We start from the raw sequence: 72,089 nt of genomic DNA on the forward strand, positions 1-72,089 counted from the left end.
CAAGAACCCTGGAGCATGTTGACATTTTCTTCTCCAGTGGATCTTCTCAGCCAGGGATCAAGCCTGCATCTCCTGCATTGGCAGGTGGATTCTTTACCACTGAGCCCTTTGAAGATTCTTTTATTTAAGCGTTACAATCATACTATGAAGAAGATATAATTTCCATTTTAAGGATGAAGAAACTGAGCTTAAAAATGCTAAGTGAAATATTAATACTAAGTAAGGTACTCACATTTTCACATCTGGGGATGAACCTTAAACTTCAGTCTATCTGAATCTGTGCTCTTCAGTTCAGTTCAGTTCAGTCGTTCAGTCGTGTCCAACTCTCTGCGACCCCATGAATTGCAGCACGCCAGGCCTCTCTGTCCATCACCAACTCCCGGAGTCTACCCAAACCCATGTTCATCGAGTCGGTGATGCCATCCAACCATCTCATCCTCTGTCATCCCCTTCTCCTCCCGCCCCCAATCCTACCCAGCATTAGGGTCTTTTCCAATGAGTCAACCCTTCGCATGAGGTGGCCAAAGTATTGGAGTTTCAGCTTCAACATCACACCTTCCAATGAACACCCAGGATTGATCTCTTTTAGGATGGATTGATTGGATCTCCTTGCAGTCCAAGGGACTCTCAAGAGTCTTCTCCAACACCACAGTTCAAAAGCATCAATTCTGTGGCGCTCAGCTTTCTTCACCGTCCAACTCTCACATCCATACATGACCACTGGAAAAACCATAGCCTTGACTAGACGGACTTTTGTTGGCAAAGTAATGTCTCTACTTTTAAACATGCTATCTAGGATGGCCATAACCTTCCTTCCAAGGAGTAAGCGTCTTTTAATTTCATGGCTGCAGTCACCATCAGCAGTGATTCTGGAGCCCAAAAAAGTAAAGTCTGACACTGTTTCCACTGGTTCCCCATCTATTTCCCATGGAGTGATGGGACCAGATGCCATGATCTTAGTTTTCTGAACGTTGAGCTTTAAGCCAACTTTTTCACTCTTTTCCTTCACCTTCATCAAGAGGCTCTTTAGTTCCTCTTCACTTTCTGCCATAAGGGTGGTGTCATCGCATATCTGAGGTTATTGATATTTCTCCCGGCAATCTTGATTCCAGCTTGTGTTTCCTCCAGCCCAGCGTTTCTCATGATGTACTCTGCATATAAGTTAAATAAGCAGGGTGACAATATACAGCCTTGACGTACTCCTTTTCCTATTTGGAACCAGTCTGTTGTTCCATGTCCAGTTCTAACTGTTGCTTCCTGACCTGCATAAAGGTTTCTCAAGAGACAGGTCAGATGGTCTGGTATTCCCATCTCTTTCAGAATTTTCCACAGTTTATTGTGATCCACACAGTCAAAGGCTTTGGTATAGTCAATAAAGCAGAAATAGATGTTTTTCTGGAACTCTCTTGCTTTTTCTTGCTGTAAAGAGCAATATTGCATAGGAACCTGGAATGTTAGGTCCATGAATCAAAGCAAACTGGAAGTGGTCAAACAGGAGATGGCAAGAGTGAACGTTGACATTCTAGGAATCAGCGAACTAAGATGGACTGGAATGGGTGAATTTAACTCAGATGACCATTATATCTACTATTGTGGGCAAGAATCGCTTAGAAGAAATGGAGTAGCCATCATGGTCAACAAAAGAGTCCGAACTGCAGTACTTGGATGCAATCTCAAAAACGACAGAATGATCTCTGTTCGTTTCCAAGGCAAACCATTCAATATCACAGTAATCCAAGTCTATGCTCCGACCAGTAACGCCGAAGAAGCTGAAGTTGAACGGTTCTGTGAAGACCTACAAGACTTTCTAGAACTAACACCCAAAAAAGATGTCCTTTTCATTATAGGGGACTGGAATGCAAAAGTAGGAAGTCAAGAAACACCTGGCGTAACAGGCAAGTTTGGCCTTGGAGTACAGAATGAAGCAGGGCAAAGGCTAATAGAGTTTTGCCACGAGAACGCACTGGTAATAGCAAACACCCTATTCCAACAACACAAGAGAAGACACTACACGTGGACATCACCAGATGGTCAACACCGAAATCAGATTGATTATATTCTTTGCAGCCAAAGATGGAGAAGCTCTATACAGTCAGCAAAAACAAGACCGGGAGCAGACTGTGGCTCAGATCATGAACTGCTTATTGCCAAATTCAGACTTAAATTGAAAAAAGTAGGGAAAACCACTAGACCATTCAGGTATGACCTAGATCAAATCCCTTATGAGTATACAGTGGAAGTGACAAATAGATTTAAGGGACTAGACCTGATAGACAGAGTGCCTGATGAACTATGGACAGAGGTTCGTGACATTGTACAGGAGACAGGGATCAAGAAAATCCCCATGGAAAAGAAATGCAAAAAAGCAAAATGGCTGTCTGAGGAGGCCTTACAGATAGCTGGGAAGAGAAGAGAAGCGAAAAGCAAAGGAGAAAAGGAAAGATATTCTCATCTGAATGCAGAGTTCCAAAGAATAGCAAGGAGATATAAGAAAGCCTTCTCTGCTCTTATCTACTATTAAATGTGACTTGGAAAAAGTGAAGGTAGAGAGACTTCTCTGGTGGTGCAGGGGCTGCAATTCCATGAGCCCAATGCAAGGGGCCTGGGTTGGCTCCCTGGTTGGGGAACTAGATCCCACATGCCACAACTAAGAGCTCACATGCAGCAGCTAAAGACCCCAGATTTGGTGTCGCCAATAAATAATTCTTTATTTTAAAGTGAAGCTAGAGTTTCAGGGTGAATGCGTCCTCATGCATGCTTATAAGGTTCCTTGCACTTTATGAATGTGAGGAGGGGGCGGGAGGAGAAAGAAAGAACTCGGTGTATTACCCGTTATGAACCATTTCACTCAAAATTTCTCTTCTCTTGGATGTTGAGGGAGAACAATCCACCCCCCACCCTCCTTGCCTCCACTCCTACTCCCCTCCCTCCCAACCCATGAATGCCAAGATGCCCACACCTTGATTCCTGGAATCTGAGAATACATTACATTATATGGCAAAGGAGAATTAAAGTAGCAGATGGAATTAAGGTTGCTCTTGAGACAGGGATATTGGCTGTTATCTTGGATTATTGCAATGGGTCCAGTGTAATCATAGAGTCCTTTAGAGTGGAAGAGGAAGACAAAACAGAACCAGAGAGGTGGAAGTGTGACTAAGCCTGGGCCCCATGTTGCTGGTTTTATAGGTAGAAAAACAGACCCAATCTGCGTATAGTCTCTAGAAGCTGGAATAAAAGTTTAGGGGTTGGATTCTCCCCTGAGCCTGCAGAAGGTATGCAGACCAATCACATTTTGGTTTAGCCTGTTGACATCCATTTCCGATTGCCGACCTCCTGAACTGTAAGATAATAAATACGGGTTGTTTTGCACCAGTAAACCTGTGGTAATTTGTTACAGCAGCAACAGGAGACTAATGCTAATACTAACGGGCATCTTAGGAGCCTTAGAATATATACTTTATAGTGGGAGTGGTCAGAGCTGCACCTTCCGGTCTACATTTACACAGAGGCGTTCATCATTGCATTACTTAATGTCAAGGAGGAAGAAACTCTCCTCTACCCTTCTTGGTTCCTCTGGCTGGTCCAAGAATTAATGTGAGACAGATTAACTGGAGAAAATGAAACCAAAGTCTAATAACATGTATACGTGAGAGACCCGGAAAAGCTGAGTAACTCTCTCCAATGGCTGAAACCCCAGCCTTAAATGTCATCTTCAGCTGAAGACAAAAAGGGGTGTTGAGGTTAGTGGTTTGGGCCTTTAGAGGGGAAGAAGGCAACTCATATAGAGATGGAAAAGCAAAAAAGTGTGATAAACAAATGTTTGCTAGGTCAGGAGAGACAATGGGACACAGAGAGGAATTTTAACAAACAAGGTTTGCTAGTTTTCTTCTGGTCTACTCACTTAGTTCATACTATAATCATGGTGATATCTCCATGCCTGGAACATGAAGGTCCTCTATCTACATTCATATAGGGAGTTAGGGAGAAGGTCAGCATTTTCAGCCTGAGTCTTTTGGGCATTTATTGTTTTCAGCTCAAAATAATCAGCATGGCAAAGAGACATTTTGCCATGGCAAATTTTGTTCTCCTACAGCTCAAGGATTGTCTTACTCCAGCAGCCAACTCACATCCCTGTGCCCTGGGCACCGCTAGTACGAGAATCAGTTCTGCCATGGGCTTAGTATAGAAGCTGTTTTTGATGGACAGAAATTGTGTCTTCATGCATGAAAAATGATTAAAAGCAAATCTGTTAGTCATTTGTGTCTGCACTCCTCCCTAAAATTGTCAAATTAGAAAGTGTCAGTTCAGTTCAGTTCCATCGCTCAATCGTGTCCTACTCTTTGCGACCCCACGGACTGCAGCATGCCAGTCCTTGCTGTCCATCACCAACTCCCGGAGTTTACTCAGACTCATGTCCATTGAGTTTCCCCATCTATTTGCCATGAAGTGATGGGATCAGATGTCATGATTTTAGTTTTCTGAATGTTGAGTTTTAAGCCAACTTTTTCACTCTCCTCTTTCACTTTCATCAAGAGGCTCTTTAGTTCTTCACTTTCTGCCAGTGTCAGTGATACTGACAGTGTCAGCAGATCACAATTTAATTAATGGGAAGTTAGGAGAATATATGTTTTGCTTGTGTTTTAAATGATTACACAACTGCAGTCACAGTCTGAGGGTTGAAGGTGGGACAGAGTCTTTCACTCTGTTACACAAAAGAAGACCAGGTTGAGTACACTTATGTAAGACTGGTGTACAGAAAAAGTGTGTATGTGGAAGCAGGGACAGAAATTTAATTTGGCTTTTGATAGGGTCACGATTTAAAAAGCAAAATTTAAATACAAATGAATTACCAATAGCAAAATATATGCCGGAAACGATCTGTTGTTGTTCATTTGCTACGTCATGTCCAGCTCTTTGCAACGCCACGGACTGCAACATGTAAGTCCTCCCTGTCCTTCACTATCTCCCCGAGTTTGCTCAAACTCATGTCCATTGAGTCAGTGATGCCGTCCAACCATCTCATCCCCTATCACCCCCTTTTGCCTTCAATCTTTCCCGGCCTCAGGGTCTTTTCCAATGAGTCGGCTCCTCGCATCAGGTGGCCAAAATATTGGAGCTTCAGCTTCAGCAACAGTCCTTCCAGTGAATATTCAGGACTGATTTCGTTTAGGTTTGACTGGTTTTCTGCCATTAATTATTTTCCCACTAGATGGCAGTATAGTGTAAGCAAAAAGAAAAATGGGTTCCTTACCCTTGGCGTCTCTTACTTTTGGAAGATGCTTAACTGCTGTTTCAGAAGAGGAAAATTAGCCTGATAAGGCAATCAGCCTCAGAAGGGTAGACAGGGCTAATCTAGACTGATTCCAGGGCAGTGGAGGTCTAAAAAGAGCATGGACTCTAGGGTCTTGGAACCTGTAATTCTTAGCTGTAGGATCCTGGAAGGTTATTTAACATCTGTCATGGCCTCAGTTTCCACATTTGTACAATGAGCGTGAATATAGATAAAATGAAGTAATAGAGTTAAAAATCTTAGGACATAATAGGCATTCAATTACTAACAGTTCTTTCCTCTGCCTAGGGGAAAAATTAGCATTTAAATCTTGGATCTTAAGCTCATATAATCTCCAGGTACGGCTGTGATAAAATGAAGGGTCTGTTTTATTTGTTTCTTTGTTTAGTTGGGTTGGGTTTTTTGTTTGTTTTTATGCTTTTTTTAAAGATTAATTTTTGTTGGAGTATAGTGCTTTACAATGCTGTGTTAGTTTCTACTGTACAGAAAAATGAATCAGTCGTACACATACATGTATCCTCTCCCTTTTGGACTTCTTTTCCTTGAAAAGTAAGAAGAAATGATTTGGTCTTTACCCTGCCTCAGTTTGACTAGAACTTTCCAGAAAGCCTTGCCGTAACCTCCATTTGATGCTCTGCAGCGCTGTAGCTCTCTCTCATCTCTCCGTTGCAGTTGAGGTTCATCTCCTGTGGGAAGGATTGTCAACTTTCCCTGAGGTCTGCAAGGTTGACTAACATTTCCTTCTTCCTCTGCCTGTAGCAGAGTGGCCTTTAGTGTGTGGTTGCGTAAGAATAGTGTCCATGTAGCAGAACTGGAGAGTGTAGTGAGTTGAATGGTTACTCCCAAAAGGCATGACTACCTGAAACTTGACAACGTGACTTTCTTTAGAAATAGGATGCTTTGCAGATGTAATTAAGTTCAGGATCCTGAGATGGATTATCCTGGATTATCCAGGTGGGCCCTAAATCCAATACATGTTTTATTATTTTTTTATTTTTTTATTTTTCAATACGTGCTTTTAAAAAGTCAGAGAAATGTGAGAGAGGGAGAGAAGAAGGCCACGTGAGATTGTTACCAAACCAAATGTGGGTCCATTTGGGTTTCAGGAAAGCATTTTTAAAGGCCAGGGGAGGGAAGAAAGGGAAAGTCATAGGGTATGTGGTCAGCTTATGCAGAGTTCTCTGGTTGGTGATGAAGTATCAGGGCAGTGCCATATGGGGTAACATCAATACTTGGGCTCTAGTAGTTCTGGGGGGTACTTCTTCATGATTATCAAATAGTTAATTTCTCCCATTTGGTGGGGTTCTTAACATCTGTAAAACAATTCAGGAAATATGTATCAGATACCATTATCTCTGTAATTCAGGGAGGAACTAAAGATTCTGTGACTCCCAAATGGCTGATTTACTGCTTAAACTGTTGCTAGTTCTGCTGGCCCAGCTACCATTTTTGATACTATATGTTCACATCCTTTCTATCATTAATTCTCAGTGCAGGCCTTAGTGACTTAGGGGAGCCCTGGGAGACTCCAACATTTCTACAAACAAGAGGCAGGCAGAGGACATGGGGGGAGAGAAGACCCTGTCCTGGGAAGGCCCCCTAGGTTCCTGCTGTATTACAAGGCGGAGGCAGAGATTGGAATGATGCAGCCACAAACCAAGTGGTCTTGGCAAGGCAGCAGTGAGCAGTGGCATGAAGCTAGTTCCTAATTCCCTGCCAAGGAAATGAACCTGAGTAGCCTGGATGAGGGCTTCCTGAGTGGTAGAAAATCTTCCAGCCAATGCAGGAGTCACAGGAGACTCGACTTCAATCCCTGGACTGGGGAGATCCTCTGGAGGAGGAAATGGCAACCTGCTCCAGCATTCTTGCCTGGGAAATACCATGGACCGAGGACCCTGGTGAACTACAGTCTATGGGGTCTCAAAGAGTCAGGTACAACTGAGTACAGCACAGCCATGCAGCCTGTATGAAACCAGGAATCCTAGCCACCAGACCAGCAAGAGCTAGAGGATAGAAGTTGTTTTTCCCTGGATTTTTGTCCCCAGTGAAAAATGCATTTATCATGGAGGCAAAAGCTATAAATACAGGTACAGAGTTTATCGTTAGAGATGTGTGTGCATGCTTAGTTGCTCTGTAGTGTCCTACTCTTTGTGATCCCATGGACTGTAGCCTTCCAGGCTCCTCTGTCTAAGGGATTCTCCAGGCATGAATACTAGAGTGGGTTGCCATTTCCTCCTCCAGGGGCTCTTCCCGACACAGGGCTCAAACCTGCATCTCCTGCATTGGCAGGCGGATTCCTTACTACTGAGCCACCTGGGAAGTATGCAGCATGCATGCACAGAAAGTTTATCATTAGAGGCATAGCACATCAAGTGTTAGAGCACACAGAGAAACAGTGTGTTTAGTTAAGACAGAAGCAAGGCAGAAATACATACCCGGAGAGAAAGGGTGTTGACATCCTCCTCTAGTGAGGAGGAGCACAGTAAAAAAGTGGTTATGTCATTTATATAGGTCAGTTTTTTCTGGGTCTTTGTTTACCTTTAGCCAATTATCTGGTTTCTTTTTCCACAACTGACCTACCCTGGATGCACACACACTCCTCAAATCAAGGTGGATCTCAAAGTGAAGGCTTCTGGCAGGAGCAAGACTCATTATGGGCTGGCATTATTCCCTGACTTTTGACCCTCAGGGAGCTTTTCTGCACATGTTTAGTATCTCCCATGTCGCCAAAAGGGGGAGAAGGGAGATTCTTTAATCCTTTACTCAAATAGGGTTTTGCCTCTCTTTGTCCTTGCCATGACCATTACATTGGCTACTGCCATGACTCTTACCTTAAGGTGTTTGCAAGAGACAAACACTAGCTCTTTACCCTGTTTCTATTGTTACTTCCATTTTGGAGTGCAAACAGAAGGCTGATTGTAAATGCCTTAACTGGAGCCCACCTATCTCTTGTCTCAGGAAATGCAAACAGCAGACTGGTTGTAGGTATCCAGCCTGAAGCCCACTTTTTCCCACGAAATGCAAATAAATAGGAGGCCAGTTGTGAATGTCTAGCCTGAAGCCCATCTATCTCTTGCCTCACATGGAACACCTGGTTCAGAGGCTGGACCAAAGGGAAGGAACCCTCCCTGTAGTCTTCGGAGGAAGCATGGTTCTGCTGACGTGTTGATTTCAGACTTCTGGTCTCCACAACTGCAAGAAGATTAATTTCTGTTGTTGGAAGCTACCAAGTTTGTGGTAATTCATTATGGCAGCCCTAGGAGGTGAACACAGATTTACATCAAGAAAATTCCGGTCTCCAAATACATTTACGCTGTTGTTAGAAAGTCCACCATTAGCAAATTTATTCCTTTGGTTTAGATTGCAGCCTCTTTTAAAACAAAATTTATAAGGTTCCTTAGGAAAAGTAACGTATTTCAGAGGATGAATTTTTCACATTATGTCCTCTAGGGATGGATAGCTTGGATCTGCAGAAAAGCCCTGAGTACTTAGAAGGAATGGATTCTAAAGAGGTGAAGAGAATTGACTCAAAGACCAGCTTGACTTGTAAAGCTACTTGTCTGGCATTTGGCCTGGTGATTCCTCATTATTTCAGTGATTCTCAATGAGAGAAGCCACGATTTGGAGAAATCTCAAGCAATACTGCCATGTAAGAACATCCCGCCCTGTACTAATTTCAGTGTGCCCTTTGCCTCAATATAAGGCATCCCTGGGGCTTCCCTTGTGGTTCAGCTGGTAGAGAATCCGCGACTTTCACTTCACTTCACTTTAAGAAATCCCTGAAGTCAATAAGACATGTCCTTAGAATTGGTACCTGCCCCTTCCAAGCCATGATGCAGGTGCCCAGAATTCATTACCAGGTGGCCTGGAAACCCTTTTCCAAGACTCATATAGCCTTTTTCTCTGGGTCTGTTCTCCTTAGGGTAGATTACACCACTGACATGCACAGTCCTCGGCCCAGGGCAGTGAACATGAGAGGCCCTTCTCGGCACAGAATGGAGCCAGAAGTGGAGAGAAGAGGCTCGCTGGGGCCCAAGACCTGCCTTTTTTGGCATCATCACATTATCAAGGAATCTGATCATTCTAAACTCAAAGCATTTTTGGTCATTATAACTATGTGCTTGTCGAGGCAGAAGGACTGAACATGTTTTGTTAAACAGCTGGTTATCTTGGTCTACAAATAAAATATTTAGACACATGCAATGTGGGTCTGCATTTGATGCCCTTTCCCTGGGCCCAGCAGAAGCCAGCGATGGCCCAGACTGAGATATTCAGGCTTTACTAGCACTCCAAGAAGGTGGAGTAGGAAGCCAATGGCAGTCCATAAAAGGCAGAGCATAAAGACAGAATCACTGTGCTTGAAGTGCCGCAAGGAAAAAAAAGGAAAGGCATTGGTAGTAAAACCTAAGAATTGCACCAACTGTGTAAATGATTCCATGGTAGAAAGCAGATCCTCACCCATTTCTCAGCTATTGGACTTTATAAAAGATGCTTAAAGGGTTTGAACTTCATTTTCTTCAAATATAAAATTGGGATGATTAGATCTATGCCAAAAAGTTACCATGAGAATTCAAAAAGAGTAAATAAAGTCATTAAGTGAGGACCCATACTGAGTGCCATGTAAATTGTTAACTATCCTTACGATATTGATGGTTTCTCCCATGATATCGCTGCGGCTTTGTAGGGGCACAGAGCTGAAAAGGACACCTTCCTCCAAACATCAGATGTCTCAGAATTCACTTTTATATAGACATATACATATGTATGGTGAAAGTAAATTGTGTAAGGCAATATTGCAAAAGGGATTGCTTATCTGGTCTGCTCATTGTAAGCCTCAGAGTCATAAATGTGCGTCTGACGTGTGATTTTCAGTTTGAGTCAGCTCAGATCAGATCTGTTTCTGACATTAGACAGGGAGCATTATTATTATTAACTTTCAGTAAAAGAGTACTTTATGAGAAAATAGATGGAGCATTTTGAAGTGAAAGCTATATGCAGTTTATTAAAAAGTAACGAGAATAATTACATATAGTAAACTAAATGTTATAAGTGACACACTCTTTCATTTCCTTCTGTCTTGAGTAGTATCTGGTGAATCCTTGGCCAGCTGGGAATGCTGAGGGGCATGGCCTCTGGTTTGATTTATTTTAGAATTCCTTCCTTCCTTCTCTGAGCAGAACTTGTTAATTTTCCTTGTGGGTTTCATCCTGTCAGGTCCCAGGGGCTGGGATGATTGCCTTTTGTATTACAATGTTTGTTGTAATTTCTGAAATTTTTCCTCTCTATAGCTAGAATCAGTAAGATATTTTAAACAGCAAAGTCTTTACCAGGTGTTTCTAAGGATTTCTGACAAGAGCCTGCAGAAAGCCAGCCTGCCTGCTGTAGGTTATTCAATGGCCAGGAATGAATGGCCTTTTCTACTGCTTTCTTGGGTCAGTCAGTATTCTTGTTCTTTTGGCCTCATGTATTCACTCTGTGTTCTGCCCAGTTGACTCCATGATGTTCTTAAAGCTGTGGCAGTGGGTAGGCTTTTAAGATCCATGACACTTTTTTTTTCTTTTGGTATGCAAGAGGAACTTTCCAATTAGATCATTACTAAATATTGATTCTCCACTAAGTAGAAACATAAATACCACTTTATTTCCTGTGTAACACCATTAAATGCCCTCCCTGGCAATAGCAGTCCAAATTTTATGATGTTTATTATTTATTACCCAGTGGTCATTTGGCTGCTGAAGCTCCCAGGATAGCACAGAGTGAGGGAAAAAAAAAAAAGCCAGTGGTAAAGGTTCTATCACTAGGCTTGAATACTTACAGCTTAATGGTGATCAATGATTTCAATTCTAATTTTTAGGCACGATCCAGTCATATCTTTCTTGGGAGCTTGTCAGTAGCCTGATTAAAGATATTGATAAGTGTGGAAAGCTACAAAAGGTAGCTAATACACAAAAAGTCGAATTGGAAGACAAAAGTATCTTGATGTTGGAGTGATGAGTGGAAACCAACCATGTAAATGCAGGATGGATACATGTAAATTCCTGCACTGAAGTTAGAAAACCTTCCATTCAGCTGCAGGATGGGAAGATGTGTCTTCACAGCTGGGCATTTACCAGAGTCTCTCTCTACATCAGCTTTAGAAGTGGGTGGGCTTCCCTGGTGGCTCAGATGGTAAAGAATCCACCTGCAGTGCAGGAGACTCCAGTTTGATCCCTAGGTCGGGAAAATCCCCCAGAGAAGGGAATTGCTACCCATTCTTGTCTGAAGAATTCCATGGGCAGAGGAGCCTGGCAGGCTATAGTCCATGGAGTCACAGAGTCAGACATGACTGAGTGACTAACATACATACACGTATCCTTCAAAGCACTTCATACTCTGGTCCTTACCTGCCGGTCAGCCTCAGATCTAATGACGTTTTCTCCCAGCCCCACTCCCTTCGCACAGATGATGGGGAGGTAGATTTTAGCTCAATATAAGGAAGAATTTTCTAACGACAAAGCTGTCCCAAAATAGCATGAACTTTCTCTAGAAGCAGCCAAGTCCCCCAAGCAATAACAAGTGTTCCAGCTGAGGCTTAATAAACTTTTGTATGGTAATTGGAAAGGGGATTGAAACAGTGTAACTAAGAGAATAGACTTCAGAATAAAAAAGTTCAAAGATGCATGATTTGGGGCGGAGTGGTGGTTTCTAGAGCTTTGTTGGCCTCTTTTCAATACAGGTCTGCGGCTTAGTAGCTGTGTGACCTCGGCAGGTCATTAGAACTGTCCTGGTCTCAGTTATCTATAAAATGTAGACAAGACTGCCTCCCTCACAAGGGCTGTGCTCAGCATTGTGTGAGGGCTAAGAAATTAACATGCATTAAGCTCTTAGAACATTATCTGGCATATCATAAGCACTTAATAAATGTTAATTATTTTTATTATTATTTAACCACTTAAACTAATGTTTTCTCATTGATAAAATAAAGGTAATATTTATCTCACAGATTTCTTTTGAAAAAGAAATGATATATGATCAACATAATTCTTAACATGCAAAACAGCTATGATGATTAGTTTGATGAAATTTTTTACTGCATATAATATCATTTCTTACAAACCTGAGATTCTGTGATTAAATGAGTCCAAGGGCCAGATATCAGAGGAATTTTCTCAGCATATTCTGTTCAGGTAGATGCCTATAACTTGTGTATAGAAACAAAACATTCCACAATTCCATCCAATTTAGTACATGAATGATGAAAGGAGAGAGGGTGAAACAGAGAATATAAATGAATGAGGAAGAGGAAGAAATAAAGAAAGAAAATGAAAGCTCAAAGATTATAATCCTTACTCCTAATAATCCATGAAACAACACATGGAAAATTTGGTACCAAAACAGATCTTAAAAAAACAAACAAAAAAAAACTCCACTGGTATCATAATCTTTCTGATAAGCAAGATATTTGTTATTTCTCATTATTATCACATTTTTATTGGGTTTGCAAAATATGCATTTTTCAGGTTGAAGGATGGAAACTGATTTTAAAATTCGAACATAATTTTAAACTATATTCTAAAAGCTATAAATTCCTTCTCAGTATAATCACCTATACTGAACTGTCATTATTAAGACACATGTGAATTGTGCTTCTCTGTGAATATTTTTAGTGTATAGATTTTGACACTGGATTTAAAGATGTTTCTGTCTTTTAACTTCTCTCTTCTATTCTGATATTAAAACGTTAGAATAGAAACACCTATTTTCATGGTTTGCAAACTCCTAAGAATTGAAATTGAGCTCTTCCTCCAACTGCTTTCATTTTAATTTTTTAATTGAACAGTATTCTTTTATATAATAAGCACTAACTTATCTTCATGCAGTGGGCTCGACAAAATATGCAAAGGGAGCTTAAGAGCTCATCCCCCATTTCTAGTTTAATATACTCCAGCTAGGGCGGCACAAGGAGGAGCAAATGAGAAGTGTGTCTACACAACAGTTAAGTGATAACACGAGCAGTTGGCTGTTTACAAGGTGGACACTGTCCGTACTTCGGGGTTCAGATATATTGCTGGGCAGATGTGGGAGGAGTTATCACTTTTAAGAGGTCCTGCTGCAGGGCAAGAGAAAATGCTGGCTCCTGATATCTGTGCTCTGTGACAGTGGGCAAAATAACCCCCCAAAGATCCTGCTGCTTCATCTATGGAATGAGCATAATGCTGCCTCCCTCTCTTTAGAAAGAATTAAAAACAATAATATATACTCTCTCTCTCTATATATATATATATGCATAAATATAGTATTATATAGTATAGTATATAGTATATTATAGTGTGTGTATATATGTATAATGTATAATATGAGATATATATATATATATAGTATTCCATTATATGTAATAGAATACTACTCAGCCATAGAAAAGAATGAAATAATGCCATTTGCAGCAACATGGATGGCCCAGGAGATTATCATACCAGGTGAAGTAAGCCAGAAAGAGAAAGACACGTACCATATGCTATCACTTATATGTAGAATATAAAATATCACACAGGTGAACTTATTTACCAAGCAGAAACAGACTCACATACGTAGCAAACAAACTTATGGTTACCAAAGGGAAAACGGGATGTTGTTTGTTGTTTTTAGTCACTAAGTCATGTCCGACTCTGCAACCCCATGGACTGTAGCCTTTCAGGTTCCTTCGTCCATGGGATTTCCCAGACAAGAATACTGGAGTGGATTACCATTTCCTTCTCCAGGGGATCTTCCTGACCCAGGAACTGAACCCACATCTTCTGCATTGGCCGGCAGATTCTTTACCACTGAGCCACCAGGGAACCCTGGAAAGGGGATGGGGGAGGGATTATTAGGAGTATGGGATTAGTAGATACAAAACTACTATATATAAAATAAACAACAAGGTCCTACTATAGAGCACAAAGAACTATAGTCAGTATCCTGTAAAAAACCATAATGGAAAAGAATATGTAAAACACACACACACACACACACGCATATATATATATATACACATATACATATATACGTGTATATGTGTATTTTTGAATCATTTTGCTGTTCACCTAAAACTAATACAACATTGTAGATTAAATATACCACAATAAAAAAAGAACTAAATACAATATATGGATGATTCCTATCATATGAGAAGAGCCAATAGTCAGGAGTTTGACATGCAATGTAGCTAGGTTTCAAAAGGGTAGGTTAAATTCAGAGACACAAAGTTTTGGGGGAAAAGAAGTAAACAACAGGAATAGAAGTTTTATGTTGATAGTGATGGACTGGGAAAATTTGGAATAAATATGAGCATCCTAGAGAGGAGAGTTTGAGTCCCAAACTAGTTATATTTTTAAAAAAAAAAAACAAGCTGGAGTGGATTTTTTTTTTCATTTAATCTTGAAGCATGTATAACTGAATACCCTCATAAGAATTTTTATTCAAAATTAGGTGCAAAATGAATGTTTATTTCAAGTGGGGAAATAAATCACAACATATTACAAATCTTTAAAGGCTGACAGATCTCAAAAACATTACAAAATTTAGGAAATAGCATAATGTGATTGTGAACCAAAAAGGATATATAGCACTAAATTGGATGGAAGTGTATTCTCTAACTAAAATCCTGTTGTACAGATCCAAAACTTTTCCACCACTCTGGCACCTCTGGGCAAAATGGGAGTGTCAACAAGGTGAAGCCAAAGCAGAACAACATGGCAGTCTTCATGGTTTTGGATTATACTATCTTACTTTTGCCAATTTTATAATAGCCTATGATTGTGTGAACATGATGCCGAATTCCCTGCCAGGGACTAGTCCTGAATGTTAAGCCTCATTAACTTTGTGACAAATTCATCTCAGCATGAGGACAATGGGAAAAACCACTGGAGTGAGTCATCAGAATTATTGTTTTAGGAAGATGAATCTGGTGTTGTCATAGCTAGAAAAGCAAGTGGATATGGAGAGAGCAACAGTCAGATATCAAAAAATGAGAGATATCAGAGAGACTTCAACACTCTGAGAAGATGTGGACAATGACAGAAAAGGAGGAGCCCAAAGTGACAGGAAGGTTGAGCTCATGTGACTGAGAGAATCCACACTAGAGCATTTAGCAGGCAAACAGCCATTTGCCTGTGAGAAAGTCTGTCTGCTTTATATTGGCCATGGACCTTGGGAGGTGAGAACATCCAGTGGTTGAAAAAAAAATGCCCCTTTTCTGGCCTGAATGACCACATCAAACATGGAAATAGCATGACTAGACATTCCAGTACTTAATGGTAGTTAGAAATCAGGAAAATACAGGGTTCTCCTATGGCAGTATTATTGCCAGAGTCTAGGAGTACCCTATGTAACCTAGCCCTAATTTTTAGGAGGTCACAGAGGAAAATATACTTGCAGCAAATAGAAGGCATATTATTCTTGGTTATTGTGGGTATTCTCTGCCAGTCACTGAATGAGAACTGTAGAAACTGGGATCCACCATGTGCAGAACCCCTTTTTCTCAGGTTAGAAGTCTTCTCCTTAAGTCTGAGCCTAACTCCCAGTCCCCACCATGATGGTGGCTAGAAGCTGATAGACAGCAGGAGGAAGAGTGCTTGTCTCTAGTACCTCTGGTGAGCCGACCTGTGTAGGAGCCTGAGGACTAGCTCCACTTGGTTTCCAAGTGAGATGAAGAGTGAGCATCCAAATTAAGAAGGGGTAGCTAGCCAAATGGAGAAGGAAATGGCAACCCACTCCAGTACTCTTGCCTGGAAACTCCCATGAACGGAGGAGCCTGGTGGGCTGCAGTCCATGGGGTCGCTAAGAGTCGGATATGACTGAGCGACTTCACTTTCACTTTCATGCATTGGAGAAGGAAATTGCAACCCACTCCAGTGTTCTTGCCTGGAGAACCCCAGGGACGGGGGAGCCTGGTGGGCTACCGTCTATGGGGTCGCACAGAGTCGGACACGACTGAAGCGACTTAGCAGCAGCAGCAGCAGCTAGCCAAATCCAGATAAAATGACTACTCCAGCCATGGAAAGGAGAAGCAAGAAGGGGATCACATCCATATTCTGTTTTAAGTAGGCAGCTGGACTCAATCTGCCATCTTCCTGGACAATGGCTAACCTAGAGAATGGTGCCAACTCCTTGGCAGCACGTTTATTTTTTCATTGAATCATCACCTTCACTACCATGCAAACATTGTTATTCTACTTCACAGATGACCAGTAAGCTCCAGGTTCAGCTACTTTACCCAAGACTGTAGCTCTAAAGGCAGCACCAAGCTAATAATGATACGTAACACAGTATTGTAAGTAGTTATGCTACATTAGCTCATGTAGTCATCACCACAAGGCTCTAAGGTGATGCTATTGCTATCCCCGTTTCATAGGTGAGGCTGCTGAGGCACAGCGATGTCAGGTAGCTTGTCTGAGCTTCCAGGACATATTATATGCGAATATGCCTGCACTGAAGGAGACCTGGGTTCAATTCCTGGGTCAGGAAGAGCCCCTGGAGAAGGGCATGACAACCCATTCAGTATTCTTGCCTGGGAAATCCCATGGGAGAGAGGAGCCTGACGGGCTATAGTCCATGGGGTCACAAAGAGTCGGACATGACTGAGTGACTAACACTTCACTTTCTGATTCCTCAATCCTTCTGCTCCTTCCATCACAGAAAGACAGAGGGAAAATCTGTTCAAAGGATGAATAGGAGAGGTAGGAAGAGGAGGAAGCACTGGGAGGGAAGGTGATCAGTCAAGTTTTGGAAATGCAAAATAAAGATTTGTGAACGCCCCTGAGGAATGGGGGACTTTTGGGATTTGTCCTAGAAATGCAGATTTGAGAGGCAGCAGCAGGAGATAATAGAGCTGTGAGATAGAATCTGCTCCTGTATAATTATGTAATTAAAATAATGATACCTTAGAGTCATTTAGTACTTGATAATTTTCAAAACACTTTTATATATACTATTATGTTTAATCACCTACGATATTTTTAAGTTTAAGTGATACGGAACCTGCTGCATATTACAAATGTAATAGGAATGCATTTCTATTGCAGAGATAAAACAGCAATATGACAGAGAAAGGCAAGGGAAACCATATTTATTGAACCTGTGTTGTGTGGCCAGAAATGGGCAAGATGTTTATGCCATTATCTTACTTAATTCAACAAGGAGTTTATGGGAGCATAATCACGTCCTCCCTTTACAGATAAGGAAACAAAAGGCTTGGAAAGTTTAGGTCACTTGTCCAAGATGACACATCTTGCATGTATTGGGCCATCCTGCTGATGACACTGTCTAAATATATATTCTCAGGTTTGGTGCTTCATAGCGTTCCTTTATTCATTTCTGTTTGTTCTGGATACATATCATTCACACATACAAAATGAAGAGGGTGGAGATCAGAAAATCTGTGTCAGCACATCTCCCACCGTGACCACTAAAATCCTGCTTCTAGCCCAGTTCAGCTGCTTGCAGTTGTATTCCACAGGGACAATCTTGGTTCTGGAATCAAGCTGTATCCCCATCATTGCTGCTATTTCTCATGTAATAGGAATTGCTGAATTACATCCTGTCTGCCTCTTCCATTCCTCCTATATTCTTAGCTATCCTTCTCTCGGGACTTCTGTTGACTTTTAGAATTAATCAGTTTTAACCCTGAGACCTGCTGTGTCTCCTGTAACCTCAATCCCCAGCTGACCAAGCCTGAGAGCTGACCACTTTTGCCAAGAAATGTAGGGGTCAGGAAGGCCATTCAAACAGCATGACATCATAGTGGATCCAGAGAGAAAAAGCTCACCATGCCAACTAGCATAAATGTGTTTGTTGGATCTAGTCTTGCCAGGGCCAGACCCTTTTCTGGGCAGTCTCTAGGCTCCATATTCAAAGCTACCTTAAAAGAACTTTGAGCAATGGGTCTTGAATAGGGGCAGTATTATATAGTGGTTGAGACTAGCAGGGTTTTTTTTTTTTTAATTTTTAAATTAATTTTTATTTTATTTGAGTATAGTTGCTTTACAGTGTTGTGTTAGTTTCTACTATACAGCAAAATGAATTAGCCATACATATACATATATCCCCTTGCTGTGGGACTTCCTTCCCATTCAGATCACCACATTGCATTATGTAGGGTTCCCTGTGTTATACAGTATGTTCTCATTAGTTATCTCTTTCATACATAGTATCAATAGTGTAAGCTAACAGCTTTGAGATGAATCTTGTGTTCAGATCCTGCCCCCATTCTTTACTTATAAATTTGAAAGATATTTGAGACTTAGTTCCCCCATTTATAAAATTGAGGATAATGTCTGCCTCAGGGTTGTTACATGAATTAATGAATGTGAAATACGTGTTACCTGTGGAGCACTCAATGAGGCTACTGCTGCTGCTATTACTTTTATCACTGGAAGTTACAGGCATGGAATTTTTGAAGATTTATGGCCTGTTCATAATGTTACTGTAGCTGCCTAGGGAGCTAAGTGTGATATAGACCAGTGGTTCCCAAACTTGGCTGCATATTAGAATCACCTGGGGAATTTTTTTTTTCAACATTCAGATGCCCATCCCATTCTAGTTTAATCAGAATATCCGGATAAGGGAACTAGGCATCCATAGTTTTCAAAGATGCCGGGTCTTTCCAACCTGCAGCAAAGTTTGGGAACCACTGTTCCCAAAGAAAGGTCGGTGACCCTGGCTCCCTCACTCTTGTCTACCTTCCTCTCCCAGCTACATGTGCTCCACCAGTGGATTGCTGAGCTTTCTTCCATAAAATGTTGAAGCCGGAAGAATGTGAACTGTTAAATAAGAAGCAGGTGGGGAGGTAAAGGCGATAGGTTCAGCAAAATTGCAGATGAGGAATTTAGGCCTTTGGGACTCCAAGATGGTAAGAGCAGTTATTGCAATCCTAGTCAGTCTCTCTCAATGCCTCCAGGATCTTTTCACTTCGACTTTTGCTCCTGCTAATGGGCTAAAATGGAAAAATGCTGAGCTTTCAAAGAAAGTATAAATGTCCCTTGTGTGTGTTAAGTTGCTCAGTCATGTCCAAGTCACTGTGACTCCATGGACTGTAGCCCATCAGGCTTCTCCATCTATGGGATTCTCCAGGCAAGAATCCCGAAGTGGGTTGCCATTTCCTTCTCCAGGAGATTTTTCCATAGGATTTGAACCCAGGTCTCCTGCATTGGTAGGCAGATTCTTTACTGTCTGAGCCACCAGGGAAACCCATAAATGCTCCTTCTCAGAGGAACTAATGAATAGAGAGATTAAAGGTTCCAGAGTATTCCTGTGGAAACTGTTGAGGAAAATGCCAGACGTTAGAAGTGTAGGGACAGATTTTAATTAGTAATAACTATGGCAATGGGAAGAGATTCCAGTGTGAGCCAAACTCAACTTCTCACCTGTGACTGTGTCTGTGAAAGGGAGAATGAAGGATTAGGAGGGGGTGAGCAGTGCTCAGTAGAGACAGGAAGTGAAAAATGACAGCTGGCTGGAAGGCAGCTGGTCCAGCTGGCTGTGAAACCATCTGGGTTTTCAACTTGGAGCTTATTACAGGTGGGCTCCTGCCCTCCCAACAGAGCCTGGGAGGCAGGGGCCCTATCTTCAGATGTTGTCTGGAACAAACAATAAATTCTTTGAGCAGCCTTGAGTTTTCTCAGGCAGGCACTTTGAGAGGGGCTAGGGTCCACCCAGGCTTCCCTGGTGGCTCAGGTGGTAAAGAATGTATCTGCAATGCAGGAGACCTGAGTTTGATCCCTGCGCTGGGAAGATCTCCTGGAGATGGGAATGGCTACCCACTCCAGTATTCTTGCCTGGATAATCTCATGGAAAGAGGAGCCTGAGAGGCTATAGTCGATGCGGTCACAAACAGTCAGACACAACTAAGCACACAGTATACACACAGGGTCCTCCTGGGGATGTAGCCTTGAGCTGTTAGAAACTATGTTAATATTTTCAAGTGTTTATAGGCCAAGGTTCAGGCCTCGTGGAGAAGAGAACTTGGGTGACCTGGCTAGAGTTTGGTCAAGGAGGATCTTGATCAAGACAGAGGATTGGTGAATGTTATTTACAATCTTTCCTACCCCTTGGTGCCTTTCTGCCATGCTGCACAATTAAGGTGCAACATCTATGTAGCATGTGCTCTGCAGTCCACAGCAAAGCAAGTAGCACAGGCCTGTCCCCTCATGAAAGAGGTCCCCGTGCTTGATCTCAGGTCTTTCTCTTGTTTAACACTGACTCGGCCCCCTTATTCTTCTCCAGTGTCTTCTCTTCTTTTTACCAGTCATGTGGTTCCACTTGGCTTCTGAATATGCCCAAAAGAGAGTGGCAGGTCATCAGAGAAACTCTTACGGTAGTGATGATCTTGGCTTTTGAGGCCTCAGCCCATTTGTCAAGATCCTGAAGGTGAAAGAGGAGAATGAAAAAAGTTGGCTTAAAACTCAACATTCAGAAAACTAAGATCATGGCATCTGGTCCCATCACTTTGTGGCAAATAGAAGAGGAAAAAATTAAAACAATGACAGACTATTTTCTTGGGCTCCAAAATCACTGCAGATGGTGACTATAGCCATGAAATTAAAAGACGCTTGCTCCTTGGAAGAAAAGCTATGATAAACATAGACAGCATATTAGAAAGCAGAGACATCATTTTGCCAACAAAGGTCCATATAGTAACTATGGTTTATCCAGTAGTCATGTACGAATGTGAGAACTGGACCACAAAGAAGGCTGAGCGCCAAAGAATTGATGCTTTCAAACTGTGGTGCTGGAGAAGACTCTTGCAAGTTCTTTGGACAGCAAGGAAATCAAATCAGTCAATCCTAAAGGAAATCAACACTGAATATTCATTGGAAGGACTACTGAAGCTCTAATACCCTTGCCGCCTGATGCGAAGAGCTGACTCATTAGGAAAGACCCTGATGCTGGGAAAGATTGAGGGCAGGAGGAGAAGGGGGTGACAGAGGATGAGATGGTTGGATGGTATCATCGTCTCTTGGACATGAGTTTGAGCAAAGTCCAGGAGATAGTGAAGGACAGGGAAGCCTAGCATGCTACAGCCCATGGGGTTGCAAAGAGTCAGACATGACAAGCAGCCCTAGGGCCATGGATGTTGTAGTGTTGCCATGGCAACATGACTACCCTGACCCTTCCTGGACTCAAATTCCCTGGCAGTATGTTTTTTAGGATTGTACAGAGAAGAAAGAATGCAAACCAGGTTCTTCCATAAACCACTACTGTGTAGCCAGATGGGAAAAACTATCACTTAGCCATTTTTAAAACATGCTCTGCTAATTTCTGGTCAGTGCCAGTGCTGTCCTTCTGAAACTGTGACATCATGGAGAAGAATGCATGGGCTTGTACCAAACTATGGGTGGCACCACAGCTCTGCTACATACTAGCTGAGTGACTTTGGTCAGTGCTTCTCTGTGCATAAGCTTCCAATCTGTAAAATGGAATAGCAATTGTGATTATTATGCAATTAATATGCATAAAGTACTTAAAATAGCCCCTGACATGTAAGCACTTTTTAAATATTTGTCATTGTTATCCCAAAGTTTTCAATACCCTTCTGCTTGTCTTTCCCTTTGGTAAAAGTTTACACTGTGGATTATGAATTTTTCTTGAAATTTCTTCATGGTGACTCAGATCCACTTGTGTCTTTTGGTTTCTCTCCTCTCCATGTTCTTAATTTTCCCTACTATCCATCCAAATTCAGCTATCCTAGCATTTTGTTTCATGGCCATCTTTCTGTTCATCTCTGTGTGTTCCCTTCTGACAATTTCAGTTGCTCCCTGTAGTTTTTCTCATTATAAGGTACATGATTCACAGCCTCTGTCCCTGCCTTCAGATGGAGCTTGAGATCTGGCCTTTTGGGTGGAACTTGTGTCTTTATTTATTCAGTGTTTGATTAGCTTTGGCATCAGAAAGCCTTTTTTTGGGGGGGGAGGGTTGCTTTTCTAGATCAATGGTATAATTAGCAATTCATTTAATTTCTCTACTTCTTCATTTTTCTCCCAATAAACTCGGAGATGATAACAATAACTTCTAGTGCAAGAGTAATTATAAGCATTAAATGGATATTTTATAGCAAATGCTTGGCAGAGTGCCTGGTATTTAGAATGTGTTCTAGCTATTCTGTTTGATTCCTCAACATGTCTAAAACCCAGATTATTGCCCACTTCTCACAAAACCAGCTCTTCTCCTAAATTCGTTAAGACTGCTAATGTTAAACATATTCTAAACATATTCTGAGCCAACCTGTTTCCATGAGTTGAACCATCCTTGACTTTTTCCTCTCTTTCATCTGATGGGTCAGCAAATTCTGTTATTCAGGCTCTTGCTGATATCTTCCAACCCATGTTTATTTTTTTTTTTCTTTTGAAATTGTCAGTTTCTCTCTTTACTCCATTTCTTTCACATGCATGAAAGAAATGTTAGTTAGTCCATTATAAAATTAACATATGCTCCTTGAACATCCAAAGATATATCAACATATCAAGAAAACTCCTCCTCCTACCTGCTTTTTCCCCACTATTGTCACTGTCCTATATCTTGTTTGCTCTAATTCAGTAATCTCTCAATAATCTCTGATTTTAGAGGCCCACTGCTGCTGCTGCTAAGTCGCTTCAGTCGTGTCCAACTCTGTGCGACCCCATAGACGGCAGCCCACCAGGCTCCCCCATCCCTGGGATTCTCCAGGCAAGAACACTGGAGTGGGTTGCCATTTCCTTCTCCAATGCATGAAAGTGAAAAGTGAAAGTGAAGTTTCTCAGTCGTGTCTGACTCTTAGCGACCCCATGGACTGCAGCCTATCAGGCTCCTCCATCCATGGGATTTTCCAGGCAAGAGTACTGGAGTGGGCTGCCATTGCCTTCTCCGAGATGCCCACTACCCATATTCATATTAGCAATTGCTCCTGGCACAATCAGGGTGACAGATGTTAAAGGCCTGAACAGGATGGATGTGTGTGTGTGTGTGTGTGTATTTACAATTTTAACATTGAATGTTCTTATTATTTACATTATGTCACAAACCCAACTATTTCCTTTACTTTTAAAAATAATTTATTTGGCTGCACTGGCTCTTAGTTACAGCATGCAAAATCTTCAGTCTTCGCTAAAGTATGCAGGATCTTTGAGTTATGGCATGCGTACTCTTAGTTTTGGCCTGTGGGATCTAGTTTCCTGACCAGGTATTGAATCTGAGTTCTCTGCATTGGGAGGGCAGAGTCTTAGCCACTGGACTACCAGGGAAGTCCTGCCTCCTTTACTTTTTATTCTATCCGTTTGATGCCTGAAAAGTTTTCGACTTGTAACCTCTGTTAACCCAGTTAATTCCAACCCTTTGATGATATAACAAGCAAAATTACCCCAAAGTGCCTTTGGCAGCTAGCGGGGGCTTGTACCTCCACCAAATCTCAGCTTCCCATATGGCTTCCTCCTCTCACAGAGGATACAGCAACATCTCATGGGTCCCAAGGTCTCTCTTATTTCCCCAGACACCACAGAAAAATAGCAGGCTCCAAAAATTGATACTCAATCTGACTAGGTAATCTGAACATTCACCCACTGTGATGCTTAATTTATGGGTCAACTTGACCATACCATGAGGTACCAGATTAGACATTATTTCTGAGTATGTCTGTGAGATTGCTTCTGGATGAGATTAACATTTGAATCAGTGACTCAAGAAAGCAGATGTCCCTCCCCATTATAGAGATGTCTTGTCAACCAATCCATCAAGGGCCTGAATAGAACAAAAGGTAGAGAAAAGAGGGATCGATTCATTTTGCTTCCTGCTTGACTGCTTGAGCTGGGACATCAGTCTCCTGCCCTTGGACTGGGATGACACCACTGCCTTACCTGAGTCTTTGGCTTGCAGACAGCAGACTATGAGACTTCTCAGCCTCCATCATCACATGAGCCAGTTCCTCATAATAAATCTTACGTAGCTCTATCTCTCTATCTGTTTGTCTCTGTATACACCCACCCTATTGATTCTTTTTCTCTGGAGAACCCTGACTAATACATCCACCAATGAGCACATTTTTCATACTTATCCTTAAGAAGTGAGAGTATTAAAGAAGGGTGTTCTGACAATGGTTGCTTGGAAACACAGCAAGTTCAGCAGTGCCTTGACCCCAGTACAATTCTCCGTGGCGTGAAGGGAGTACCTAGGCCCCCATGGCTTCCTTCCCTTGCTTATCTTTGGTCTATTTAAGCTGCTCAATGGGTCCTGTTCCTTAATTCATATGATGTAAAGTTGTGAACTTGGTACAAAACCCTAGCACATTAGAGGTGGGAACGCAGAAGTGATCTATTTAATAGCTCACCACAACCACCTTTTAGTCTATCATGGAACTTTCTTTATAACCCTGTGACCAACTTTTCGCTCCAGATTTTTTTTCCATTAGTCCTTCTGATTGACCTTCTATACACACAGAGAAACTTACCATTTTATGTCATCACCTTATGATTTGTTGCTTCTACTCTCTGTAAGTTCTCATCTCACTCCTGTCTCCTCCTGCAGAAATCCTGCCCACCTCCAACCATCTGATTTAAAGCCTGCCTTCTCTCAGAAAGCTTTCTTTAGAGACTAGTTCAGGTAAGCTGTCTTCTTCCAAACGTTCTTTTTCAGACCATCCTTGTGGGATAGAACCCACTGTGCCTTGGGTTGAGAATATTTGGCCACACTTTAAAAAAAAAATCTCCTTATCCTTCAAAGATAGGATTGCTGTTATTCATCATGGCACATCCCATAATCAGCACACACTGCTTTGCTTGAAGTAGTCAATACATGTGTAGTTAAAATAGGACTTCTGCCTCATAGCATATATGAAGAAAAAGGTGGCCCTTTGAAAGCCTTCAAGCCTTTAGAGGCTTTCAAAGCTAACACAGAGGTTTTCTTGAATTTTGAAGGCTGCACAAACCAATGACTTACTGAATGCAAACTACAACTAACAGCCTTTCCCTGCGATTCTGACTCATTGGAGATGCATCTTCCAGGTCTCAATGCCTGGCAAGTACTCTAAAATTAGTTTTTATTTGTTGTCTTTCTTAGCCACATCTCGTGAATAGCTCTGATATTTTTATTTGATTGTGTTTGGCCCTTAAATTACTCTCCAGCAATTTGGCTGGATGTGGGACTTCATTTCCTAGCCAGCCTGCTTATCAGTAAGCCAGCTGTTTTCTGTATGTAGACCACCACACCTATTTTTACTGTGTTCCTGTCTTTTTTATTCAAATATATTTCAAATATGAGTGAGTGAATGCTTGAGAAGAAATCTGCATGATGAAATATCTTTCATGTTGTTTAAATAAGGTTTTATCAAGAGGGTGTAAAACTTCTGGGTGTAATGTCAAAACAATAGAGGTGTTTGACATAAGCCATAGATCCTCCAAGTATTGGATGTTTTTCTCCCACAAGATATTCAGGATACTTTGAAATAAATTTTTAAAATTTGTGATCTTTGAACTGATTATTGTTGCTTAACATGGGGATGAATGGAAAGCAGAGCTGTCTGTACCCATCTTCTGACCAACAGCTAGTTGTTTTTTTAAAATTTATTTTTAATTGGAGGATAATTACTTCACAGTATTGTGACAGTTTCTGCCATATATCAACATGAAACAGCCATAGGTATACACATGTCCTCTCCCTTTTGAACCTCTCTCCCACCTCCCACCCCTTCCCATCGCTCTAGGTTGTCACAGGGTTTGAGTTCCCTGCGTGGTACAGCAAATTCCCACTGGCTATTTTTACATATGGTAAGATAAGCTATCTGTACCCATGTTCTGATTGACAGCTAGTTTTTGACCAAAACCAAAAAGTACGTAAAGTAACTAAAATCACAGAGGAACAACTTCCACTCCCAATCAAGAGAAGCAGGGGTTGAGTTTACTCTCTGTATGGACTGAATGTTTGTGGTTTTCACTGAAACCACATTTAAAAATTAAAATGTTTAATTTAATTTAAAATTAAAACCATTTAAAAATTAAAATGTTTAAGCCCTAACCCTCAATCTGATGATATTAAGAGGTGGGGCCTTTTTAAATGAGGTCATGAGAGTAGAGACAGCATGATGGGATAAATGTCTGTTGGAGGGCAGAGATATTGAATAATATTCACCAAACTGAAAAGGAACTTTAAGACTGAAACATCAAGCAGCAAGTGGGGTCTGAGAAGCATCCCAGCATAAGTGATGTTTGAGCTGCTTTTGAATGGTCTACATAGGGTAAAGAGTTGAGTACAGCTTTCTAGGCAGAAGGAGCAGCAAATGCAAATGCTGGATGCGTCAAACCAAATGGGGCTTGGGGGTAACATTAAGTAGTCTGTAGCCTAATCGGACTTTTACTGTGAGGAAATGGATGAGGATTGAGCCAGAGATGGAAATGGCTCAATTGTGGCAGAGTTTATTGTGGAGCATTATTCTGGAACTGCTGCTTTCTGAAATAGTAACTGGGTCTTACAGACCACACTTGATCTTAGCCAAAAGGCTGAGAAGCGATGGATCTTACAGACCAGAGTAATCACTCCCTTCTCAAGCCTTTCTCTGTCACTTATTCAGAGACTTATTCAGCTTGTCTTACACTCATCAAAAATGTCATGCTTTTCATTTTTCCTCTATATGACTCAGACTGTGGCTCATTTGTATCTTCCGTAGATGTTAGCATTGTTCTTGGTATATAATGGTCCTAAGTGTATAGTTATTGCATTACAACATTTAAGAAGGTATGTATTAAATACAATGTGATCCATCTGTGATAGTCTGCTTCTTAGGATGTCAGCTGAAAAGATAAACAGAGTGCCATTGTAGATGTGTTCATTTCTTCCACATGAATTTCGGCATATATGATTTTAGAATATTTCTCTTTTGGGGGGTTGCTGAGATCAAATGAGAAGTACAAATGAAATGCTACACGGCTTTCTTAATTTATTTCTACACTCAAAACTTTCCGTAAGCTTAAAATGGAAATGCTTTCATCAGAATATGCCTGCATATTCAAGAATAACATCACCATAAAATGAATGTTAAAAATAGCTTTTTATTCTCTTGTCAGTCCAGACTGCCAAAGTATTGTGGCATTTTTAGCAAAGTCTAGATCCTCATTTTCAAATGAGAGTTTGATTTGTCTTCTCAATTCTGGGCTATGTATCAGCCAGACACCTCATTAAAGCCTAGCTTTATTAAAGTAGAGGAAATAACAATTCCTAGCATTGCTTCTGTAATGTACACTATCTATAACAAGCCCCCAAAATAAAACTTGAATGGCTGTAGAGTGAGGAAATAACTAATTAGCAAGATGTATTATAATGAAATATAGGACATTTGAATGTACAACCTGAATAATATAAAGCCAGAATGTTTGTATACAGTCACAGGGGAACTCTAGGAAAATATCATACTATTTCCAAATAATGTAGCACATTATTTTTATTATTATTGATATTATACCTTATGAAAGAGCAGGCAATCAAAGCTATTGCTTTTGCTTTTGATTTAATTATCTCCTTTTATGCTATGGTAAATGAAACTATTGGTTATTTTACTCTGCAGATATTTTCTCTACAACCCCATCTGTACTATCCAGACTATTGCATATAAAAGGTGCTCAATAAATGTTGGTTGGACAGAATTGAACTCCTACAATACCCATTTTTTTCTATATATGCACAATGATTCAGTTTTATATATATATATATATATATATAGGTATATATACCTATATATATATATACACAGACACTTTTTTCACATTCTTTTCCATTATGGTTTATCAAAGAATATTGAATATAGTTATTTGTGCTATACAGTACGGCCTTGTTTTTTATCATCCCCTGTATAATAGTTTGCATCTGCTAGTCTCAAACTGCCAATCCTTCCCTCCCTCCACCAGATTTTTCTGAGATGAAAAACAAGAAAACGAAGTCAGAATAAATCTTTTTTAATTTTTTTAAAAAAGATTTACCTCTCTGCTTCACACTTTAACCTTTTCGGAGCTCCTTTGCATCTGCATTATTACCTTTCTAAGTGCTATATCATCTTCACATGGGTTCCTAAGATGAACTATAGCCTGTGCTCACTACAAATCTCTTCCTTCCCAATTTTCTCTAAATAAGTCACCCAACTAGGCATTCATTGCAGTTATAAATTTGTGGTCACCAACATTAACCAGACTGTCACTTCTCCTGAGTTTCTCTGTTCAACTCTGTCCTATTTTCTTTCATCTTCCAACACTTACCTCTGGGGGACTTACAGCAGAAAATCTAGTCTTATATTTCTTTGAGTAAACAAAGGCTAACAGAAGCAAACTATTTCAACTTCTTCTTTTGGAAACCTCAAATCTCCCTGCCCCTAAACCCATCTGTTCTGCCTTGCCTCTTGCCAAAATGAAAGTAAAATGCCTCTCCCAGTGCAAGGCCAGTCTTCCCTCTGGTACTCTAATGACTTCTCAGAACCCTCATTCGTTTTGTTCCATTTTTCTGTTGCAAAAATCTTCTTTTTTAAAATTTATTTATTTTGTAATTGGAGGATAATTTCTTTACAACGTTGTGGTTCTGCTATATGACAATGTGAATCAGCTATAAGTATACATACATCTCCATCTTACAACTGTCATTGTTTTGACTATCTTTTCCTTTGGCACCTTTAACCTCTCTTTCTCTATCAACTTGTGTGTACTAGGTTTGCAGTATGCTCCAGACTTGTTTAAAACAAACACGCTTCCCCAACTTTCACTCCTAGCTACTACATTCTCTGTGTGCCTCTTCACAACCAAATCTTCTTGAAAGAGCTCTACACTGACTATTTTCAATTATTTAACCCTTACGTATGCCTCAATCCATGGCTTACCCTGTTCTATACAGCAATGGCACTTTACATCACCAATAACATCCTTGTTGCATAATTTTATCAGACCCTTCAGTTCCTTCCAGCTTTAACCCTCATATATAACATCACCCTTTGATACTGTGCAGAAAAGACTTAACAAAGCAGATCTGACTATTTATCCTTAGGAAGGCCTGTTTGCAAGATTGGCCCTTGGAAAGAATCTGGGAACTTATCCCTCAGGAGTGGTATCACCTCCCACGTCCAAACCATTTATAACAGGGGCCTCAGTGTTTTGGCTTGCAGTGTGTCAGGCAAAACAAAGCTGGTTCAGTAACTGTTCAACTTCAGAGGCAGTGATCCTTCAGCAAACAAGAGATTTTGTGAATGCTTAAATGAGCAAAATATTGGATAATCCTCATTTTCCTCAATGTCTTTAATTTCTTGGCTCCTTAAGTAGGATTTAAATAAGCCCAGTGCTTCCTTGAGAAATTAGGCTTCTACAGGCTTGGGATTTTCACATATGTTGTTGGTGTTGTTCAGTCTCTCAATCATGTCTGACTGTCTGTGACCCCATGGGCTGCAGCACGCCAGGCCTCTCTTTCCCTCACTATCTCCTGAAGTTTGCTCAAACTCATGTCCACTGAGTCGATGATGCCATCCAACCATTTCGTCCCCTGTCGCCCTCTTCTTCTGCCCTCAATCTTTCCCAGCATCACGATCTTTTCTAATGAGTCTGTTCTTCACATCAGGTGGCCAAAGTATTAGAGTTTCAGCATCAGTCCTTCCAGTGAATATTCAGGATGAACTTCCTTTAGGATTGACTGGTTTGATCTCCTTACTGTCCAGGGGACTCTTGAGAGTCTTCTCCAGCACTGCAGTTTGAAAGCATCAATTTTTCGGTGCTCACATATGATTGCAATATTAAAGAAGACTGGTTGGTACTCCAGTCCAAAGACAAACATTTACAAACAAACTAATGGTTGCATTGGGTCACTGAGGCTGGTTGAGAGAGAAAAACATTCATGATTATAAGCTCAAGAGGCAGAGACAGTGGTTACTGGGAACATGTAGACCAGCATAACCTGCAAGATATCCATAGATTCATTGGGTACATTGGGGGAGTAGACAAGCTGTGTGCACTAGACTATTTCTTGACGCGTAATCTATCCTAAAATCTGTGATGCTGACACATTTCACGTTCCATACCAGCTTCATCTTCCTTTACTCCATTGTCTCTACCTGTCCCACATGTCCTTCAGGCTCTCTTCTGTGACACAGACCTTAACTATGCTCTAGTAATACTGCCTTCTTCATCTCCTAGCTAATGCAACTCTTTTAATCCAATTTTTAAAAATTTTTTGTACAATTTTAAAGGTTAGTTTTCATTTGCAGTTATTACAAATATTGGCTATATTTATACAAGATGTTGTTCAAAACATCCTTGAGCCTGTCTTACACCCAATAGTTTGTACCTTCCACCCCTCCCCACACACTGGTAACCACTAGTTTGTTCTCTATATCTGTGAGTCTACTTTTTGTGTTATGTTTATGTCAATAGTTTGTTTTATTTTTTTAGATTCTACACACAAGTGGTATCATATGGTATTTATCTTGCTCTGTTTGACTTATTTCACTTTAGCTTAATGCCCTCCAAGTCCATCCATGTTGCTGCAAATGGCAAAATTTCATTCTTTTCATGGCCGAGTAGTATTTCATTGTGTGTGTGTGTGTGTGTGTGTGTGTGTGTGTACATATATATACACACACCACATCTTTATCTATTCACCTACTGATAGACACTTAGGTTGTTTCTGTATCTTGACAATTGTAAATGATGCTGCTGGGAACATTAGTGTGTATATATCTTTTCAAATTAGTGTTTTGTCTTTTTTTCTGATATATACCCAGGTGTGGAATTGCTGGGTCATAAGGTAGTTCTAATTTTAGTTTTTTGAGGAACCTCTGCACTGTTTTCTACAGTGGCTTTACTAGTTTCTATTCTCTCAACAGTGTAGGAGGGTTCCTTTTTCTCCACATTCTTGCCAACATTTGTTCTTTATGGTAACAGTCATTCTCATTGTGGTTTTGACTTACATTTCTGTGATGATTAGTGATAGAGTATCTTTTTATGCATCTGCATATCCTCTTTGGAAAATTGTCTATTCACTTCTTTTGCCCATTTTTGAATTAAGGTTTTTTGATGTTGCATTTTATGAACTATTTATATATGTTGGATATTAATTCATTATCTATTATAACCTTTGCAATATTTTCTCCCATTCAGTAGGTTGTCTTTTTGGTTTTTTTTGATGGTTTCCTTTGTGATGAAAATGTTTTTAAGTTTAATTAAGCCCCATTTGTTTATTTTTGCTTTTATTTCCTTTGCTTTAGGATATAGATCAAAAATATACTGCTATGATTTATGTCAAGGAGTGTTCTACCAATGTTTTCTGAATCCCTGTTTTTGAGCTTCAATCTCTTGCATGGTTGAGTCATTTTTGTACTTCAGTAGATGATTTATAATTTCACCTTATTTATATTTTAATGAGTAATGCATTACAAGGGAGAACAGCACAACCCAAAGCAGCTTAAACAAACTGATAAAATAGGAAGCACTTTTTGGCTTAGGAAGTTAGAAAAGATACCAGGACTTGAGGAAGAGCTACAAGAACCAAAAATAATCCTGGGATTCAGATCCCATTTCTGGTTTTTATTTTTAATTCTCACTTTGAAATTATCCCTCTAAATGGTGGGAAGACACCTTCCAACAGTTCCATATTCATACTTTAGTTATAAACTCTTGTGCAAAGGAGTTTTGTTTTCTCAGCATCTGCATATCAAAAAAAAAAAAAATCAAAAGCTAAAAGTCAACAAACAAAAAGGAATGTCTACCTCTTGGCCTAAACATTTGTTCAGTTAGAAAGCATATAAACAGACTGACTTGGAACATGGGCCTATTTCGGAAAGCAGAGTAAGGAAGTGGTTCTCTGAATAGAGTGGGAGAAACCAACTGGAGTGATGTGCTGTCTGAACTTGTGACAGTAAAGAGCTCATGGACTGACTCAGTCAATACACAGGTGCTCTGCATGCTAGTGGCGTACTTTCCCTGTGTCCAGTGATCTTGTTTCCCTTTCCACTCAATAGATTTATTGCATCATGAATATAAAGACATAACAGAAACAAATTATATGAGAAACATCTTAGAATGCTCTACATAAATAAGTGGCTGACATCTTCTGAATTTTTTGTGTTGCCTTTTAGCTTTGAATGGTTATTTTTTTTTTTTTTTTTCTATTTACCGTAGCAAAGTCTGGTTTAGATGACTTCTGGGGTCACTTCATATCTGAGAAATTTGTCAAAAGAGGACAATTTCTGCTCTACTGTTAAAACAAAATTGTATCACAGATTCATTAAGCCCCAAGTAGTCCTGGAGGAGTGTCACTCTCTGCATGTCCCAGGAGAGGGCTGCAGATCCCGTCACCTGCCCAGGCTAGATATTCTGCTCCTGGTGGCTGCTTTGTCTGTTACTCTGTCTTCAGTTTGAGAGGTGCTCTGTACTCTGGAGGCTATAGCATCCCCAAAGCAGACTAGGGAGAGCAGACATTATTCCACAAAACAAGTGCACCAGGATACCTATAGGTACAAGCTGACACAAACTGAAAATTCAGAGTCACATCACTCAAATGTCAAATCAACCACAGAGACTGAAAGAATATATTTCAGAACAGGTTCCTTCTGCTCCTGTTCCTCATTTGTTTTGACACAGTGATACCTTGTTTTGGACTCAATCCATTTATCTACTCCTATATCTGAATTTCATTTTTTTTCCAAGGTTGCAAGCAGGAGGTATAAACGTGTTTCACTTGGTAACACAGCTCTTTCAAAGATACTGAGATATAAAAGGTGGTGAAGAACTTTGGTTCTTCATCCAAATAATTTTTGGGGCTTACAATATTTCTAACACTGGGATGTAGGCAGGTCCTATGAAAAAAATGCAGAAATTCTCAAAATTCTTCAGAAGTCACACGATGGGCATACGTATTGCCTTCTCTCTTTATCTAGGATTTTATTTCCACAAGAGTGGAACTGGTAGACTTTTAAAATACATATATATATATTTGACTGTGCCTGGTCTTAGTTGTAGCATGCAGGATCTTTAGTTGCAGCATGCAAGTCTCTGACCATGGATTAAACCCAAGGCTCCTGCCTTGGGAGCTCAGAATGTTAGCCACTGGACCACCAAGGAAGTCCCTGGAACTGATAGACTCTGGCCACCAAACAAAAATGCTTACCCTAATTGGTGGAATTTTTGTCCCAATATAATTTAGAGACTCTCTTTCTTTCAAGCTCTAATCCATGACCTAACAATCTAAGACTAAGAAAAAAAGGTTTGGTATTATACAATACATGAACCACATTTATTTCTGCAACTTATTTCCTGGAAAAGTAGCTGGGCTTATGGCAGGAGCATTAGGCTAATTTTCCAGTGAACATTCTTTCCCTAATCAGAAATTCAGACCTAATTTTCAAAGGGAATAGACCTGAGGATTTATGCATACAATTCACTCCTTCTTTCACTCACTGAGTGAATGTCACTTAAACATGCCAGGTAGAATTGTTGTTCAGTCATTAAGTCATGTCCAACTCATTGCGACCCCATGGACTGTAAACCACTAGGCTCCTCTGTCCATGGGATTTCCCAGGCAGGAATACTAGAGTGGATTGCCATTTCCTTTTCTAGGGACTCTTCCTGCCTCAGGGATCAAACCCATGTCTCTTGCATTGCCAGGCAGTTTCTTTACCTCTGAGCCACCTGAGAAGCTCACCAGGTACAGTTACACTCTGGATATTGAAAGGTAAATAAACCAGTGTCCTTAGATATGGAGTAGCTTACAATCAAGTGGAAGAGATAGATATGTCAATTGTCATTATAATTTGATATGCTAAGTTCTTTAAGAGATATATAAATAGAATGTTGTTGAAACACAGAGAGAAAGATGAGTTGAACACCCTGGAGTCACATCTAGAGTGGCTGCTGCTGCTGCTGCTGCTGCTAAGTCTCTTCAGTCGTGTCCGACTCTGTGTGACCCCATAGACGGCAGCCCACCAGGCTCCGCTGTCCCTGGGATTCTCCAGGCAAGAACACTGGAGTGGGTTGCCATTGCCTTCTCCCTAGAGTGACTAGAATACTCCGATTAGATGTCTCCTAGAAGATTTCAAGAGGAGGAAATGAAGGACTATTTAAAACTATTGGCTCAAAGCTAAATGTTTAAATAAAGGTAATATTTTCTGCAGTTGAGTCCAACAATGCTATATCCTGGTTTATAATGACTAGGATGACTATCTATCTATCTATTCATCCATCCACATGGATACAAGGTGAGAGACTTGAGACAAAGAAGGCTCTTTTCAAAATTACCCACGGACAGCAAGCATGTCTTGGGGTGTCTTCCCCCAGATGCAGAATTGGAGACAACTGTTTGAAAACAAGCCATTTATTTCAGAGGTTATCCCGGAAAGCAGCAATGGAACATGGAAGAACTAAGACAAGGACAGGAGGGAGGCCAATAATAGATACACATCAAGCCAGTTACCACTGTGGTCCACTGAGACCCAGTCCCTCTGAGAATCTCTAAGAAAATCACTCTAGAGTTATTCCCCAAGGTAAAAAGGAAGAGAGGCTGTTTAGTCTTCATCTTCCATCTTTCATCGTCTGAGACTCAACCTCAGAAACATAAATTATTTTGAGCCAAGAGAAAGCTCTTGTAGGGGAGAATCCCAGGAGCCTGCACTAGGACACCTTAGACATGGACTTGAATGTGATACCAAGGTGTTATAGGTGAAAACCAATAGCATCTTCTGTATGGTGTTAACTGAGATTGACCCAGGTGAACTGGATTGGACATGTGGTCTCCCTACTGTTGACCTCAGATATTAGGAATACATTTGTCTTTCTCTCCTTGAGTTGAATATGAATCTGAAAAATTCAATTCAAAACAGTTAAATTTGTAGGATGGAAATAAAAATGTCCATTATTAGATTTCTACTAAGATCCTCTCTTGATATCTTGCTCGTACAATCCACAAGTATGTAGAAGCTCAGTGGTTTGTGTTGCTATCTTCCTTTATCCAATTATATTTGCTCCATCTGTACTTTCTTGTGAAAATTCTCTAATTATCAAGCACACATTTAATGAAGCACCTTTTTAGTCACTTAGCATGAAGTTGTGAAAGTTGAAAGAGTGAGAATCAGTCATATGAGACGAATAGCAAAAAGCATGAAATAGACCCACCTGTTCAAAATTGGTGAAATGAAATGAATGTGAGGAGTATTAAATATTCTGAGGAGCAACTATCACTTTATTGTTTTGCAAAATGGCTTTTGAATTGTCATTAATGTTCTTAGTAATTAATGAACACCAGATGGAATATGCAAGACAAGACCATATCCATCAGAGGGTGTTTCCTCAGAGTTAAATGAGGCAGAGCTTGGAAAGTTTTCTCCTCCCTTAGTCTTGGATCAGAAAAAAGGCCCATATATTTTGTCATAACTTTGGAGGAAACCTAAAAACCATGCCCTGGACTCTCTGATACCCAGATATGAGACACAGTACTTTATTTCTACCCATCCATTTTCAGTACAAAATTCTGGTATCTGACACCAAATGTTTTCAAGCAGTTTTCCTTCTTTCCCACTAGGTAGAAAGAACAGTTTTGAGAAACTATAAGGGGTGAAAAGAGGAAGACAGCAAGCCATATAGTTCCAGTGTCTGAATCATGAAAATGAATGCATCAGTTGTTACTCCATGTCTTGGGAGGGCAGGTATACATCCACAGCTAAAGCATATTAGTATTAGTACTTCTAAATAGTAATAGCAACACAAGATCTGAGGTTCTCTAAGGTCTTGAAGGATAGGGTTTCAGGGGCGTAATCCAGAGAACTTCAAAATGTATGGAAATATTGAAGATGAGGTATTATGGGATCAGGTGGAATCAAGATGCAATGACTGTGTGCCACAATAAAAGAATGAGATGATCTGTTCTTTAGACATTTCTGTACTTTCCCTTGTGACTGAAACTTTGAGGAGTTTCAGAGTATGGAATAAACTCTTTAGTTCTAAAAATTATTAGGAAAGTTTCTGCTGAATCTAGGTGGAAAAGAATCAGAGATGAAGCAAGGGAGGATGAGCTGTAATGTTGGGAAGTTCTCCTAAGAAGTAAATAGAACCCATGTATATGGAGAGCTTTGTTGATTATACTCCAGGTCTTAAGCTTGCTTCTTCTCCAAACCAGTTAGAAAGTTGGAAACAGGGATTATGCAAGTTAAAAATGAACAAATTTCTACCATTTGAGACTGATGATATATTGACCTATTTGCGTATTTGACCTTACCATGCTCACTCTCAGCCTGAAGCTTTCTTGGTCATGTAGTCCCCATTAATTGAATTACTATTACCCACTACCTTTGCCCTTTCATCTCTCAATGTGATGGAGCTACTACCTTAAAGGCCCCACAAAAGTCTAACCTTCTCTAGGAAGATTTTCTTTACCCTCAAGTCCACTATGATCTCTCCCTCTTTTGAAATATTTTGACATTCATGATCTGTTCCACTCATTTCCTAATTGAAGTATAAAATATAATCTGTTCTATAATGCTTGCTATTACTTTACATGCATAACCTTGTATCTCCAACTAAACTATAGATTCATGAGGTCATGACTGTGATTTATACTTCTTCTGCGTACCCATATCACTGAACATAGAACGACATGGATTCGTGGACTATTTGAGCTGAAATAGTTAAAATGCTGTTAAGTTAAAATGCTGTATTTAAGGATAAGGCAACTGAGACCCATAAAAGAAAAAAAAAAAACACCTTTCTAGTGTCTTTTAAAGAGTTAGAGTGTCAAAACTTGACTATAAAATTCTGACCCAAGTCTAATGCTTTTTATATTATACCAGATAGCCTCTGAGATCTGATATGTATTGAGACAAATTTAATTACTTTAAAGTCCTGGGGATTCTTAGGGGCATTCTCCAAAATAAAAGTATTGGAACTCACCACTTCTTTTGTGAGGGGAAGCATTTTTCAAAGTTGTCAAACTGAAGAGTTTTCCTTGAAAGAGCATTTAACCCATTTTTCCCAATTAATTAATTAGGCTGAATCAAGTCTTAGTTGCAGCACACAGGATTTTTTGTTGCAGCACATGGACTCTAGTTGTGGCACACAAGCTTCAGTAGTTAGGGTGCTCAGTCTTGGTTGCTCTATGTATATGGGCTTTTAGTTCCCCAACCAGGGATCAAACTCGCATCCCCTGCATATCATGGCTGACTCTTAACTACTGGACCACTGGGGAAGTCCGTCCCCAATTTAACTCATGTTGGTTGGAGCAGAGAGTTTTGGCTTTTCTTACCTTTTCGTCTGCTCTTTGATTCTATCTGATACTCAGCAAGAAGGAGGGTTTTATCATTTAAAATAAATCATCTATGTAACAATGAGAGCATCTTTCTGTCTTCTCTAGCAGTTAGAAAGTCTGTGAATTTTGTGCCAAGTGACACGTGGAAAAGGTCTAGCTACAACTTAAGACTTCATCAAAACCCCGCCTGTCCCTTCCAGCCATAGATCAATCAGCATTTTCCCGTCAGCATATGAAATTTCTTCTAAATAAAAAGGTACAAACACACAGTAAGAGAAGAAAGGAAAAAGGCAGACAAAAAGCAAAAGTGACAGAAATCATCAGACAGGTGTCTTTGACAGAGCTTATACTGACTGACCCCCATTCCAAACCTTACCGGCAGGCAAGTATGTGACAACTGCCAGCCTGCAGACATAGGCGCCAGCTGCTGAAAATGTACAACACTTGGATTTCCTAAAACTTGACAGCAAAGATTAGCCTGATGGAGTCTTCTAGGGACAGTGCATATTGAACATAAGGACAGAAGCTGGTTGAAAGTAACAACAATGGGAATTTACAGAGTGCTCTGTGAAATCAGGGACCTTCCAGGTGGCTCAGTGGTGAAGAATCCACCTACCAGGGCAGGAGCTGCAGGAGATGCAGGTTCGATCCCTGGGTCAGGAAGTTTCCCTGGAAATGGCAACCCACTCCAGTATTCTTACTTGGAAAATCCCATGGACAGAGGGGCCTGGCGGGCTACAGTTCATGGGGTCACAGAGTCAGACGTGACTGAACAACTGAGCACACACGCAGATGCAGACTGTGAAATTAACCACCAGTATACATTTCCCTTGAATTCTAAGCAAGCTGAGCCTTAATCTGAGGGGAAAAGGTTGGCTGACTAACTAGTCCTGGGCTTGGAAACTTGAAGTGCTGCTTATCACCTTTTTGATTTTTAAATTTATTTTGGACTACTATAATTTTTTTTCTCTCTTTCTCTGCTGAGGGAGAGCTGCCTCAGCAGCTATCTCAGCAATCAGAGATGCCTTAAAATCCTCTCTCACATTTCTTTCTTTTTTCAAATATAATCACGAATTTGGATTTCTGAAATGTGCCAATTTATAAAAATTAATTCATTGAAGAGAAAAAGCATTAGGTATCTTTTATGTTCTGAATGTCTCAGAAAAACAATTGAGGCTGTACCTGACAACTAAAGCAAGTTAGAAAACAATTTATGCTTATGTCTCTTAGAAAAGCACTCCTTCACAAGACCTATGATTTTCTTCCTATTGTGCTGAATCACCGCGGGTCCTGGAAACAAAGAGAATAAAGGCATTTCCTACATGGTGTTGTTTAATTATAAAGTAGTTTGTTACTGAAATATATTTGTGTGTGGTATACACATTTTAGCATTGACTTGTACTACAATTCACTACAAGTTAAAGCTGATATTTTTCCAAGCTTTGAATGCTATTATACATTTATAGCCAAATGTGATGACTCTGTTGCAATTTAGGGCCAGGACTAAGGTGGAATGAGTGAAGCTCCCAGGGAGAAAATTTAAGAGACACTCTCAGGGCCGAGGCTGTACTCACATGACAGTCTCATGTGAGACCTCAAATTTTGCACCCTAGGAGTTTTACTGCTCTCATCTGGTTGAAATTGTGGTCTTCACTCTTTGTCAATAAATGATCTGCCATATTATCTGGAACCGGATATTGCAGTGTTGTCTACCCTGATAGTCTCTCTTTTTACCATCTCTATGTTCCAGTAGAGATTGTAGACCTCTAAGTATCTCATTAAATGTGTCCAAGGCACAAAAAAAAATGTTGCACTAGAAACTAAAGTGCCAACTTCTTGGTAACTGAAAGAAATAGAGGACACCAGGGTCAAATTCCAGAAAGTAATTGGGATAGGGGAAGAGTTTTGGAATTATGAGGAATATTATAAGGTTCTCTGTCTGGGATTATCGACCAACATTTATTTCAAGTGTCACTGGAGGAAACTGTGGGTGGTAACACATTTTAACATCAGGGGATTTGAAGAGAACAGAAGAATTGCCTGCTTATGGATCTTGCAGCCATCCCCTCAGAGACTAACCTATAAAACCTCAGTGTTACCATGACACAGCTATCTGTGGGCCTTTAACTTGTTCCAGATATTTTGCCGGATATCCATTACAGATTATCTCTAATTCTCACAGAAACCTATTTTTCAGATGATATTGCAAAGTATCAGAGTCATTGTTTGCACCCATAAAGTTAACAAGTGTCAGAACCTACATTTTAAGCCAGCTTCATCAGCCTCCAAAGCCTTTAGTATAAATCACTGCTTGTGTTATGTGATTGATTGTAAAATATAAGCAAATACACACTACTGTAATTAAAGAAGTCAGAATGATATTATAACCCATCAGAATATATTGTGAATAGCCTTCTGACTTATGGCAATATATAAACATCTCATCTTAAAGTGTTGCCAAAACTTCGGCCTCTGTTCACCGATGCTGAATAGAAACATGAAGACAGTTTTGGGTCAAGCAGGAAAGAATAGCTTTATTGCTTTGCTAGTAAAGGGGGCCCACAGCAGGCTAATGACCTCACAACTGTGTGTCTCACCCTGGAGGGGGTAGTGAGGAGTCTTGTAGTGTTCGAGGATGTCACCCCTGTTCAGCTATTTACCTTATTTCTCATTTCACATTCTCAAAATTTGGTTGATGCTTTGTATTTTTCAGAACTCTTCTGGTTACAGGTGCCAGAAATACAACTCAAAATAGCTTAAGCCAAAAAGTGGTTTAAAAACAGACCCATATAATCACAAATTCAGGGGGTAAGCTAGTTGTAGGCACAAGTGAATTCAGGGGCTCATATAATATCATTGAAATGAATCAGTCCTCTCCAACTCTGAAGTCTACACAATGTCATCCTGGCTCAGCTGTCCAGCAGTCTCAAATATTAGTGAAACGGTTGCCAACAGCCCCTGGCTTTTATCTGTATCTCATCAGCCCCAGGAGAAAACAAATTCATCTTTCAGAGCTACTTCATTCTGTCCCAGGGTTGAGTCCACTTTGAATCTCATGACCAACTTTCAGCAGGAAACAATGACAGGAGATTTTAGTGTCTGATTAGTCAAACTTGTGTTCTATTGCCTGTTTAGTGTTGTGGCAGGAAACTCTATACTTGAAACATATGGGCTTAGTTTGAGGGTGGGGTAGTTTCCCAGGGAAAATAAGGAATTTCAGAGAACAGTTTTGCTGGATAAAATACAGGATTCTCATTCAAATATGAATTTCAGACAAATAATGAATATTTTTAGTATAAATGTCCAAAATGCTGCATCAATTTTAGTATAAATATGTCCCATGCAATATTTGAGACATACTTACACTAAGAAATTATTCATGTGTAACTGAAATTCAAATTCAAGTGGATGTTTTCTACTTATATTTGCTAAGTCTGGCAACTCTACATAAGCAGAAACAGCAGAGGTTTGCTTAAAGATCTTATTAGTTACATTTTTCACATAAAATTTTTTAGCCCAGAGAAATTTCATAACAAGCCCCAAATCATACACATATCGCAAATCTCAACAGGATATTAACTCATGGCTACCAGTTTATAAAGCCACCATTTAATCTACTCTCAAGCTTCTTCATCTCAAACCCCTTAAAATAAGAGGACCCATGCATTCCCTAGAACTGAGGAACTAATCCTGACATTCGGCTTAATAGTGCTCACCTGAGATCCAGTGAGATTAGCTCCTGACTCATCAATGCTAACTTCAGGAGGATCAGCAAACATTTGCAGCTTCATTTTATTCTAAGAATGCAAATTAGCCAATATTGTGTAAAATGTACCTTTTCCCACCAGTTCCCTTGAAGGGAAAGATGATCTGGAAAGAATCACAGAGATTACCTAGAAATTGACTTCCGTCACACCCAGTTTACTGATCAGTTCAGTTCAGTCGCTCAGTTGTGTCTGACTCTTTGCACCCCCATGGAGCACAGCAAGTCAGGCCACCCTGTCCATCACCAGCTCCTGGAGCTTACTCAAACTCATGTCCATTGAGTTGGTGATGCCATCCAACCATCTCATCCTCTTATCCCCTTCTCCTCCTGCCTTCAATCTCTCCCAGCATCAGGGTCTTTTCAAATGAGTCAGCTCTTTCCATCAGGTGGCCAAAGTATTGGAGTTTCAGCTTCAACATCAGTCCTTCCAATGAACACCCAGGACTGATCTCCTTTAGGATGGACTGGTTGGATCTCTTTGCAGTCCAAGGGACTCTCAAGAGTCTTCTCCAACACCACAGTTCAAAAGCATCAATTCTTTGGTGCTCATCTTTCTTTATAGTCCAACTCTCACATCCATACATGACTACTGGAAAAACCACAGCCTTGACTAGACAGAGCTTTGTTGGCAAAGTAATGCCTCTGCTTTTTAATATGCTGTCCAGGTTGGTCATAACTTTCCTTCCAAGGAGTAAACGTCTTTTAATTTCATGGCTGCAATCACCATCTGCAATGATTTTGGAGCCCCAAAAAATAAAGTCAGCCACTGTTTCCACTGCTTCTCCATCTATTTACCATGAAGTGATGGGACCAGATGCCATGATCTTAGTTTTCTGAATGTTGAACTTTAAGCTAGCTTTTTCACTCTCCTCTTTCACTTTTTTTTTTTTTAATAAATTTATTTATTTTAGTTGAGGGCTAATTACTTTACAATATTGTAATAGTTTTTGCCATACATTGACATGAATCAGCCATGGGTTTACATGTGTTCCCCTTCCTGGACCCCCCACCCACCTCCCTCCCCATCCAATCTCTCTGGGTCATCCCATTGCCCCAGCCCTGAGCCCTTGTCTCATGCATCGGACATGGAATGGTGTTCTGTTTCACATATGATAATATACATGTTTCAATGCTATTCTCCCAGAACGTCCCACCCTCACCTTCTCCCTCAGAGTCCATAAAATTGTTCTATGCATCTGTGTCTCTTATTCTGTCTCGCATATAGGGTTATCGTTACCATCTTTCAAATTCTATATATATGCATTAGTATACTGTATTGTTGTTTTTCTTTCTGGCTTAATTCACTCTGTATAATGGGCTCCAGTTTCATCCATCTCAGTAGAACCGATTCAAATGTATTTTTTTTAATGGCTGAGTAATATTCCATTGTGTATATGTACCACAGCTTCCTTATCCATTCGTCTGCTGATGGACATCTAGGTTGCTTCCATGTCCTGGCTACTGTAAACAATGCTGTGATGAACATTGGGTTACATGCGTCTCTTTCAATTCTGGTTTCCTCGGTGTATATGCCCAGCAGTGGGATTGCTGGGTCATATGGCAGAAAAAATAATAGCAAATGAAGCAACAGACAAACAATTAATCTCAAAAATATACAAGCAACTTCTGCAGCTGAATTCCAGAAAAATAAACGACCCAATCAAAAAATGGGCCAAAGAACTAAACAGACATTTCTCCAAAGAAGAAATACAGATGGCTAACAAACACATGAAAAGATGCTCAACATCACTCATTATTAGAGAAATGCAAATCAAAACCACAATGAGGTATCATTTCACACCAGTCTGAATGGCTGCTATCCAAAAGTCTACAAGCAATAAATGCTGGAGAGGGTGTGGAGAAAAGGGAACCCTCTTACACTGTTGGTGGGAATGCAAACTAGTACAGCCACTATGGAGAACAGTGTGGAGATTCCTTAAAAAACTGGGAATAGAACTCCTCTTTCACTTTTATCAAGAGGCTCTTTAGTTCATCACTTTCTGCCATAAGGGTGGTGTCATCTGCATATCTGAGGTTATTGATATTTCTCCCAGCAATCTTGATTCCAGCTTGTGCTTCTTCCAGCTCAGCGTTTCTCATGATGTACTCTGCACATAAGTTCAATAAGCAGGGTGACAATATACAGCCTTGACATACTCCTTTTCCTATTTGGAACTAGTCTGTTGTTCCATGTCCAGTTCTAACTGTTGCTTCCTGACCTGCATACAGGTTTCTCAAGAGGCAGGTCAGATGGTCTGGTATTCCCATCTGTTTTAGAATTTTCCAAAGTTTATTGTGATCCACACAGTCAAAGGCTTTGGCATAGTCAATAAAGCAGAAATAGATGGTTTTCTGGAACTCTCTTGCTTTGTTGATGATCCAGCAGATGTTGGCAATTTGATCTCTAGTTCCTCTGCCTTTTCTAAAACCAGCTTGAACATCTGGAATTTCACGGTTCACATATTATTGAAGCCTGGCTTGGAGAATTTTGAGCATTACTTTACTAACGTGTGAAATGAGTGCAACTGTGCAGTAGCTTGAACATTCTTTGGCATTGCCTTCCTTTGGGATCAGAATGAAAACTGACCTTTTCCAGTTTCGTGGCCACTGCTGAATTTTCCAAATTTGCTGGCATATTGAGTGCAGCACTTTCATAGCATCACCTTTTAGGATTTGGAATAGTTCAACTGGAATTCCATTACCTGCACTAGCTTTGTTCATAGTGATGCTTCCTAAGGCCTACTTGACTTCACATTCCAAGATGTCTGGCTCTAGGTGAGTGATCACACCATCATGGTTATCTGGGTCATGAAGATCTTTTTTGTATAGTTCTTCTGTGTATTCTCACCACCTCTTCTTAATATCTTCTGCTTTTGTTAGGTCCATACCATTTCTGTCCTTTATTCAGCCCATCTTTGCATGAAATGTTCCCTTGGTATCTCTAATTTACTAATAAAAACCATGAAAAAGGGATTTGGTAGTACTGGAGCCAGAAGGTTCCTCATGACAAGAAGAGCTGACAACTTGGGCTTTGCAGAGGAGCAGGAAGTTAAAATCTAACAGAGGGCTTTAAGATAACACAAAACTCGTTTCATTGGCTTTAAGTGCATAAGCACCTAATTTTAGACTTAGACTCTTCATCCCAGTGTTGCCTGCTTTGTTGTTATTTCAGGAAGAAAAATACAACTAGTTCCACTTCATTTCCTAATATAGTAGATCCATTTTTTTTTTAGCACCTCACACAAATTAGTATATTAAAGCTAAATAAACCTTCTATTTTAATTGCCAATCTTCTCACTGTGCTTACAAACTTCCCTCTACTATGTAGACAGAGAAAGAGCCAAGAGAGTGCCTGCTTAAATGGATTTATTAGCTCATTCAGGTAAAGATTAGCCCCTGTCTCTTACGGACACTCCAACTGGATGAAACCAAAACGAGAGTTCAGTTCAGACAGAATAGTAAGACACAGTAATGAAATCAATAATTGGATTCAGTTTAGCTGAATAATAATTGGAGTCAGTTAATAATGACTGAACATATCATCCTGATCAGTCCATCCAGGTTTCTAGAACTGGGCTAGGCTGGGGACCTGGGGCCCTTTACCAGAGTGTTTGCACTTGTACCTGGATAGATGTCTCCTCCAGCAACAGAATAGAAAGAAACCATAAGGGACTAAAAGTAACTGAACAGCTAACTATACACTTGGATGGCAGAGGCAATTATGAACAATAAGATACAAGAAAGTTGCAAACTGACTGCCACTCCTCAAGTGCTGGGAGCAAAGGTAGGGTACTCGGCACACAGCACAGCCAGGGAAGTGGGCAAACAAAGTCACCCCTCCAGCCCAACCCACCTACTCTCGCCTCATTTAAAGACCGGGGCATCAGTTTCTTGTGCCCTGCCAATGCCAGAGATGCAAGAGATGCGGCTTTGATCCCTGGGTTGGGAAGATCCCCTAGAGTAGGAAATGGCATCCCACTCCGGTATTTTTGTCTGGAGAATCCCATGGACAGAGGAACCTGGCCAGTTGCAGTCCATGGGCTCGCAAAGAGTAGGATACACACATGTCTGCTGCAGTACAAGACCCGATAAAGCCTTGCCTGAACTCCTTGTCTGGTCTCTTATCAATTTTTATTGATTAAAGAATCCGAGAACTCTAGTCCACAACATGGTGATCCAGCACCACCAAGTTGATGTATCAGGAAGAAAATAATCATAACCCTGAAAGCACTACCACTTTCAAATATGTAGACTCTAAGTACTTATATTGGAGAAGGCAATGGCACTCCACTCCAGTACTCTTGCCTGGGAAATCCCATGGACAGAGGAGCCTGGTGGACTACAGTCCATGGGATCGCGAGAAGTCGGACACGACTGAGCGACTTCACTTTCAATTTTCACTTTCATGCACTGGAGAAGGAATTGGCAACCCACTCCAGTGTTCTTGCCTGGAGAATCCCAGGGACGGCAGAGCCTGGTGGGCTGCCGTCTATGGGTTTCACAGAGTTGGACATGACTGATGCGACTTAGCAGCAGCAGCAGCAGCAGCAGCAAGTACTTACATTAGCTTATTTAAAGTTTGTAACAATTTCATGAGGTATGTTTTATTTTCACATTTTACAGATCAGGAGCCTAGGGTTCTAGGATTTGTAATGGAACTTGCTCAGTGGCAGAGTTGGGATTTTAAAACAAATCTGTTTAATTTCAAAATCCATACTATTTACTACTGTACCTTACTGCATATCTAGGTTGCAAAATAAGCATGAAAGCAAGGTCAGAAACTTAAAAAAAATTTTTTTTAAATGTTTGATTGCATCTTTATTCACACATTGGCTACTTATCAAAATAATATAAGTAGATGACCCGTAAAGGAGATCAGTCCTGGGTGCTCATTGGAAGGACTGATGTTGAAGCTGAAACTCCAATACTTTGGCCACCTCATGTGAAGAGTTGACTCATTGGAAAAGACCCTAATGCTGGGAAGGATTGGCGACAGGAGGAGAAGTGGACGACAGAGGATGAGATGTCTGGATGGCATCACCGACTCGATGGACATGGGTTTGGATAGACTCCAGGAGTTGGTGATGGACAGGGGGGCCTGGCGTGCTGCGATTCATGGGGTCGCAAAGAGTCAGACATGACTGAGCGACTGAACTGAACCGAGATGACCTGTAAGATTCTTTTCAGAATAATCACCTTCAGCCTCATGTGCTCTCAGAGAATCTGTCATAACTGGGAGACTCAGACCTCCCTGCACACTGATGTCCAGGGTTCTCATCTCAGGGCCTGACCTAGAACTTCCTTCCCTGCTTGACACCTGAAGGTCTCAGCAGAATTCCCCCACTTGGTAAGGGCACTGCTTTTCTGTCCTTAGTTCAGGCTGCAATAGTGTGGTTGGATTGGGTGAGACCCCCTTCCTGGTTTGCAGATGGCTGTGTTCTTGTTATGACCTCATTTTGAGTAGGGGTAGGTCTAGCATCTCTTCTTTTTATAAAGGCATTACTCCCATCATGAAGGCCCCATTTGCATGACCAATTGCTGTTGTTTAGTCACAAAGTTGTATCTAACTCTTTTGCAAGCCCATGGACTGTAGCCTGCCAGGCTCCTCTGTCTGTGGGATTCTCCAAGCAAGAATACTGGAGTGGATTGCCATGCCCTCTTTCAGGGAATCTTCCCCACCCAGGGATTGAACCTGTGTCTCCTACTTTATAAGACTTAATCTAACCATAATTATTTCGTAAATTCCTCATTTCCAAATACCTTCACATTTTCATGAGGACTTCAACATATGAACTTTGTGAGGACACAGGCATTTCGTCCATAACAGTACTTTCTGTCTAAACACCAGCATCATCATGCTCATTAAAAAATATTTAAGTGTTTGCTAATATTTCTGTGCCAACAAGAATACCACAGACAGGGAACTTACCTGGGTAGTTCTTAAATAGAGAGTGCTTATTAAGCATTTGCTATGCTCCAAAAACTGTGGGTAATACATGTTCTAATCTTTAAAACAACTTTTCAGGGTAGGCATTATCACTCCCTCTTTGCAGGTAAGAAAACTAAAGCTCAGTGAAGTCTATAACTTATTTAAGATTAAAAAAGCTAGTTGGTAGACACAGTAAAATTTAGCTCCAAATAATGAGATTCTACTTCTGATCATAGTATGAACAGGAAATTAGCACCTTTTCTGTGTTATGGTGTCAACGAAAGTAATCAATAGTCTTAAATAGGAATGTGTGTGCTAAGTTGTTTCAGTTGTGTCAGACTCTTTGCAACCCTATGGACTGTAGCCCACCAGGCTCCTCTGTCCATGAGATTCTCCAGGCAAGAATACTGAAGTGGGTTGCCATGCCCTTCTCCAGGAGATCTTCCCAATCCAGGGATCGAACCTGTGTCTCTTACATCTCCTGCATTGGCAGGAGGATTCTTTACCACTAGTGCCACCTGGAAAGCCCAAAATAGGAATAGAAAAATTTTATTTGAGCCCAATTGAGGACTATAGCCTGGAATCCAGCTGTTCAGATTACTCTGAGAAAATGATTTGGAGAAGTCTGGTTTTCAGCATGGTTTTATGTCTAATCAGAGCAAAGAACACCAAAAAAATCAGGAATGCATTTCTTTAAGGTTTCAAAACAAACAAAAAGCATTAGCACATACACAGGCAGTCAACATGACCTTGGCACCTGGGAAAGGAGTCTGATCATTGAAAGAGGACGCATCATTGAAAGGCATCCCAGGAATGGAGGCATTTTTTTGCTAAGTCTCTTCAGTCGTGTCCGACTCTGTGCGACCCCATAGACGGCAGCCCACCAGGCTCCCCAGTCCCTGGGATTCTCCAGGCAAGAACACTGGAGTGAGTTGCCATTTCCTTCTCCAATGCATGAAAGTGAAAAGTGAAAGTGACGTGGGCATTTTTTTTTTAAGTTTTGCTCAGTATACCCTTTGCTTAAAAAAAAAAAAAGCAATAATAATTAAAGCAGATGTACTTTGTATGTTTGATAGGCTAAAAACAGGCTGTTTTGCTTAGCAGAAAATTCATGTTACTTCATATATAAGCCAGAGTGACGTCCCCATACTTTAATATGTGAAAATTTCTTTTGTCAACTGCTAAGGGAAGTAAACGGAACAGAAAATGAAAGGAATGAAGGAGTACTATTACATTCCTCTGATGCAGTAGAGCAGAGTCATTAAAGGGTTGATCTGTAGCCAGACCTGGGTTCAAATTCTGTTTCTGTGTTATTAGCTTTGTGACCTTGTTTATTAACCATGTGTTTCTGATGTTCTGATAACCGAGACCCCTGGAGAGGCTGCCTCTCCCAAGTGTAGCCAATTTCATTTGGAAGTGCACCTTTTCCCTGCAAACCAACCAATCCAGAGCCCGTACCCTCAACAGCCTCCTTTATGGGATTCCTGCACACCTGAGCGCTCGCCCCCAGCCTAATCACCCCTTCCAGACAAATAGGGGCGGCCCTTATGCCCTAGAGCCAATCCTAAGGCTGTTTACCCTCTCTCACCTGTTCCTTGCCCCGGAAGGAGAATGAAGTCTTTTGTCCACGTCACCCTCATTCTCCTTCTGCCTCCTGACCAACGCTCGTGCTCCCTGTGTGATCTTCCACGGCGGGGCATCACTCAGTGGTATGGCATACCTCCTAGTCTTGGGAACTGTGAGTAACAAGCTACCTTTTTAATTATACTCGTCTCCTAATCTGTTGGCTTCTCCATGCCTGAATAATCATGAAATATGCATTTTAAAACACCTTGGGAAATTCATTTCACCTCTGTGGGTCTCAGTTATTTTTCTTTTTCTGTAAAATTGTTGATCATGGATTTCTATATGAAACTGCATGAAGGGCTCAGCACAGAGCCAGGCTTGTGGTAAGAATTCAACTGGTAGTATTAATATTGTCCTTAATGAGGTTATTAGCATCATTAGAGTTTGTTTCTGGAAAACATGGGTCAATTTTGGTTCACTTCATGTATTTCTAGTGGCTGACAGAGAGTAGACAGACATTCAAAAACAAAAGTTGTGTTTTAAATAAATTAAGGCATTTATTCTTTCTCAAAAATCCTTATGACTGAAATTAAAGACCTAATTGAGCCAACCTGCCTTGAGGAGCAGAGTGTCTTGAATTACCAGCACCTCATAGCTCAGTTGGTAAAGCATCTGCCTGCAATGTGGGAGACCTGGGTTCAATTCCTGGGTCTGGAAGTTCCCCTGGAGAAGGAAATTGCAACCCACTCCAGTATCCTTGCCTGGAGAATGCTATGGACCAAGGAGCCTGGCAGGCTCATGGGATCACGAGCGTCAGACTCGACTTAGTGCTATCTTCCTTTCTTTTCTTTGCAGGATGGCTGAGCAAAACCACTTGTTCTTGGGTATCTGCATTTTATTTTCTAGGTAAACACATGAACATAGCTAAACACACAAAAACAGTAAAGTGACAGGAAAATTCTTCCGTGTACACTTTTCTTAGTCTTGTACTCTTAACTATTAAGAGTTTGAAATTTGGGATATATCCTTGAGGGAAAAAATTACACATTTAGAAAAATGCCATAAATAATAAATGTTTTTCCTTCAGAACCTGGTGCCTGCCAGGGACGAATGATGGCCACATTGAGTGGAAACAGTGTGTGTCTTTTTATAAACAGGGTTCTTCTAAAATTGCTGCATCTTCCTTTTTTATTCTGATTGTGAATTCCAGAGATGTAGTGTAGCAGAGAGGCCTGGTGCGTGAAGAGGGGCCGCTCTCAGGAAAGCTCTGGAGTCAAATGACAGTTTGTGAGGAATGAGATGGTCTGAATTTCTGTCCTGCGTGTGCAGGCTCTGATCTGCCTCCGGCATGGATTTCTTTGCTGTGTTAGGGGAAACATTACCTGATGCGCCAAACAGAAAATGTAAATAGCAGATACTGTTGTGTCTGAGCAGTCATTTCTTAGAACCTTAAATTCTCTGTAAGTTCAAAACTTGTGATAGCTATGGGAGAGCAGGATATAAGAGAGAAAAAATGTGGTCCCAGGGGACATTTCTAAATACCATCAGTGCTGATGGCTGACTGACAAGGTGGTGATGTGGTAGTGGTCACAGAATTGCCCAGGGATCACCTTCTCTCCTCAGGTTGCCCTCTATGTGGGCCAATGTGGATTGGATTAAAAAAGAAACATAAGTTCTCTTTTTTCAGGTCACATAGTCTGGGGGTCCCCAACCTCTGAGATCTAAGCCTGATGGCCTGAGGTGAAGCTGATTTAATAGGAATAGAAATAAAGTGCACAATAAATGTAATGTGCTTGAATCATGAAAATTGTCTTCCACAAAATCTGTGCCTGATGCAAGAAAGACTGGGAACCGCTGATAGCCTCCCTTCTTTTCTTGCTGGTTTGTCTTTTTGTGTTGCAACATTTAGCCCTTATTTCATAGATAAATGAGGGCAATAACCAAATTTGGACCAATATCAATAATACATATTTTCTTCAGAATTTATGATTTTTTAATGTACTTTCAAACACACTAATGTTGTATGGCTGAAATTGCTTCAATATTTTCAACATTGGCTTACTATTAAGGTTGGCATGAAAAAATAGTGTATAGATAATATTTAAAGCATTACTTAATGTGTGCCTATTGTGTGCTGGGCTCTGTGCCACCTTTATTGCATTTATTATCTTTTATTACAAAAATTCTCCAGGCTATACATACCCATGTTACAAATGAGGAAACTAAGGCTCAGGTTACATTGGGCAGCAAAAGTCACTCAGATATAAGCAGTGGCCTATAAACCTACAACTTAGATATTATTCTACAACTCCATCTTGTGCTTCAAATCACTGTCATTTTCAGTGCGTTCCCAAAGTATGAGAAAACAAACAAACATTTATTTGGTTACTTAACATAGAAATTCACATTATTTCTGTCCTTGGGCATATTAAAAAGCAAGAAAGAAGGATACTTTTTCTGGTTGATTCTGATTTGTCTGATTCCATAGAATTTCTCTTTAATTTTTAATTGAAATGTAATTGCTTTACAATGTTGTGTTAGTTTCTGCTGTACAAGGAAGTGAATCAGCTATAAGTATACATATGTCCCCTCCCTTTTGAATCTCTTCTCCCTGACCCGCCCCCCCCACCCCATCTAGGTCATCACAGAACTTCCTGTGCTGTACAGCAGGCTCCAGCTAGCTATTTTGCACATGATAGTGTATATATATCAATGCGACTCTCAATTTGTCCTGTCCTCTCCTTTCCTAATTCTGTAGCATTTCAGAGGAAAGTTGCTCTTTTAGGTCTTGTACAGACGCTGACTTGCATGTTTAACTCAACGCTTTGTCCTTCCCATGGGAACGTTCTCCTCAACTGTGAGGGGTCCCAGGAAGGCCCCAGGCCCACTCCTATGTCACAGGCCCCAGAGCAGAGCTAGGACGACATTACAGGATTTCATGAAGGCCTGGGATTAGGTGGGCCTTTTGATGAGGCATTTAATTTGGAGTTTAGCTTTAGCACTCTTTCAAGCAGCAGTCATCACTAAGTGGTGGATGATGCCTGGGGCCTAGGCCTTTAATCACCGGATGTTTGTTCTATCTAGCTAAAGTGACTGCTTCAGCTTAGCATATAAAACAGTACAAATTACCAAGCAAAGCTGCTACAATGCCAGCAAACAAGCACTAAGATATAAGCTATGTCTGAAAAGTTGAATGAAAGTCACCCACAGAAGGTTCCTTCTAGGGATAAACAGGGAAATGCAGAGGAGAGGGAGGTCTCAACCCCCCCACCTCCCACCCCCTCACCCCAGGACCCATGGAATAGAAGGACAGTCAGCTTTCTGGTGTGTTCCCTCTATCAGCACCCATATGAACCTTTCTAAAGGTCAGTGTGGCTGTGATTCAAACCACCACCACCCAGCCCCGCCCCTTTCTCTCCTTTGTTTTTGCTTTTTGAGTGTTTAAGGCTTAAGTGGAGGGTTTTTGCTTGCCCCACCACCACCACCTTGCCCCCAGCCTTAACATAAAATGTTAATGCTGAGAAATTGGAAATCTCTTAGAACACATGCCCTTCTGTGGCCTCAACTGTTCAGTGGTGACCATCTGAAAAGGGCTCCATACTGTACCGTTCCAACTATATGGCATTCTAGCAAAAGGCAAAAATATGGAGACAGTAAAATGATCAGTGGTTGCCAGGGTATGAGGGAAGATGAGTGTACAGGTGGAGCAGAGAGGATTTTTTAGGACAGTAAAACTATGCAATACTGTAATGGTGGGTACATGTTATTAAATATGTCAGAACTCATAGAATATACGACTCCAAGAGGAAAGCCTATTGTAAACTTTGGATTTGGGGTGATGGTGATGGGCAATGAAAATTCATCAGTTGTAGCAAGCGTGCCACTCTGATGTGGGATGGTGATAGCAGGGGAAGCTTAGTGTGTGTGGAGAGGGGGAGAGGGATGCATGGGGCAGGTATGAGAACTCCCTGTACTCTCAACTCCATCATTCTGTGAAGCTAGAACTGCTGTAAAAAAAATTATTACACACACACAAAGGTGAAGTGTTTTTTATTCAAAGAAAATTCTTGCTATCTATATTTTTATTATCAACATAATTGGGTGTTGTTTTCTAGATATCAAGATAGATGAATGGTTTATAAATAGATGGATAAAGATAGATATAAATACTTGTATAAAATTATAAAAGTACATGCTGTTTTAATAACAAGGTGTTGACTATTCTGGGTCTTTTGCTTCTCCATAAAAACTCTAGAATCACTTTTAGATATCTATAAGATAACTTGCTGCTATTTTGACTGGGATTGCATTGAATCTATAGATAAAGTTGGGAAGAACTGACATCTTGACAGTATTGCGTCTTCCTATCAGTGAACATGGACTCTCTATTTTTTTAGTTCTGTGAGTTTGTTCATTAGTTTCATAGTTTTCTTCATATAGATTTTATATATATTTTGTTTGATTTATACCTAAGCAATTCATTTTGAGGGGGCTACTAACGTAAATGGTATTGTGTTTTAAATTTCAAATTGTACTTGTTCATTGCATGAAAAGCCATTGACTTTTGTTCTTAAGCTTTGTATCCAGCAACCAAGGTATGATCACTTATTAGTTCTACAAAATTTTTTGTCAGTTCTTTCAGATTTTCTGCCTAGATCATCATGGTACCCATAAATAAAGAGAGCTTTATTTCTTCCTTCTGAATCTGTATCTCTTATTTCCCTGTCTTATTGCATTGGCTATAGCTTCCAGTATAATATTGAAAAAGAGTGGTGATTGGGGCAATCCTTGACCTGTTTCTGATCTTAGTGGGGAAAACATCTAGTTTCTCATCACTGAGTATGATGTTAACTGTAGGTCTTTTGAAGATGTTATTTATCAAGCTGAGGCAGTACCTATCTATTCCAAGTTTGCTAAGAGTTTTTTATTATGAATAAATGTTGGATTTTGTTGAATGCTTTTTCTTCAACTATTGATGTGATCATGTGATGTTATTGACTTCTATATATTATATATTTTTGGCACTGATATTTTTACAGTTAATTTGTCTCTAATTTAATCCCCACCCCACTCAAAGATTGATTTTGCTTCTGTTATGAGGTTGGGCTAGGGCAGATTAATTTAATCCAGTAAGGAACTGAGCTTATTTGAAGTTGGGCTTCTATCTGTGAAAGCTCCCTATTTCCAGTTTACTTTTATTATATTGTGTAGCCTTCCTACTGTGTAGTCCTTTAGAGTTGGTTACAACTGGAAATCTGGAATAATTAACAAGGCTTTTTCTCCATGGTGTTTCCTGAGCTCTAATTTTTGTTGTTCCTGTGAAATAGTCCAAAGATTCTCAGTTTTTATACTCTCTGCTCACGGTCTCAAACTCTGTGCCACAACTTTGAATTAGCAAAGTCTGAAGTGAAAATGGAGCACAAATATAGGCTTCACCTCTTTAAGATTCCCTTCACTCTATCCTTTAAGCGCTGCACTCACTTTTTTATTGCTTTGCTCTCCAGTGGATTTTAAATGTAATCACAACAAACTGTGGAAAATTCTTAAAGAGATGGGAATACCAGACCACCTGACCTGCCTCCTGAGAAATCTGTATGCAGGTCAAGAAGCAACAATTAGATCTGGATATGGAACAACAGACTGGTTCCAAATTGGGAAAGGAGTACATCAAGGCTGTATATTGTCACCGTGCTAATTAAATTTATATGCAGGGTACATCATGAGAAATGCGGGGCTGGTGGAAGCACAAGCTGGAATCAAGATTGCCAGGAGAAATATCGATAACCTTAGATATGCAGATGACACCACCCTTATCACAGAAAGCGAAGAAGAACTAAAGAGCCTCTTGATGAAAGTGAAAGAGGGGAGTGAAAAAATTGGCTTAAAGCTCAACATTCAGAAAATTAAGATCATGGCATCCAGTCCCATCACTGCATGGGAAATAGATGGGGAAACAGTGACAGACTTTATATTTTTGGGCTCCAAATTCACTGTAGATGGTGACTGCAGCCATGAAATTAAAAGACACTTGCTCCTTGGGAGAAAAGTTATGACCAACCTAGACAGCCTGTTAAAAAGCAGAGACATTACTTTGCCAACAAAGGTCCATCTAGTCAAAGCTTTGGTTTTTCCTATAGTCGTGTATGGATGTGAGAGTTGGACTATAAAGAATGCTGAGTGCTGAAGAATTGATGCTTTTGAATTGTGGTGCTGGAGAAGACTCTTGAGAGTCCTTTGGACTGCAAGGAGATCCAACCAGTCCATCCTAAAGGAAATCAGTCCTGAATATTCATTGGAAGGACTGATGCTGAAGCTGAAACTCCAATACTTTGGCCACCTGATGTGAAGAACTGACTTATTTGAAAAGACCCTGATGCTGAGAAAGATTGAAGGTGGGAGGAGAAGGGGACAGCAGAGGATGAGATGGTTGGATGGCATCACTGACTCAATGGACGAGTTTGAGTAAACTCTGGGAGTTGGTGATGGCCAGGGAAGCCTGGCATGCTGAAGTCCATGGAGTCACAAAGAGTTGGACACAACTGAGCAACTGAACTGAATAAGATACTCATTTTTATTTAGTGAAGGAGAGTTGGTCTGAATTGTTTGCCCACCAGTGCTAGAAATGGGATTTTTATTTTTGAAAGACATTTTGGCTAGGCAATTTTCTTTTTTACTGTTTTCCTCAGAACTTTGACGTCATTGCTATTGTCTCTTATATTGAATAAGGCTTGGAATTGAATAATCTTAGTCTCACCTTGTCAATGAATTTGAGTTTTCTGCCTAGGTATCCAGCCTAAGTATCTAAAAATTTTTCTGTTCTTGACCTTTTACAGATTACCTATTGTATCTTTGTAAAAGCTTTTAGGATACATTTTTCTTAAAAATGAAATGTTTTCTTAAAAATGAAAATATCTTGATATGCACATTTTTGTGTGTTTAGAAATTAAAATATTCTTGTATTATATTTTGAATGTTTTCTCCATTTCCTGTAGTGTTCTCTACCAGTTAACATTGTGGTGTACTGTTGTCTGTTGCATTTCTTTAACTTACATTTACTATCTTTGTCTTTTTACTTACTGTGTTTTATATTATGTTCTAGATCCATATCAGTTATTTGAGTAACAAAAATATCCCATTACTTTCTAATTAATTTAAATACATAATGATGTTTGGGGTTCTCTTTCTCATAATAATGGTTTATGTTAAGACATGAGTAGGTCACTTTTTATGCATCATTTTGCTTTAGTATGTTTCTGAGTTCTTATTTCACTAAGATTTTATAATGTGAAACAATGAGAGACATTTGCTTCCAATCTTTGAATTATGTTTTCATCTGTCATGGACTTGTTTTCTGTAGTTTGCATACACAGTGCATTTGTTAAGGTAATGTGAGCTGCAATAACAAAGAAATTAAAAATTTTTATCTGTAATGTTTCATATATGATAGAAGTTTGTCTCTTACATGGATGTTCCTGAGAGTAGAGAACTCTCTGACAAGTTTCTTCCCAAGAATCCAAGCTCTTCCTATGTGTGGCTTTACCATTTTCAACACATAACTTTCAAAGTCAATATATTTGTATTAAGGTGGTAAATATGCAAACAACCGTACTATATCTCATGTGGAATTTTTGAATGGGTCAGTTCTTTCTTCCTTCCTCCTTTCACCCTCCCTTCCCTTTCTTCTTTCATCCCTCCTTTTATTCTTTCTTTAGGCTGGCCTAGTTGTCAAGATTGTTTTATTTTCTATTTTGCTCTTTTTGGGGAATTTTATCTACACATTCTGTTTGCTCTGATAAACTGTTTTTAACTTTTAGACTCTCCCCTTGGAAGTGTATCTTTGCTTTTGTTTTTTTTTAATCATGAGGTATAGTAAGAGCTGAGTACTTCATTATTTCTATTTTTTTCTACGGCCTGAGGAAATGGCAAAGAAATGGGTAAAACTCAGCTGAGATAGTGTGAATGGTTAGTTGGAATAGCTTGAATCTGTTCCCTTGGAGAATTTCATAATGGAAATAATGAAATAATAGCACTTACTACTGTGGGTAGGGTGAACTGGTTATACCATTCTTATGGGAAAAGACTAGAGAGATTGGTTTTTCAGGATTCATTGCACTTAATCTAGGAGGGGGAGGGAGGGATACCCCATTCCCTTGGCAACACACCTTTATAGACACCTCAAGCCTTTCCATCTGCCCAAGGTTAGTTCGCTACTTCATTTTTTCAATTACCTATTACACGGTTTACAGTCTTCTTTTCAGTATCCTTCCCACCATAATCCAGAGTTTTCAAAGTGTTCTCAAGTATGTTAAATTCCTCTGGAACCTTGGATGCCAGAATAAATATCCATTATCATACAGTTACACAAAGCAAAATCAACACGTCACCTCATATTCTCTGACTATAAACAGGGGAACAAATCATCGGTTCCTGATAGATAAGAAGCCACCTTAGTTTAAAAATAAATGTCCTACTTATATCCTAATAAAGGAAGGAAAATTGATTCCTAAATCTTATTCCCTCTAACTGGGCTTTTAAAATATTCTCTTTTGCCTAAGCCACACAGAAAACTTAGGACTCCCCTAAGAAAAAACTGCCTTGGATAAATTGAACCTATCCCTCTGTTAAGTGAGAATTTCCACCTCAAAACTCTCCTTTTGGCAAGGTAAATAATATATTTATTTATTTAAATTAATTATTATTATTATTAATTTATTTGTCTGCGGTGGGTCTTAGTTGTGGCGTGTAGGCTCTTTCAGTAGCGGCGTGCAGGATCTTTCAGTAGTGGCATGCAGACACTTACTTGGGGCATGTGGGATCTAGTTTCCTGACCAGGGATCAAACTCTGGTCCCCTGCATTGGGAGCATGTGTCTTAGCCACTGGACCAGCAGGAAAATCCCTTGGCAAGGTAAATAATATATTTAAAGATAAGATATTTATAGGTCAAATTTAGATTTATTTGATGAAAAAATGGAAACAACTTTATTGTTCCCAAACAGAGAAACAATTATGTTAACAATTATAGTTCTCAATCATGGAAGATTGTGATGCTTAAAAATGTTTAAATAGTTGTGAATGATACACCATAAACTATGGAAATGTCCTAACCACATTGTCAACTCCACAAGGTCAGATACAAAGTCTGTGCTTTTATCCCCATGGCATAAAAATGGACTGAAGGAGCAAATAAATGTAAGGTCAGATGTGACTACATTTGACCTTTGAACAACATTAGGGGTGGGTGCGCTGACCCATACACAGTCAAAAATCTGCATAGAACTTCAGAGTCAGCCATCTGTATCCAAGTTTCCACATCTGCAGATTCAACCATCCACGATCATGTAGTACTGTAGTACATATTTATTGAAAAAAATCCACATATAAGTGGATCCATGTAGTTTAAACTTATGTTCAAGGTCAATTTCCTGTCAGAAAAGGCAGATTAGGGGCATTTCCTGGTGGTCCAGTGGTTGAAGAAGGAAACGGCAACCCACTCCAGTGTTTTGCCTGGAGAATCCCAGGGACGGGGGAGCCTGGTGGGCTGCCGTCTATGGAGTCACACAGAGTTGGACACGACTGAAGCGACTTAGCAGCAGCAGCAGCGGTTAGTACTCAGCTCTCACCTCCAGGCCCTGGGTTCGATCCCTGATCTGGGAAACAAGATCACATAAGCGGTGCACTATGGCCAAAAATATAAATTTTTTTAAAAAAAGAAAAGGCAGATCAGGTGGTAAGTGCTCAATGTAATCAATTCCAAGACACTACTTCCGAGTAGAGATGCATATCTAAAGGACGCTACCTAAGATACTACACAAATTAACTTTTTTTCTTCCAAATGGAACTTAAAGTTTTTGAGTCTTCTTAATGAATTCAGGCCATTTGAAAATCTCAAAAGAAATATACATCACATTGAAATCCTACCAAGTTCTAAGCAACCACATTCTTTTTTTTCCTAGCTCAGATCCTAATTACGATAAAATTTTCACAACTAGTTCACACATTCAAAATTCTGTGCTCTGCTCTTCAGATTCCCCAAGTCCTTTAATCATCTTGGCACTGTCAGCTGTGTCAGCATAGAACCCGGGAAGAGTACCACAGCCAATAAGGAGCAGGATAGCCCATGGCTTCCGTCTTGCAAACTTAGATTAGCAGACAGCCACAAAACTAGGGTGTCTTTTTCAAAGACCAACTGAAACTTAATGAAAAGGGAAAGTTTTCATTAAGCTGAAGAATCAGAGAAAACCAAAAATTGAGACATCTTTTAGAAGCATCAGAAAATACAACTTTGAAATCAAAGAATGTTTAAGGTTTTGAATACACAGGTATTTTTAAAGTACCTACACTGCAAAGAAGCATGGAAGAGTACACAGAAGGAGAACAATATGACATTTTTCATTTCTCAGCACTTCAAAGCTTATTCATTGATCATCACAATTTTGTAAATTATTTGACTGATTCTCAATGAACTTGTTATTGTTCAGTTGCTAAGTCCTGTCTGACTCTTTGCAACCTGATGGACTGCAGCATGTCATGCTTCCCTGTCCTTCACTATCTCCCAGAATTTGCTCAGACTCATGGTCCATTGAGTCGGTGATGCTATCTAATCATCTCATCCTCCATCATCCCCTTCTCCTCCTGCCTTCAATCTTTCCCAACATCAGGGTCTTTTCCAATGAGTCAGCTCTTCATAACAGGTGACCAAAGTGTTGGAGCTTCAGCTTCAGCATCAGTCCTTCCAATGAATATTCAGGGTTGATTTCTTATAGGATTGACTGTTTGATCTTGCTGTCCAAGGGACTCTCAAGAGTCTTCTCCAACACCACAGTTCAAAAGCATCAATTCTTTGGTGCATAGCCTTAGTTATGGTCTCTCACATCCATACGTGACTACCGGAACCATAGCTTTGACTATATGGGCCTTTGTCCACAGAGGGTTGTCTCTGCTGTCTAGGTTTGTCATAGCTTTCCTTCCAAGGAGCAAGCATCTTTTAATTTCACTACTGCAGTCACTGTCCACAGTGATTTTGGAGCCCAAGAAAATAAAATCTGTTACTGCTTCCACGTTTTTCCCTTCTATTTGCCATGAAGTGATGGGACCAGATGCCCTGATCTTATTTGTTTTTAATGTTGAGTTTTAAGCCAACTTTTTCACTCTCCTCTTTCACTTTCATCAAGAGGCTCTTTAGTTCTTCACTTTCTCCCATTAGAGTGATATCATTTGCATATTTGAAGTTGTTGATTTTTCCTGGCAATCTTGATTAACTCAATGAGCTAATAATTCATAAAAGAGATAGATTTTCCATTCATTCATTTATTCATTCCTTAAGCATATCAGTGTAATCACTTTGTAGGTGTAGGAGAAAAATACACATGCTGACCATGTTGTACACAGGCAGACCAATGAACATTTAAATACGTGCAACAAAGTTCTGACTGGATAACAGGAAATGACACATAGTTGGATTCCCTACCTCATTCTATGCAGTAAAATAAATCCAAAATATTCATGTGGCGTTACTTAAAATGCATACAGAAAGACTCAGCTTAAATGTTTATGTCTCACCTTTTTAACCATGGGAACAGATAAAAATAAACAGGAAACTTGCTATTATGCATAAAAACTTCAAGTTCTCCCATTTTTCTAGGGATCAGCCAGCATAGGGAAAGAGTGTGACTACCTCTGTTTGCATCCCAACTCTGCTTCTTTCCAGCTGGGCAACCATGATTAAATTATTTAATTCCACATACTTCAATTTCCTTATTCTGGAATATGAATAGTAGTAATAGCACTTAGAGGGTTTATATGGGAATTACATTGTTAAGATACATTAAAGAACTTAGACTGTTGCCTGGCCCATGAAAAGTAGTATATAAGTAAAAACTATTATTACTTGAGATACATCATTTCGTAAAGGAAACACACACATCTAAGCACAATAATGTAAACACTATATATATACATTTATATATATAAGTAAATACACATATAAAACCATTTCTGAAGCATAAAAATGCAACTGCTAACAGCAGTGAAACTAAGTGAAGACTAGGAATGTGAGGAATGTTTTGCAAATGAATAGCTATCCGATTGTCCTAGCAACATGTATTGAATTGTCCTAGCAACATGTGTTGAATAGACTTACTTCCCGCGTTGAATATTCATGGCATTCTTGATGAAAATAAGTTGACCACAGATACAGGGGTTTATTTCTGGACTCTCACTTCTATTCCATTGATCTATATGTCCTTATGCCAGTATCACACTGTCTTGATTACTCCAGCTTTGTAACAAGTTTTGAAACAGGGAAGAGTGAGTCTTCCAATTTTGTTCTTTTTAAAGACTGTTTTGGCTATTTTAAGTTCCTCCAAACTCCAAATGAATGTTAAAAATCAGCTTGATTTCTTTCTTCAAGTGGACCTAGAGAATGTCATGCTGAGTGAACTAGGTCAGAGAAGGAGAAATATTGTATGATATCCCTTATATGTGGAATCTAAGAAGAAATGATACAAGTGAACTTACAAAACAGAAAGAGACTCACAGACTTAGAAAACTTAGGGTTACCAGAGGGAAGGGTGAGACAGAAAGTTTGGGAAAGTCATGTACACATTGCTGTATTTAAAATGGAAAACCAGCAAGGGCCTGTTGTATAGCACATGAAACTCTACTCAATGTTATGTGCCAGCCCGGATGGGAGGGGGATTTGGGGAAGAATGGTTACATGTATATGTATGCCTGATACTTCTATCAACGTTTTGTATATATTATGAGTATATGACTATACAGGCTTCCCTGGAGGCTCTGATAAAGGCTTCTTTCCCTGATAAAGAATCTGCCTACCAATGCAGGAGATGCAAATTTGATCCCTGAGTGGGGAAGATCCCCAGAGGGCATGGCAACCCACTCCAATATGCTTGCCTGGAGAACCCAATGGACAGAGGATCCTGGCAGGCTACAGTCCATAGGGCCACAAAGAGTCAGACATGACTTAGTAACTAAACAACAAACAACAACACATAAGTACACATTGTGCACTTCTTTTGTTAAACTTATAACTAAGCATTCTTTGTAATGCTTTGTAAATGGAGTTGTTTGACTTGATTACTGCAAGTATATAAAAATACAATTACTGTTTTTGTGTATTGACCTTGTATCCTGAAACCTTGTTGAACCCATTTATTAGTTCTAATGGGCTGGTAACACCATTTCCAATGAAATTCTCAGAGAAGGGGAAATAATTTTGAAGTGGGAAGATATACCAAGATATGTCTAGTGTATCAGATGTCCAATTTTCTTTTGTTATTCTCCATCTTTTATATCCTATCTAGAACATGTGTTACTTCTTTTGTTGGCATTACCTTCTTACATATATCTTACAAAAAGTCAGCCAAGATTTATCTAGTTCCATGTTAATCATTTTTCTCCAATTTTTCTAATGGCAGTAATAGTTTTCTTCACATTTATGTGAGGCATCATCTAGATCAATTAAAAATAAAACTAGAAATGAAAATTTTCACATTATTTCTGAGGCTTCTCACTAAATTAAAAATCAGTTCTAGGCTTATTTTGAGTAAGCCCAATTCAGCCCTCAAAACATTACTAGGTAAGTCATGTAAAATTAACTTTTTTAAAAGGTATATTATGAGGCAATTGATTAATTTTTATCTCAGTTACCTAGATTTGTCCAAGGAAATTCTTCAACCTTAATTATTTTCCAAATACTGTCAATTCAACAATTTTATAGCATTAAATTAAGAAATTCAACGACTTCAAGATATACAGATTAGGAATTAAAATTTTGATCGAAATGTATCAGTTTCTCATTGATAATATTTCATTGCACATATTTCTGGCTTCACGAGGAAATTAGACTTAATAATATATATAGTTTTCTCATGCTATCATTATTAAAATGTTATACTGGAAAGATCAGAAGCTTTAGGACTTACAAACTGAATTCAAATCTTAATTCTGTTCTTTTAGCAGGCATATAACTGTCTTTAATTTCCTTAACCAAAGTGAATCTCGAGTCACATATAATAGAAAAATGGTGTATAACATGATTTGCTATGAAATATATTGATAATGGAAACATTAAGGCTGAACCTCACACATAGTGGTTTTTTTACAAATAGTTAAGCTTCCCAGGTGGTGCTAGTGGTAAAGAACCTGCCTGCCAATGCAGGAGACATAAAAGATGCAGTTTTGATGCTTGGGTTGGGAAGATCCCCTGGAGGAGGGTATGGCAACCCACTCCAGTATTCTTGCCTGGAGAATCTCATGGACAGAGGAGCCTGGCGGGCTATAGTCCACAGGGTTGCACAGAGTCAGACACAACTTAAGTGACTTAACATGCATGCAAGTTTTTCTTAGGATATGAGAAGGCATGAAGAAAGCAATGCTGACACATGGCTGAACTTCAAGTATTTTGAATGAATCCTTAAGAAGAGGGGCAGGAGAGAATAAGAATGAATAGAGAGAATTTTATGATTAATAGTAGGCAACATCAACAAAGACATAGAATAGACAATCTTAAAAACAGCAAATGAATAAGTAAAAACTAACAGCTTTCTATTTCAAGAAGCTGTATTCTTTTTCAATACAAAATTACAAAATGTTCTTTGTTAATTTTATCTACATTCTGTGGTGATAAATAACCTTTCTTATTGCCCCTATGTCAGATATCTTATACTAAATTCTGCTGCAGTATCAAATAACTCCCTAAATCTCAGTGACTTCCACAGAAATTTAGTTTTTGCTTAAGTTATATATTCATTTTGGGTTAAATGAAGCTCCTTTTTTTCATTCTGGGACACAAGATGAAGGAACAACACCCATTTGGGACATTTTCAATCCCATGGCAAAGGAAAAAGGGAACAATGGCAGAAGGACAGGATAGTTCCAAAAGCTTCTACTCATCAACAATACCCATCATTTCTGCTCACATTTTATTGGTCAAAACAAGTTATGGGTAAGACCAAAGTTAATAATTTGGGATACATAGGCCTCCTACAGGAAAAGTAGAGAATACTTGGTATGAAAGTGAAAGTGTTGTCTGACTATTTGACCCCATGGACCATAACCCACCAGGCTCCTCTCTCCATGGGATTCTCCAGGCAAGAATACTGGAGTGGATAGCCATTCCCTTCTCCAGGGAACCTTACCAAGCCAGGGATTGAACCCAGGTCTCTTGCATTGCAGGTGGATTCTTAACTGTCTGAGTTGTACTTTGTATTTCTTGTTGTTGAGTTGCTAAGTCATGTCCGACTCGTTGTGACCCCATGGACTGCAGCACATCAGGATTCCCTGTCCTTCACCTTTGTGTGAGAAAACTCCCACAGTGTGCTCTAACTCATGTCCACTGAGGCAGTGATGCCATCCAATCATCTCATCCTCTGTTGTCCCTCTCTCCTCCTTCCATCAATCTTTCCCAGCATCAGGATCTTTTCCAGTGAGTCAGCTCTTTGCATAAGGTGACCAAAATATTGGAGCTTGAGGTTCAGCATCAGTCCATCCAATGAATATTCAGGGTTGCTTTCCTTTAGGATTGACTGATTTAATCTCCCTGCTGTTCAAGGGACTCTCAAGAGTATTCACCAACAACACAGTTTGAAAGCATCAATTCTTTGGCACTCAGCCTTCTTTATAGTCCAACTCTCACATCTGTACAAGAATACTAGAAAAACCATAGCTTTGACTATCTGGACCTTTGTAGGCAAAGTAATGTCTCTGCTTTTTAGGTTAATCATTGCTTTTCTTCCAAGCAGCAAGCGTCTTTTAATCTCATGGCTGCACTCACCATCTACAGTGATTTTGGAGCCCAAGAAAGTAAATTCAGTCACTGTTTCCATTGCATCCCCATCTATTTGCCATGAAGTGATGGGACCAGATACCATGATCTTCGTTTTTTGAATGTTGAGTTTTAAGGCAGCTTTTTCATTCTCCTCTTTCACCTTCATCAAGAGGCTCTTTAATTCTTTTTTGCTGTCTGCCATAAGGGTGGTGTTATATCCGTATCTTACGTTATTTAGATTTCTTCCCACAATCTTGATTCCAGCCTGTGATTCATCCAGCACGGTATTTCACGTGATGTACTCTGCATATAAGTTAAATAAGCAGGGTGACAATATATAGCCTTGAGGTACTCATTTCCCAGTTTGGAACCAGTCTGTTGTTCTATGTCTGGTTCTAGCTGTTGTTCTTGACCTGTATACAAGTTTCGCAGGAGACAGGTCAGGTGGTCTGGTATTCCCATCTCTTGAAGACTTTTCCACAGTTTGTTGTGATCCACACAGTTAAGGCTTTAGCATAGTCAATGAAGCAGAAGTAGATGTTTTTCTGGAATTCTCTTGCTTTTTTTATGATCCAATGGATGTTGGCAATTTGATCTCTGGTTCTTCTCTCTTTTCTAAATCCAGCTTTTACGTCTGGAAGTTCTTGGTTCACATACTGTTGAAGCCTAGCTTTAAGGATTTTGAGCATTACTTTGCTAGCATGTGAAACGAGTGCAATTGTACAGTAGTGTAAACATTTTTTGGCATTGCTCTTCTTTGGGATTGGAGTGAAAACTGATCGTTTCCAATCCTGTGGCCACTGCAGAGTTTTCCACATTTGCTGGCACATTGAGTGCAGCACTTTCACAGCATCACCTTTGAAGATTTGAAATAGCTCAACTGGAATTCCATCACCTCCACTAGCTTTGTTCATAGTGGTGCTTCCTAAGGCCCACTTGACTTCACATTCCAAGATGTCTGGCTCTAGGTGAGTGATCACACTATCATGATTATCTGGGTCATGAAGATCTGTTTTGTACAGTTCTTCTGTGTATTCTTGCCACCTCTTCTTAACATCTTCTGCTTCTGTTAGGTCCATACCATTTCTGTCCTTTATTGGGCCTATCTTTGCATGAAATATTCCCTTGGTATCTCTAATTTTCTTGAAGAGACCTCTAGTCTTTCCTATTCTGTTATTTTCCTCTATCTTTGCATGTTCACTTAAAAAGGCTTTCTGATCTCTCCTTGCTGTTCTCTGGAACTCTTGTATTCAGATGGGTATATCTTGCCTTTTCTTCTTTGCTTTTAGTTTCTCTTCTTTTCTCAGCTATTTGTAAGGCCTCCTCAGACAACCATTTTAGCTGTTTGCATTTCCTTTTGTTGAGGATGGTTTTAATCACCACCTCCTGGACAATGTTATGAACCTCCATCCATAGTTCTTCAGGTGTTCTGTCTATCAGATCTAATCCCTTGAATCTATTAGTCACTTCCACTGGCATACCTGAATGGCCTAGTGGTTTTCCCTACTTTCTTCAACTTAAGTCTGAATTTTGCAGTAAGGAGTTCATGATCTGAGCCACAGTCAGCTCTAGGTCTTGTTTTTGCTGACTGTATAGAGATCTCCATTGGCTGCAAAGAATATGACCAATCTGATTTTGGCAATGACCATCTGGTGCTGTCCATGTGTAGAGTCATCTCTTGTGTTGTTGGAAGAGGGTGTTTATTATGACCAGCATGTACTCTTGGCACAACGCTGTTAGCCTTTTCCCTGCTTCATTTTGTACTCCAAGGCCAAACTTGCCTGTTACTTCAGGTATCTCTTGACTTCCTACTTGTGCATTCCAGTCCGCTGTGATGATAAGGACATCTATTTCTGGTGTTAGTTTTTTCTTGTCGAGAGGGTCTTGTAGGTCTTCATATAATCGTTCAGCTTCTTGGGCATTAGTGGTTGGTGCATAGACTTGGATTATTGTGATATTGAATGGTTTGCCTTGGCAACAACCAAGATCATTCTGTTGTTTTTGAGATTGTAACCTAGAACTGCATTTTGGACTGTTCTGTTGAGTATGAGGGCTACTCCATTTCTTCTAGGGAATTCTTGCCCACAGTAGTAGACATAATGGTCATCTGAATAAAATTTGCCTATTCCTGTCAATTTTAGTTCACTGATTCCCAAAATGTCGATGTTCACTCTTGCCATCTTCTATTTGACCGCTTCCAATTTACTTTGATTCATGGACCTAACATTCCAGGTTCCTATGCAATATTTTCTTTTAAAGCATTGGACTTTATTTCACCAACAGACACATCCACAACTGGGCATTGTTTCTGCTTTGGCTTTGCATAGTAATATAATAATCTAAAAGAAGATCCATCCTTTTCTCATCTTCTAAAATACCTTATTGGTTTGATGAGTACTTAAATACTGCTATAGACATAAATTCATATTTTCCTCTGCTTTTCATTAGTAGTAGAATCTATTATTCTTTCACTCTCTCAGGTGTTTGGTGATGATCTTGATATATAAAAGCTTGAGCGTTGGCCTTTATCATGCTATCAAAATATTGTCTTTAGCTGACATGAATTGTTATACTACCAAAATATTTGGAGAACTATTGAAACCTAATCCTAAGGAGAATTTCTTAAGTCTAAAACAAGTAAGAGTTAAGGGAAAGAAAATAACTTTAGAAGGAAATAGAGAAAACTAGCCTTGTCAGCTCAGCACGATCACTACTGACATCTACTGGATAGAAAATCAACCAAAAAATTGAGTCAGCTTGTGAGAACTGTTGTTTTGATAGGCATCTGTTGCGTTAAAAAAAAATTTAGAATTAGCTCTTAATTTTAGGGGGGACCCATCCAGTTATACTTGGAAGTCACTGTTTTATGATATTATGATGGTAACTGTAATCAAAAAAAAAAAGAAGAAGAAGAACTATTTCACAGTAATAGTTTATTGAAAAATTTCACCAGTCACCCTGTCAGTATACATTAAGCTTTACTATGAGTTGTTTTCCAGATTTGCTAACATATATAGTGCAGCACTTTAACAGCATAATCTTTTAAGATTTTAAGTAGCTCAGATGGGCATATCTAACAGCTTTCAATTTTAAGTTACTCATTGTACTGGAAACCTGATTAGCTGCTTATGTACAGTGTTTCACCTTTCCTTACCATCAAAGATTCTAAAGGTTCTGCGATTTTATTCTTCTTGCAGACTAACAAGTTAACCTACCACATTTTTATGGATGCTGATAGATTAGAGACTCCTGGCTCAGAAAAGAGCTGTTTATTACTCACAGTAATAGTTGCAGCTAGAGTAGTTGCCTCGTTTTTTTCTTTTTTGTACTGTGAGTCCAAATCCCAATTCCCACATGTTTATGTGAAGAGGAACAGAAAGCGTTTGCACATGTTGTAGATTGTTTTACAGTACAGAAACTGTGATTAGAGCCCTAATATTTTTTAATAGGAAATAAGCATGCCTGTCCTTTGCTCCAGTGGGAAATTTTATCATCGTTATATTTGAGAGTAAGAATGTGTTTTATCTTTGCTCTGAAGGGAAACACTATATCTTCAATATTGTTCTCTCTACAAACATCTTTAAACAGATCAGAATAAATGACTGAAAATTCTTTTATAAGACACACAGAAATGCAAGAGGTCCCTAGAGATCCTCTCCCAGCAGTATCTGTGCCTCACTGGTACTCATCTTGATTTCTGGCAAGTTTCCCCATGAGTATGCCACTGCTTTTCATGCTCGGTGATCTGAACAACATAGACCAGGACCAAGTCCATTAATTTGCTTCATGTATCATTTAATTAATATTGCCATTATAGATGGGATCAAGATGGTGAAGTGAGACGATCTGGAGCTCACATCTTCCCATGGACACACCAAAACTATGTAGAGAACAACTCTGAGAGTGACCTGAAGACAAGCAGGGTAGATCTTTTGTAATTAAGGATGTAAAGAAAATCCACATTGAAACAGGTAGGGGAAGAGATGGAATCTAGTCAGGACTCATGCCCACAGTGTGCTGACCCACAAAATGGAGGGCATGTCACAAACTCAGTTTCCCCTTTAGGAGCAATGGTGTAAGCCCAATACTGGACACCCCAGCCCTGGGATCTGGCACCAGAAAGAGGAAGCACCATAACTGGCTTTGAAATACAGTGAAGCTAAGGTCCAGAAGATCCTAAGGCTATAGAAAACTGAGATTCTGCTTGTAAAGTGGCCACACACAAACTTACTCAGTGAGTCCTGGTGTAGAGGCTGCAGGTTGAGAAGAGCCTGGCGCTCTAGACAACCTGCCAAGACCACCCCAGCATCCCCTTGTCCCATACCTTGATCCAGCTCCAGCCCTCCTGGCAAGGCTGTGGGCCCCATCACACCCTGGGAAAAGCTCCAGCCTGCACCAGACTCTGGTTCTATCCCTTCTGCCAAGGTAGACCCACCTTACTTTGGAAAAAAGCTCAGGTCAGGAAAATCCCCAGATTGTTTCCAGTTCAAGCCCCAGCCTCCTGCCTTCTGCCTCCTGCCAAAGCCACCAGGGATACTCAGTCTGCACAGGAATGCTGTTACACAAGGCTACATCTTCAAGTCCAGGAGAGGTACCGTTTCACCCAATAGGAGCAAACACAGAGTCAACAAAATGAGAAGCCAAAGAATTAGTTCTAACTATGTAAAATCCTAGTGAAATGATATTAAGTAATTTATCTGATAAAGAATTTAAAGAAACAGTGATACAAATAAATGCTCACTGAATTTGGCAGAGAATGGAGGAATAACAATGAGAACTTAGAGTCAGAAATAAAAAATAACCAAACAGAGCTGAAAAAATGCAATAAAAGAAAAGACAAATACGCTAGGCAGAATCAACAGCAGATTAGATGATATAGAAAACACATGTTATATCGTGCGTTTTCATAGATAGAAGTCTGGGTGTATTCTGATAGTATTCTATCAGAACAGCAAAAAATAAGCAATTTTAGAAATGAAGATAGTTTACAGACCTATGAGTCAACATCAAGCCTACTAGTATTCACATTATAGGGGTCCCAGAAGGAGAAGAGGGACAGAAAGAGGCAGAAAATTTATTTGAAAAAATAATGACTGAAAATTTCCTTATCCTGCGGAAGAAAACAGATATCCAGGCCAGGGCACAAAAAGTCCCAAAGAAGATGAACCTGAAGAGATCCACACCAAAATGTATCATACTTAAAATGGCAAAAGTTAGATAATTTTGAAATCAATAAGAGAAAAACAATGAGTCATATATAAGGGAATCTCCATTTGCCTGTCAGCTGTTTTCTCAGTGGAAACTGCAGGCCTTTCTTCTTTTAGTCTCTACTCTTGTGGCTTGTTTTTTTTTTTTCCTGCAGCATTATGTTTGAGTACCTTTTTCTTTAGTTTTTACATATTTATTATAGGTTTTTGGTTTGTGGTTACAATGAGGTGTAAAATAATTTTTTTAAGCTTGTGGTCACTTAAGTTCAAACACATTCTAAAAGCTCTACATTTTTTACTTCCTCTTCCACATTTTGTTTTTGACATCATACCCTTAATTGTGTATGTTCCTTAGCTATTTATTGCTAGTGTGAAGGTTGAAAGACCAAAAAACCCCATCAAATCAACTATGCGTAGATGCTATAGTCCATGGGGTCACAAAGACAGAGTTATGTATACATAGTTGATTTTATGGGGCTTTTGGTCTTTTAACCTTCATATTAGCTTTTAAAGTGGTTGATCCATTGAGTTTACCATATATTTGCCTTTATTAGTAATAATTTTTTCTTTCATATATTTTATTATTTCTAGCTATGACCTTTTTTGTTTAAATAAGACCCTTTAATATTTCTTGTAAGACTGGCTTAATGGTGATGAAGTCCTTTAGAGTTTGCTTACCCTGGAATTCTTAATGACAACCTGACCAGGGAGAGTATCCTAGGTTGTTGGTTTTTTCCTTTCGAAAGGCACTTTAAATGTTATCATGCTGAATGAAGGGGGTGGGAGAGTAGGGTGAAATAGGTTAAGAAGCTTAGGAATTACAAACTACCACTTATAAAATTAAATAAAGAAGTCACAAGGATATAATGTACAGCTCTGGTAAAAATAGTCAGCAATACTGTAATAACTTTGGTGTATAATACATAAAAATATCACTGTGATGTGCATCTGAAACTAATGTAATGGTGTAAGTCAACTATACTTCAGTAAAGGAATAAAAGGGTATATCACCAGGAATCCAAGTAGCAGGAGGCAGCCAATCTGTAGTATTGACCATTACCCACAGCTAGAATCAATCAGCTGAATGAATTACACAAATCATCAGGGTTTATCCTAGAAATACAGGTGATTTTCTTAAAAACCTGCACTGACCTGTCTACTTGGTCCACAGTTGTTATCCAGGTACAGTAAGGGACATCAGTGATTACAGCCTTCATCTTGTCCTCCAAAGAGGAAATCGATGGCAATTCTATCCTGTATCACAACTCTGGCCATTGAGTTGTTGATTACATAAATGAATTTTAGAACTGAGGTGGTATTATTGATCACATCAGCTCCATTAAGGGCCAACTTTATGCAACCTTTTCTAATTGGATGTCTCCCATTATAAGAACAATTGTCCACAGAGTATGTATAAATAATAAGTCATTTATCTCTCCAGAAATCTCCTGATTAGGTGAGGGTGACCAAATTTTAGAGATTTCTACAGTCATGTGAGGGTTATATGGTCTACTAATAGCTCTTTCTTAAGTCACCATGTTTTCAGGAGGAAGTCCTGTTAATACCTGACTTACACAACAGGAAGCAAATGGACATGGTATACTTGGGAATAAAGTGTTATTTACAATTGTTGGTACCACCAAAGTAAAACCTCCACTGGTCAGGGTCAGTGGCTATCAGGGCTCCCAACATGGTCCTTTGTCTGGCCAATAGATCTAAGGGTCCCCAGTTCAATTAAATGAGGATTGAACTAAATTGTTTTTGGAGGAACTGCTTGAGGAAAGTCAGTGCAATCTGTCCTGCTTATGTTACCAGTTGGGAGAATTTGACCTCATGAAACTGAACAAGAGCTATAAGAATGGAGATAGGAAAAAGATCCAGATGTGTTGATAGATGTACTATGTGGGAGGCATAGGAGATGCTTTTTCCATTAGACTTCTTGGTAAGGTTAAGAAAGATGATGATCAAATCATAGTCACACATGCCTGGTGGGGAATGGAGGATAGTACCTCAAGTGATTAGTTCAATTTAAAGCTCTTAGAGCATTTCTGGGAAACAAAATCAGGAAATTTTCCTTTGTGAAAAGGCTCCAGAGGTAGTTCTGAAAATTAAAGTTGATTAACATTCCTCCCTTCTGGTGTCTCAGAATTTCTGCTTCTGGTGCTAAGATGTTCTCTCTCCATCATCACAAAATCAGAGTGCCCTATTTCAGATTGAGGGCAGGAGGGGAAGTGGGTGACAGAGGATGAGATGGTTGGATGACATCTCCAACTCAATGGCATGAATTTGAGCAAACTCCAGCAGTTAGCATAGG

The sequence above is a fragment of the Giraffa tippelskirchi genome, chromosome 3 (assembly GCF_054371585.1).
Source record: "Giraffa tippelskirchi isolate mGirTip1 chromosome 3, T2T-mGirTip1v1.2.pri, whole genome shotgun sequence".
NCBI classification, from domain to species: Eukaryota; Metazoa; Chordata; class Mammalia; order Artiodactyla; family Giraffidae; genus Giraffa; species Giraffa tippelskirchi.